Below are 72,089 nucleotides of genomic sequence, written 5' to 3' on the forward strand. Positions count from 1 at the left end.
TAACAAATTAAGATAAACGCCGCGGGAGTGCATCACGACCGTCACGATCACCATCACAAATTCGTACCTTGCAGACGCACACACGGAGAGACAGCGAGAGAGAGAGAGGCAGTAGGAGACAGAAGTTGGTGGAGGGACAACAGCAGGCGCAGAGGTTGGTTGCTCGGCTGCGTGGAACAAGAAGGCTCTTCTTACTTTGCAGTGCGTCCGGCGGCAGTAGCCACCCTCGCTGAAGCCACCGTCGTATTTATAGAGGCAGTCGCGTGCCGCGCCGTGCCGTGTCAGCAGCCTCCAGCTCACCTCGCGTCCTCTCGCCGTCTCACGGGGAGAGAGCGCAGTCTTATTTAAGCTGTTGGTCCACACTCCGGCACGCGCGTTACAAAAAAAAAATAAACGACACGGCCAGTCACCGTGTCGTCTTCCACCACCCTCCCCGCCCCCCTGGTGTGTGTTCTGACTCCTCGCCCTCCCCTCCCCTCCTATCGCTCCTCTTTGCCGTGTGCCTCCTTCCTCAGCCCCTGTGTGTGTGTGCGCTTGTGTGTGGGGAGCGGTAGTGTAGCAGGTAGCGCGCTGCGCTACGAACCCGGCAACCCGAGTTCGATTCCCGCTCATGGCCGACAACGGGTGACGATTATCTGAGCCGGTCCTGAGCCTCCCTCCTAGGTCGACTCAGCCTCAAATTATTACCTGGTGCGGTGCTTTAAAAAAAACATCGCCACCCGGGAGACAAAGGCGACCGGGCGTGGTCCTAACCACCCACCCCTTGTGTGCGGTGCCGGACTTCATATGTGCTCGCTAACAGGACTTGTCCCAATAGTCTGTTAATGCTATACGGGGGGTCTTTGTCTTTGTCTTTGTTCAGTCATAGGTGCTGCTACTCGCTAACAGCACTTGTCCCAACAGTCTGTTAAGGCTATACGGGGGATCTTTGTCTTTGTGTTCTGATCCCTCGCCCTTTCCCTCCCACCCTACCCTCAATCCCCAACCGCGTGTGTGTGCGTGTTTTACCACCTACCATCCCATAACATTTGGAGAGTATGATTCCAAAATCACTCATGACACACACACACACGCACGCGGGCTTTTTTGTTCTGCGCGCGCATTTGCTTACGACTTGCGCGTCATTAACAATGTGTTTCTTTGTGTGTGTGTGTGCCAATGTGTCATCTGGATATCTGAACCGGTCCAAAGGCTCCACCTAGGTTGACTCAACCTTAAACGTGTGTACACATCAACACCTTGGAGACAAAGGCGTGGCTTTTTACCATACGCGTAATGTGCCGTTCTGGCCTTAATAGGCGCTACCTAACGGCACTCGTCCCAACAGTCTGTATGGGCGATATGGGGGATCTTTGTGTTTGGTTCTGTAGATGCTCGCTTGTTAGTCATCATTACACACGCCTTTGTCCAGCTTTCGGTTCAGCAATCGTGAAACCCATCAAAGGGGTGAAAGGCGTGCGGGAATAATGAATGTCTTTAACCCGCCATTCAAGTGGCGGGTTAAGGCCGGCAGTAAAATCATCTGGTTTCCTTTTTTTTCTTTCTCAAAAGCAGACGGAGACGCAGTCGCGTGGGCTTGGAGGTGCCCTGAGAGAATGGTTTGACAGACCACGTTTTAGATGGCAGCAACGAATCATTAGGTTCGTCGTGGAGAATACAAACATCAACATAAATAAGCTGACAAAATGCCTCGTTCGCAAATGTCATTCTACATTTAAACAAAAAAAGCACTCATCCCATCGGTCGCACGGTCCTATGTCAATGCATCATTCCCGCAGTATTGGTTCAACACTACCAATCTATTGGTCCGGTTTTGACATGTAGTGCCTCATCAGCAGGGCCAGGCTTACTTTGAACTTTGAACTTTGCTTGAACCAATGCACGTGAACTGCCAGAGGACCGGTAACTAAACAGACAGGGTCCCTTTGCCCACGAGCCACTGATTGGAGAGAACGCACGCTGGTAAGAGACACAACTGTAACTGTGAAGAAACGCAGGTGAACTTGAGCAGTAAACGTGCCTGGAAGAGAAAACGACTGACGGTCACCAATCATGACAGAGTGGCAGCCAAGGGATGGAACGCATCCGAGAGAGAGAGAGACGGAGGGAGAATGCCCACGAAGGAGATGGAGCAATTACATTGTATGCAAGGGGCTCGGTGGATTGTGTGCATCCGAGGATCGTGAGGGATGGCGACATTTTGGGGAGGCCTTCTGTCCAGCAGTGGATTGAACGTAACTGACGACGGCGATGATGATGATGATGACGACAAATGTGAACATTTATTTAAAACTAATGACGTTGAAAATGGAGGCCTATTAGCAGCAGTTGCGTTGATGTGAAGACAGAAGCAGCCTTTGCTTGCAGATCAGCAATCAACCAGGCCTGCAAGCATGGCATAGTACAGCATTGTCCAAGCGTAGTAAACGTTAATATTAGTAACCAGTAGCAGGCTTCGCACACTTTCTATTGGCTTGAGCGTCACACTCAAACGGAGACATTGGCTTTAGTGCTGATGACGCGTGTAAGTTTTAGCTTGAGACCTGAAGCAATATGCAGGAGTTGAGGATGAGCCTGCCTGCACTTTGAGCACGACCCTGACCTATGATTAGGAGCCTGACCAACGAGTTAAACCAATAAACATTCGACTCTAATTGTGCCAAAATTCAGAAATTTGGGCAAAAATCAGATCTGGAACAAAACTCGACCGTACGCTCAACCTGGTGCTCAAAGATTACACTTGATGCAGGCAGGGAGCCTCGTCAGGAAGCCTGGCTATGGGGGATTGATCGCAACACTCGGAGGAACAATCAAAATGGCAGCCCATTGGTGGCTTCGCAACTACGAACAAAGACAAATAGCCTAAACGCCACAATCATTCCCCACTTCTTGTTGATGGGGAGGCGAGCCCACAGCACCCTGGGACTTATAGTCATCCTATGCACAACTACTACGTACACATATATACACACATATATATATACAATTTACGGACTTTTGTAAATCCAATGCTGGATGAAGGCCTTCCCCCATGCTGGTTGTTTGACCATATTTCACCACATTGGTCAGTGTGGGTTGGTGCAGGTGGCTGCCCTGTAGTTGTCCAGATGTCACTCGCCACTGATGCTAGCCGTGGCTGAGAATTAAACGTTGTCCACCAGGCTTCACAATGAAATGTATTCATCACTGCACCACTGATTCAGCCCCAAGTAGTTTGTATAAATAATTGCATAAAAAAAAACTTTCCATGCAGCTTGATAAATGGTTTTCCTAGGGCAAAACAGTAGCTTAATTAAACCACAAATGCACCACATCTCAGTGTTGCTTCACCCCCCCCCCCGCCCAAAAAAAAAAATATATTAATAACAAAAATATTTATCTTATGGAATGCTGCCCTGGTGTAGTGGTTAGCAGACTGGGCTTGCAACACAGAAGCCGCCAGTTCAATTGTGGTAGTTGAAACACTGGGGCACATTTCGTAAATCCCATTGCTGTTGTCCGCCCAGCAGTACAACTGGATACACCAGCCATTACATCTGCAGGTGGCATACGGTAGGGTAAAGTGTGGGCACTCCCACCTCTTCCATGTTTTGTGGCTAGCATAGCAGAGGTCAAACACCACCTCGAGGGAGTCTTTAGAGCTCCCTCTAGTGGAGGCCCTTTGACAAGCAGTGGCACGAGTCAGCAGTTGCAGGGCCGTGCCTCATACCTGCGCCATTTTCTTCCTAGCAAAGCCTCATTGAGTCTCGACCGCCCTTCACGAGGGCCATGCTTTGGATATTTGCCACTCATTGAGTTTTTTTTTTACTACTTAAAATTAGATAGCTTAGAGAAGTCCGTTTTTACGTGAGAGATTAACTCTCAAGATTGGCACAGACATGTGCGGCACCAACCAACTTCATCATGTTGCCAGAAGAAAAGGGGAAAAACCTATTATCGAATTTTGGTACTGACAAAGGAGGTCACATGATGTAGATGCTAAACCCCGAGCTATCATTACTCTGATAGGGCATTGTCTTTGGGCTGTATGCCTTTTGGCATCCTCTGGTCTAACACCGTTTGAGACGAGGCTCAAAAGAAAGCTGTCTCTGGCGTGGACCAATCAGTTTCAAGGACAATGCATATATTATCAGAGTACGTTTTTTGTTTGCATTTTGACCACAAGTATTGTGGTTGATGCAGACATGATTCCTTGTGAAAGGTTTCAGTTTGATGTTTTAACATCTTAACACCTGTTTTGTTGCCAGAAGTAAAGGGGAGAAACCTATTATCACCAACCAACTTGATGTAGTGCCACATCACAGCCAAGCAGATTGGAAGTCCCACAACTCACGAATGCATGTCTGTGCATGATCCAGCAAATCCACCTCCAAAGTGTTATTGCATCGCTGTGCCTGTGTGAATTGGCAACACCGTGTGGGAGTGATGGCACACCAAGCTTCGCAGACATAATCCAATATTTATTTTAGAGATAATTTACAGACAACTTTAAACCCTTTAATCAATTAACTGTTGAATGTCTCCCTACGCTGTGTTCGTCGTGGGGATTATTTGACCATACTCCATCACGCTGGTCAGTACAGGTTGGTAAAGAAGTGGACTGACGTATTGGTTCAGATACAACACCCACCACTGATATTAGCTGTGGCGGGGAATCAAACTTTGGTGGCCGGGTTCGTACCGCAGTGCGATAACCACTGCACTACCACTCCACCCCGACTGCATGGTAAACCGCACTAAATAAATCAGCCAACAATGCATTGAATTCATTACACCTTTGCTGCTGTCATTCAGTGTTACCTTATATTAGAATCCTCTGTGAAGTCGACAAAGAAGCTCGGGCTGGAACCATCTTCAGTCTGGCCACGTGAAAACAATTCATTGCACAGAGCAATTGGATTAAACGTCGCTTTCAAGTGAACGAGTAACCTACTTTCTTTGTGCTCTTATTGTAGCGATATAATTTATTTTCCCCCTGAGATTCCATACAAAATGGACCCTATCTCTAAAACGCATCCCCCCCCCGCAAGTTGCAATGTAAAGTACCTTTGCAAACAGAGATATCTCCTCATTCACCGGGACTGACACTGAATAATCTAGGAGCTGGCCCTGCATTCATGAATATAGCCCCGACTACTTATATCTCTCACTCTCTCGTAATGAGCCCTTTTATACGGAACCTATTTGGAAAGCATCTGGCATCAAAGCTGGGTAGCAGCAGTCATGATCATGGCCACAGTGGTAAACAAACATACACTCTGGCTTCAGACAGATGCACACACACAAGCACAAAATGCACAGATCCTCTCTCGCGTTTGTATAACATGTAAGGGGCAAGTGTTATTAGCGAGTGATTACTAAGGCTATCATGGTGCACTATTCCGTTCTCCCTGGCCCCTTTATCTCCCCAGCGTTGTTTGCACCGTGCATTTAAGGCTGAGCTGACCTAGCGTGTATGTCCAGGAAGCATGTGCAACCAATGGCCTCACAGTGCAGTCTGCTACTAATCACACGTAACATGCATACAATATACCTGGATTCAGCGTGTGCGGATAGGATGGTAATGTGAATATGTAAAACTATTTTCATCTAAGAATACCTACATTAATATAAGACAACATATGCACACATGCATGCACACACAATTACACAATTATATATGAATTTGGACGCTCACACATCCATATGCTCCAATGAATTAATTTAGCTTAAAATATAAACGTGTTGACTTCATGGATGTTACTAGACATTCCCTTTGAATAAGTGAATTCAGCAAGTGCAGATCTTGGAAAATAGCTTACGACAATAAACTTGCTCCATGACGACTTTAATTCATTCGTGGCAAACTACATGAGCTCGATGACACGAAAACACCAGGTCTCTGTACACGACGGGAAAACCCTGATCACGACGGAAACATATCGGAAGCCAGAAAACATTTGCGTGTTATCTGAAACTTCGTCTCGTACAGCTCAAGATATCCTCACGGGCAAGGCGGTTGAGGCCACCGCACATCGCCCCACCAACGCTCGCTACCCCCTGCAACTGCTGTGCCGAGAGAGTGAACTTGGTGACCTCCAGGGTTGCAGGCCCAGTGTGCTAGCCATTACACTCAGGCATCATCCGTCATCGTGAAGCGAGTTAGAATTCTCGTTTTGCAGATGACGCGGTCCCTCATCCCTCCGGAGTGAATGACATTGCGGGCGGCATTTGGGATATCGCCAGCAGCCGTCGTATCGCACCACAGGAATGCGACAATTCCACCACTGACGAAGGGGCCACCGATGGAGATGATCAATGCCTGGCCCAGACCAGTTTGAGCAAGAAAACAATGTATCTGATCACCATAACCCTTCGATTTCTGAGCTCGACATTTAATCCCCCCCCCACCCCCCCAAAACAAAATCTAATTGCATCGTTTCTCAAAAGGCATGACGTATGTTTAATTATTATTCGTTCGAAATCAAAACGGGCATTTACCATGAAAGGAAATGATGCAGTGAACAGGTGGACTCAGGATGAATAAGATTGGATTATGAAGTGAATGCGTGTATGTAGATCCCAAAATTAACGCTATTTTCTGCAATAACATGGCATCGTGCAAGCCTTTGATGGGACGAAAATTATCCACCTTTGACAAATGTGGTCTCATTGGAAACAAATTGACCACCGGAAGGTTGAAAAATAATGAATACAACCTGTTGTGTTGTGGCGAGGCCTGGCGAGGTATAACCATGTTTCATCGAGAACACATGAACTTAAGGCGGTTACACGGCCCAGTGGAAGCGCGTTAACCACTTATTGCAGAGGTTTGCAGTTCAAATCTGTTGGGCCAATCTGGTTAATACTGCTGGTGTATTACTCTAAAGTGTGCGATGTCTGCTTAATAGTGGATGTTAAAGATCGCATGACGTTATTCTTGCACCATTTAGTGCCAGGTTCAGGGTCCAAATTTGCCAAACTTGAAAACGACTCGCTGATTACCCAATTGGGATTACACATAGCAACATCGTTGCCACCTAACTGTGAAATAGACTATGTGAAACATAGCACGTTCGCGATGGTCTTGCGCTCTGAGAATAGCGCGAATACCAAATATGCAACATTAGTGCTTTCATCTCACCCAACAACAATCACAACTTAACGTTAATTCCAATACAATTGCAAGGTCAAAAGTTCAAAATCCAGCTGGGGGAGGGGGTTAGTCAGCGCATCATCCCTCCACGCAGAGCCGTCCCTCGGGTATGGCGATTTGGGGGTGACCGCCCTGAGTCCGCACATTGGTGAGGCCCACGCCTCAATGCCACGATGTGAGACGTTATACTTCCGGTTTAGTTTAAAGGCATAGGGGGGACCCACAAGGTGGGATTTGACCCTGTCTCCACGGTTAATAAAATCAGTACATACCACTTTTAGGATAGTCAACAGTGCTCATCCCGTGGTTACAAAAAAGGGCCCTATGATAAGAATGCGGAAATTTCCACCATCGACTGAGGACTCGCCACCAAAGATGGGCCACTGTCCTTTCGCTTATTTGAGCAATGAGAGTTAATCTTGATGGAGTGTGCGTAATTTGCCGCAAACCACAGAAGTCCTCGCGAGAAGAGCGGTGTGCATTTTGAGTGAGTGCTTTCCCATGCAATGCTATTTATTTTCTTTCTTTCAAATTGCTGCCAATTGTTCTGCTTGTGATGTCTCCAGAGTGCCCACAATGTAATGCCATGTTACTTGGTTGCCATGGCAAAGTCTATTGCGCTACTCACCATGAAAATATAAGATTAAAAAAATGCATTGTACTGTATGCAGCTCTGTAGGTTGATGGTGTCAGGTTCTCACTTGAGAATGTTGTGGTAGTGCTGGTTCCGAACCAGTGGTCAAAATTCAACATCCCTTGGGCAAAACAACCTGTTTTTCAATAGGACTCGTTTATCAACAGGACATGTGTTTACTTCCCACAATGTGGTGCTCCTATTGTCAAGACATGCTGGACTGAGTCAACCGAGAATTCAACTTTAAAACGTTTTAGATCGTGAGACAGGTGTGGTATTGCTGCACACCCGTCTGGCCAGATATGACAAAAAAATATGACAAGAATCTTAATTTTCAACGATGCAAATGCATAGGATGACTTACGTGTAGCGTTTCAAAGTAGATGTTTCATAGCAAGGATAATGTAAACTATTTGTGATAGCAATGTTACATTCCAGCACTTCTACACAATGATAGGTTAAGCAATAAAATACGCAATTAAAAGCTAATTTTACTGCCGCTACGAGATAAAGCAGTGCTATTGGCAAACCGATTTGAAAGAGACTAACTTTGTATAAATTCATCAACATCTTGCAAACACACTTGGCCTTGCCATGAGAATGTTATAAATCCACCACGAGCTCAAGGCCAAACAAGACATTTAAAACAAGGAAGCTTTTCGAGAGAGAGAGAAAAAAAAATCTCCCTTCATTACATAACATGTGACAGCTACAATGATCATGCATGTTTGAGCGTTACACGCATTCCAACTGCTTTAAACACACGCACCATGCCGACAACGATGTGCCACCAATATTCGTGTTTGTAAGCTTGCTGTGAGCAAGTGGGGGGCATGTCGTGACGCCATGGAACGATGTGGCAGGTTTGACGAACGTTTGTGTGGTGACGACTTATCTTGCCGGAAAGCCGCTCGACACATCTGGAAAAAAAGGGAAGGGGAGAAAAAAAAGTGCATTCGATTTTCAAAACGCATTGCGCTGCCCACGTGAAACATTACGTACCCATTGGGCAGGTTGACTGATGCAGTTATGGGTCATGGGCAATTTCCTGAAAAACCCCCACCTGCTTCATTTGTTCACGAGACAAACACAGCGACGTGACAAACAAAAAAATGTGGCCATTAACGTTTGTTACCTTATTTTTTGGAACGCATTACATCATTGCATGTTAACTAATGGGCTTGAGGTTTTAGGGTGATGAATTTGTTCGGTTTGCAGACGAAATGCTATGGGGTGCATGTTTTATTTACTCCACACCTAAGCGTGGCTGTTGAGAAACAAAGAAAAAGCTGTTCTGTAATATTATCCAAAAAAGCCAAAGTGTCTGTCCATGGGGTGGTGCTCGTCTCTGTTTGCAAGCCCTCAGCCAGTTGTGGGAAATTCACAATTCACGTGGCAGTGGCCCAATCTCTCCACAGGACGAAGACGCTCACCGCGCGTCATTCTAATACATTTCAAAAAAGCGACGTTTACACATTCAGTCAGGCTCAAGGCAACGAGCCACTTTGCAATGTTTGGCCATCGTGCCATCAAACAAGTTGCACGTGACCGAGATGCGTGACACTGAAATGACGCGACAGTTAATGACACCTGCTGGCTAATCACGTCTGCTAACCTTTCACATTTTTTCTTTCACTTTCGCCCACAACACAAGCATTTGTTAAATGGACTGGGCGATTTGTGTTGCATATGAAACTTAAAGAGACGAGGCCCTCTTGACTTGGTCAATGAGGCTGATCACCAGTTCTTCCGAAAAGATTAGTAGCTTTTTAAAATATATTTTGTGAACGTATTTTTTTTTTACAGTTGACCTACTTTTTGTCGAAGTGTACTAGACATTAACTCGGCGATATATCGCATTTTCTTTGTTACTTATGTCATCCATACATCACAGACAGGAAGCTGTTTAAAATTTGTGGGGAATTTATTCTCCTCCAGCACGGATACTCCTTTGAATGTATCGCTTTTCCCTTTAAGAACACAGCACGAGAGGCAATGCTCTATACCTATAAATGATGGCTATGGCCATGCTATACGTTATAAAATCGTGACAGCGTGCGTTTGTCATCCACGCGGCCTCGCGTGCGGTAGACTCCCAGGATGCAGAGAGGGAACGCGTAGGAGCGCATGCAACGATGATAGGAGGATATTTGTGGCCGACGCATTTCAGTAGGACGTCTTTAATAAGTTGACCTCTACGTCTAAATGTAAAAGGGAATTATATTGTTGTTGGCAGTGTGTGGTGCACATGCTCATCGCAATACATGTCCACGAAACATTGCTGGCTGGAAGGTGGCCATGATTGTTTTTGTTCATTTATTTCACTCCCAAAAAGTATTGAGTTATAACCATAGCATTAGAAAGCAAGTAGGGCGATTGAGTTACATGTGTAGTGTTTTTATTTCACGCGGACAACTTTTTTTTTACTCTCCTGTGTCACTTTCAAACAATCGAAAAGTCGTGAGAATTTTATTGTTTTATTTTTATCATTGTATTATTTCCCTTCTACGTGACTTTACCGAAAGAACCAAGAATAAGAAGAACTCCTCGCGTTCAACGCCACGCGACTCCGTCGCAACTCTCCCGCTTGCGCCGCTCGCCTGCTTCACTCGCTCTCTCAGTCTCTCCACTGCTAGCCTGGTCTCTCTCTCACTCTCCTAGCCTCTCCACTGCTAGCCTGGTCTCTCGTTCACTCTCCTAGCCTCTCCACTGCTAGCCTGGTCTCTCGTTCACTCTCCTAGCCTCTCCACTGCTAGCCTGGTCTCTCGTTCACTCTCCTAGCCTCTCCACTGCTAGCCTGTTCTCTCGTTCACTCTCCTAGTCTCTCCACTGCTAGCCTGGTCTCTCGTTCACTCTCCTAGCCTCTCCACTGCTAGCCTGGTCTCTCGTTCACTCTCCTAGCCTCTCCACTGCTAGCCTGGTCTCTCGTTCACTCTCCTAGCCTCTCCACTGCTAGCCTGGTCTCTCGTTCACTCTCCTAGCCTCTCCACTGCTAGCCTGGTCTCTCGTTCACTCTCCTAGCCTCTCCACTGCTAGCCTGGTCTCTCGTTCACTCTCCTAGCCTCTCCACTGCTAGCCTGGTCTCTCGTTCACTCTCCTAGCCTCTCCACTGCTAGCCTGGTCTCTCGTTCACTCTCCTAGCCTCTCCACTGCCAGCCTGGTCTCTCGTTCACTCTCAAAGCCTCTCCACTGCTAGCCTGGTCTCTCTCTCACTCTCCTAGCCTCTCCACTGCTAGCCTGTTCTCTCTCTCTCACTATCCTAGCCTCTCCACTGCTAGCCTGTCACTACGCACTCTGGTAGCTTCTCACTGTACCCTCTGATAGCTTCTCCACTGCTAGCCTCTCACTATATACTCTGCTAGCTTCTCCACTGCTAGTATTCGCGCACTCACACTCAGGACTCCGCTAGCCTCTCTACTGCTAGCTTGTCTGCCCACGAGGTGTGGAGAGCGGGCCCGGGACTTCTCTTGTGTCTACTCTTCTCTTCACTCGGACCAACTCAACTCACAACTCCCCCCCCCCGCGTGTCCCCGCACATCGCCCTACATCCCCTCACTCATCAAGAGTCCTCAGGTGGCCCTCATTAAGCCGCCACTCACGCGGGGTCTCGGCCACATCGCCTCCATCTGCAGACTCCCAGGCGCCTCCACCGTGTCTGCATTTGCAGCCAGCCAATCACTGCCATACATCTCAATTGCGAAAACGTTTTGGGTTAGCCAGATTTGTTTGTTGCAGTACAGAGTTCGACCGATAACTTTAATCGAAATTCTCTTAAGGTTGTTATTGTTTGACTTGCATCCCACTGGGATTTTTGCACACGGCGTTGATGCACGGTGCTTTTTCTGGAAGACTTTGCTGTTTTTTTACACTAGTTTTCTGTTGCGCGTAGGGGGCCGTCCATAAATGACCTCACGCACCTAGGGGGGGGCGGTCAGACATTTGTGACGATGTGTGACGAGGGGGGCGGGGGGTTCAGAAACGTGACGTCACATCAAAATGCGCAATTTTAAATAAATATAGACAACACGTTCTACTTAATTAAATATACTTTTTAATAAATGTTTTCTCCTACAACATCAGAGCGCAGCGGCACATAAAATACGCACTACAATGACAATAGTTTAAAGCAATTTGAAGCATGTTTTATTATTTGGGGGGGGGGGGGGCAGAGCTTTGTGACGTCTTATTTCAGGGGGGGTCTGACTTTTTGTGACGTCGTGTGACGAAGGGGGGGGGGGGGGATCGTCAAAAGTAGCGTGACGTCATTTATGGACGGCCCCTAGTCACTTTAAGAGCCGCATGGCTCACAGGGCTATACCTAATAAATGCGACTAAAAAACTCACAACTAATTGGTCGTCTATCTCTGGATTGCTCTCTCACGGCACCTGTGTGCCCTGACCTGACCTCGCTTCTCCACCGCTCACACGTGCGTGCAAACTGTTTGCAAAACACCACGTGCTCTACTCCACTACATACTATGTGTAAGACTTATCGGATACCCTATAAAATACACAAACAACAGATACTCTGACTATTCCGTGATGCCAGCAAATTGGGATTTAATTCAGAATAATTAAAATTATTTAAATTCGCAACACACTGTTGCACACTCGCTCTTGTAGAGAATGAACGACTCAGAGGTGCAAGGAACTACAAACAGGAGGGCAGCCATGCGATGAGCCAGTGCCAAAAACTGCGCAAGTTCTGCAGTCCTCTACATATGAAGGTGTTATAGGCCAATTAGTGAGTGTTTATATGTGGGAGGGCCTGGTGAAAACCCACGTGTGCGAGGGGGAAACACTCGATCCCATACAGACGGAAGAGGTGGAGTCCACATTTTTACTGTCCAGCCATTCCCTGGTGATAAGGGATTCGGCTCCTCCTTGATGCCCACGGGAAGGGAGTTTTGCAATGTCTGTGCGACGATCCACCAACCATCGCTGCTTCCACAGCGCTGAATTACAGGCCATGTGCATAGCCACCACCGCCCGGCTCATTATATCAGAACGAATTGTTTGTTAGAAATTGTAAATAATAATCCTGCTCTTTTTAATCAAGTACATGGCATTTGCCCCTCCATCATAATCTATGTTACTGGTGTAAAACATTTAAAAGCGCAATTCTTGTTACAGTAAAACCTTGGATTGTGAGTAACTTGGTCTGCGAGTGTTTTGCAAGACGAGCACATTTTTTAACTAAATATTAATTTGATAAACGAGCGAGGTCTTGCAATACGAGTAGTACGTGTATACGCTTTGTCTACCGAGCGTCACGTGATCACAACTGATATACGAGTGCTTTGGATTACAAGCACGTTTCCGGAACGAATTATGCTCGCAATCCAAGGTTTTACTGTTTTTGTCTTTTGGATAAACGGATCCTAGATATTATTCTTGAGCACTATGTCTCTGGGGAAAATTGTGACGAGCCTTTTGAGTATCGTGATATTTACTCTCGATCTGGGGCTTTAGATGCTGTGCACTACATCCATTGGTATCTTGTTCTATGAGGAGGCCAGTGCCACCATTACGAAAGGGCCCTTTGTCGCTTCTATCGGATTATTGTGCATTTTTATCTTCGCTACTTCAGATTCTATCTCGTACAAGGGGGGACCTAGCAGAGTGGATACAATGGCAGCATTGCAGTAGGGTAATGGCATATATCTGTTTGCAGTCATTCCCGTGTGGAGAAATGCACTTTGGGTGGAAGTGTCTACTTAATGCACTGCAACTGGTCTGGAGTTTACGTTCCATGCATTGAGCTTAAGAGGAGCAGTGCCACATATAAACAAACTGAGATCTATCTCAGGGGCCGTCCATAAATGACGTCACGTACCTAGGGAGGAGGGGGGGGGTCAGACATTTGTGACGATGTGTGACGAGGGGGGGGGGGTGAGAAATGTGACGTCACATCAAAATGCGCAACTTTCAATAAATATAGACAACACGTTCTACCTAATTAAATATACTTTTTAGTAAATGTTTTCTCCTATACCATCAGAGTGCAGCGCCACATTAAATACGCACTACGATGACAATAGTTTAAAGCAATTTGAAGCATGTTTTATATATTTTTTTGGGGGGGGAGCTTTGTGACGTCATATTTGAGGGGGGGTCTGACTTTTTGTGACGCCGTGTGACAAAGGGGGGAGGGGGGGTCAAAAATTGTCCAAAATCGCGTGACGTCAATTATGGACGCCCCCTCAGTACAGGGACTCAATTGAAGCTGAGTCGACATAGAGGAGGCTCTGGACAGGTTCAGATAATCGTCACCGGTGTCGACAGTGAGCGGGAATGAAACTCGGGTGGCTGGGTTCGCGCTAACGACTCCAGCTCACTGCACACACCGCGGGAAGGGTCACGCATAGCACCGTTCTTGGAAGGTCCTCACAGGATTATTACATTTAGTATCAGGCTTGTTTACCCAGGAAAGCCTCAATGAGTGTCATGGCTCTCATACAAGAGGGTCCTGCCAAGTTTTCGCAGTCGGAAGGGGGGAGGGCGATGATGAATATGTATATTCCAATGAAGTAATTTGTGGGTAATTATTTTTCTTGCTGTCAGATTTGGACCATGACACCGACACGACAATGGCCTCCTCTCCTGAATGGCGCAACGGGATCTTTAACGTCCACTGCGACACAGGCAGCGTGTACTGTCACGGTTTCATATTCTGTACTCACAGTGCCTGATCAGGGCAGGCCCTGGGACTCGAGCCGCGACCATTTGCAACAATCAGCCAAGCGTGATCTCGCAAAAGGCCACGCCAACGGCCCGTGGACTCGCAGAGTAAATGCCCTCGTGTTCACAATCATTAATGGAAATTAAATATGCACTTGCTTTAAAGTAAATGGTGGCACTGGTAGCTAACCCAAAGGTTGTGTTCACAGTTGAGAACCTAGAGTAAACACACACCAACATATATATATATGAGAACACAAGGGTAGGATAACAGAAGGAACATTCATTGAAGACAACGAGATAGGACCTGGGAAAAGCTTTCCTATAGCAAACGTCTACAAGATCCACGTATGATCACCTCTCAATGCATTGGCATGTTAGTGAATGTGAACTGACCACCGTATTGATAGCCGATGGTCAAGAATAATGACAGAGTGGCAGCCAAGGATGGAACGCATCAGCAGGACATTCACCAAGGCGATAGAGCGAGGAAATCAGCTTATGTACAGGTGCTCAGTGGATTATTACATCGAAGGACGTGAAAGATGGTGGTCACTTGAGAAGGCTTTCATCCAGCAGTTGATTTTTCAAGGCTGATGATGATGAAATACACCCATATGTAAATGCAGCTATATTAGTGAATTACCAGTGACATGTATTACCTCTGAACACAATGTCTTTTCGAAGAACATTTCACTGATAATCTGGGTTTGCTTGAGTGAGAGCCTGACAGGTAATGAAGAATCGGGTTTAGACTTAAATCCCACACAGAAAGTGTGTGAGGGAGGCTGGCGGTATATTCTGAAAAGGACAGCCCAGTGAGAGAAGATGTTGCGAGGCAGATCAACAGGTAAGGGATGGAGAAAAGAGAGCTTCACAGGACGTGTGAGAGAGAAGATTGCAGCTGCGCCGATCTGTTGATGTTGGTTTGTGCACTGAGAGGTCTTCACCTATAGCCCACGATCCGAAACAGAAAGCAGTACCACCTGCAGTAGCAAACCAGTACCAAGGTTCACCATTGTGTTGCCTGCTCTTACCGCGTGTTGTTCGACATGAGGTCCTATTTTTCGCTCCACGTGTAGGAAGATTTTTCAGGGGAATGAATGTTCAGCTGCAGGCAAAATGGAGAGCTATTACAGCGCAATCACAAAAACCGGCGCAGCAGGAGTTAGAAAGTTTATGGTGTATTAATTCATTTTTATCAGCCATATCGAGAAATTGGTACCACTAAAGTTTAGTATTTTCAAGTGGCACTGGCAAGTGAATTGCCTGGTCTGCTCGTACTGACTAGTAGCAGAGAATAGAGATTGGCTATTCGTGGCGATCAAGATGATACACTTATGATTTTAATGTGAAGTGCTATTAACATGGGGTGTTCCAATTCAGCAGCAGATAGCGATAGAACGGTGCAAATGTGAAAATTAAGGAGTCGGTATAATGAGCTTACCCGTGTGTTCCATCAGCTTGTTCATTTTGTCATACACAGTACGTATGTCCAGAACAGAAAATAGCAATGGTTGAAAATAAATTCCAGCCATTACGTGTGTGTTGACCGACTCTCTGTGTTGCATTACATTACATTTCGATATTTTACTAGGTTATTTAATTTTAGTGTGTCTTTCTCCTGATTTCGCAAGCTTCCGTGCCGTGCCGCGTCGTCATCTTAATTGCAGCAGCATCACGTTGCCGTCCACTCATTGATATGCTAATTTTTTCTCTGCCCCCTCCCTCTCTCCGCCCCCGCCCCCCTCTCTATATTTAAGGCACCGTCACAGAAACGACCTCTCTCTTTGTGCCGATATGTGTCCTCTCTCTGTGTGTCCTTGTGATGTCTGTCTGCTTCTATGTCTGTCTATAGTTTTCTAGTTAGATTTTTGTTGCTATTTCTTTTATGCCTGATGATGATTGCTTGTGTTCCAATCGAAACGTCGTAATATGCTATTATTTAATTTATTATTTTATCTTTAGACGTGACTTAACCGAAAGAACCAAAGAATAATTCCTGCAGTCATGAAAGCTCCAAAATTAAGATTGAATGAAAGCCTCCCTACTCTACACTATGTCAGTTCTGGGATTTTTAAAAATCATACTTCACCACACTGGTCAGTGTGGATTGGTGAAAGGGGGATTGGACGAATGGAACTTGGGTGCCTGGTTCATACGTCGTCGAGCTAACCACTCTGCCACCGCTCCACCCCCAGAATAGATGTGGTGATGTAAACGTTGTTCACTAAAAACAAAACAATTATTTATTCTACCGGGTAAGGCCCACTGAGCTGCATAGCTCTTTTTCAGAAGCGACCTGGCCACAAATGAAAGCTCAACAAAGTGGCTTATCACGTGGAAATTTATATCAGACAAATACTCTGAACGCATTTTTACAAATGAAGAGGGAAAAACTGGAGGACCCGGAGAGATATCCACGTGACCACAGGGAGAACACGCAGGCGACACGGTCGGGCATGAACCGACGATCCCCTTCATACCAGGCGCGTTAGTGAGTACCCACACTCGTGACCCCTTCACAACTCCTTACACATACTCTATCTACCAAAGACACATCCCCGAGCACCGAGTTTCTATCTCACATATTCAGGGTCTGAATTGCTTCCACAAGATTTGCCGCTGCCATTGACCAAGCACAATCAAGGCACACGTTTTTTGGCAATTGCACGTGAGAAGGTGAGCATCTTTTGTGCCGCTGGAATGAGTTTGAATGGTGCACTCTGAATTATAGACGTTTCCCTGGCAGCTTAAATGTGCTCAATTGCATGCGAGATGTCCCGGCAGTTCACCTGACAGGCTGCATATAATTTGGCGAAATCCACGAGAGGAAAGTGCGTGATCGGACCCGGCGTTTACATCTCCGATGCCACGCTGTTATTCCGCACTGCCGAATAGCCGATGTACATGGCATGGGAGGACAACCTCCACCGTGCAGGCTCCTGTTTGTGAGGTGAGGACAACTGCTGCGACTCGCCGGTGTTGGAGGGGCGGAGTGCACTGCTCTAGCCGGACAAAATATATTCAGCAAGTTCAATAACCCCCCAGCATCCCCCCCCCCCGTCCTTTGCAGATAAGATCGAGTCTTTGAGTTTAATTAAAGGAGGTGCCAAACTCGCATTTGCTTTGACCTGTGTACAAACTGATTTAAAATATGACAGCACACAGAACATACAATCAGCTGGCACATTGAATTTAGAGAGATTAGATTACTCAAATACTAGATTGGGGTCAACTCAACTCGTCATCCTTCCTCGATCAGTTATATGGGGGAAGTAAATAGGAGTTGTCCTCTGCGTGTACTAACCTCTGCCAGAGCAATGTAGGACGTGAACTACTTAGTTTAGGGCCTCAAACAAATTGGTGGGGAGGAGTGATGCAGTTGTTAGTGCACTGAACTGTAGTACTTAACAGGCAACCTGAGTTGGATTCTCAGCCACAGTTAGCATCAGTGGAAAGTGATTTCTGAACAGTTCCTGGGCCCTGCCTTGGCAAAATTCACAACAACTGGTATGGCGAAGTATGGTCAAACAACCCCTATTACCCATAAGTCATGGTGAGAACTTTATCCGACAATGGGAAGGCAAAGAGCTAGTACACGATTATTGTTAGAATTATTTCATTATCACCAAGATGAGTGTCACCCTGAAACGGATGAAGGAATGCGATATTAAGCGAGTTTGTGTTGACTTGTGCAGCTTCGGGGAGGCGCATTGCGTATACATCCTTGTACATTTTGAACCAATGACTTGCTTTGAGGTTTTCACTGAGACATTAATTCAAGCCTGCCGAGGAAATACATCTCTTATCTGCGCGGTTTGGAAATCTAAATAGGTGCTTGTGAGAGTTGTATCAACCGTTTTGATCAAATTTCATTTCAGATTGTATCAATCACTGGCAAACATGTGGATAATTGATTTTAAGGATTATATCCAGGCAACAGCAAAATGAAAGTTCTCCTAGATACGATATTGAATTTCAATTCTTTAGGCCTGTCCTAGTTATATTTGTGCAACTTTTTTTTTACTGCACATCTGTGAAAAATATCTATATTGCTCATCGGATTCCTCTAGTATAAATAAATATATATTCTGATTCAGATTTAATTCTTTATGCTTAAAGAATTAGAGTGATGAACATACAAGTGCCTCGATGCAGTGCCCATTGCTGTTGACAGTTCCTGATCCAGTGATGGGATTTCCATATTCCTGGTGGTGGAGTTGAACGTAGAGAGATATAGGGGAAGGGGGGGGTGGGTGCAGAGTTTGTCAGCAGAATTCTGCCGCACAGGAATCTAGCCACATCAACGGAAACGCTGGTGGAAGGAAACAGAGGCAGAGGATAACTGGGAAAAAGATGGACTGATGGAGCAGAGGGGGAACTATAATGGAGAGAAAAGACATGAACATGTCAGCAACAGATGGAGTATGATGATGATGACGATGACCGGCAAGCATGAAGAACCTCTGATGGTAGTTCGTGGACTCAGCGGTCTCCGTGAAGGGGCAGGATGGGGGGGGGGGGGTCAGAGCACAAAACCAGTAACTCGGAGTACCTGAGTTTGCATCTGGTCAGTCACGTGTGGTCCTGGATTCTCAAGTGGAGTGAGTTCTTAGCCCGATCACCATGATCACACGCAAAAAACCATGATATCAGGTTTTCCTTTACATTTGGCAACTACATTTTTGGTTGATTTCAACGCAATGGGCATTTCTGTAGCGGGATGAATGGGGGAGTTCAGTGTCACTCGTGTGGATTTTCAGTATTTTGCTGCTATAAGCTTCCACGTGATAAGCCACTTCCTTGAGCTATCATTTGTGGCCAGATCGCTTTTGAAAAAATAGCTATATAGCTCAGTGGACCTTACCTGATCAAATAACAAATTAATTCATAAGAGCAACGCATTACTCTGCCAATCTACCGAAACACATTCCTGCGGAGGGAGCTGGTAGGAACGTTGGGTTGCTCGGTCAATGGCCAGGGTCAACGGCGGCGTGGTGTATTCCGCAAATATGCCCAACTGTGAGGGCGGGCACAAGCCGGCGTGAGTAGGTTAAACGTTGAGTTTTATAAGGGCACCACGGGGTGACCAGCCCCTCCCCACCCAGCCCCACTCCTCCCACCCCCCACCCAGCTCCACCCTCCCCACCCAGCCCCTCCCCACCCCACCCTCCCCACTCAGCCCCACGCTCCCCACCCTTTCCACCCAGCCCCTTCCCTTCCTCCCTTCTCCACCCAGCCCCTACCTCCCCACCCAGCCCCTCCCTGCACGACGGACTGACGGACACAATAATCCCCTGTGGGCTGGTGGAACCAGGTGGTTCCCACTAGTATAAACAGCTCGTCAAATGACATGGTGCCGATAACTCAGTGGAACTTTTGGGAAGATGAATTCTCTACTCTGGTTTTAAGCTTAACTGCCAAGCAGCGGTTTCTTCCGAAGAGCCTACACGAGTCGGAGTTGCCGTCGGTATCTCTCATCTCGTGCCGAATGCAAGGCTCCAAGGAACAAGCGCAACTGCGTTATCAAGCAACAAACAAGAAACATTTCAAATGGGAAAATCTGGTGGCAGGGCATCCTGTCCAGTTGGCTCTCATGCATCCTGCTCATTTATCCTAAATTGTTTCGAACATTTCGATTTAAAGCTTTCGTGACTGCAGGGATTCATCTTCTTGGTTCTTTCGGTAAAGTCACGTAGAAGGGAAGTAATAAAATAATAAAATAAATAAAAATAAAACATAAAATTATAATATAATAAAGTAATATAATAACATAATATAATTATTTTATTATGTTTTATTTTTATTATTTTATTACTTCCCTTCTACGTGACTTTACCGAAAGAACCAAGAAGATGTTTCGAACATGTTCGACAAAACGTTACATTTACCAATATGGGATGAGTCCAACTCCGTAATTCTGGACACCCAAAGCCAAAGGACAATCTCCTTTCGGCTGATATTTTGCATCGACTTTGACTCCTGCTGAACAAAATTAAACATCACCTACAGCGATTCCTTCTAAAGGTCAGGTCAAACAACTGAGATTCACAGTGCAAGGTGCCTACACGTGGCAGATAATTCCACATGCGCACTGCGTTCATCAGCCACGCTGCAGGTGGACACATTCTATTTCTGCTTCCTCCGTCACACTGATCGACTTCGGTTTTTTTTTTCCATCGAGTTTTTAGAACATTCGTTTTGTTGTCCTTCCCCCGAACCTCCGATGAGCACAGTTGGCTACGTACGGTGCGAAAGAAGTTCAACATACATACAACTCAAGTGACATTCTAACTCTTATTTACGACTCCTTCAAGAGTGCCGTTTGTCTCTGGCTGCTTGTCGTTTTGTGCGCGTGCTCAGCGGCTGTGAAAAAAAAAACTGGGTCAAGAATCGATGTTCACTGCTCTATCAACGCATCTCTCTGCCCCCAGTTCCCATCCAGATTAAGGATAGGAGATCAATACGCATCAAATAAGTGTCTCCTTTTATATGTTTGCCGTTCTAAAAACCTTTTTTTTTGCTGTGGGAAGGAAATTAAAATCAGCATCGGTTCATTCGATTGATTTAGCTTTTCGCCGCCAGCATCCGCATATGATTGCGCCACCCGGTGGGAAAAGTCCCTGGTGCTGTTCCTTGAACGATTGCGGAATCATCGCGTGCGTTCAGTGGCGCATGCACCACACTTAAAGCCAACAGCACACGCACGATTTTCACACACGCACGCAACAACTTCAAAGTCGCCGCCACTCTTTCAGGCTCTTTTGAGCCACTGTTTTGGAATTGCTGCCGCTGCTGCTTCAGCAAGGGTTTTACACTTTTCAACCAATTTAAAAAAAATTACACGCTAAGTTACGGCCAATTTTGAGCAGCGAATTTGCACGGGCATTTCGGGAAGAGATGAAAGCTGCCTTATCAGCGTTTCTTTTTTACATTAAAACTTCTAATGAAAAAAAAAACATTTTACTTAGCTCATCACATATCCATATAAATGATAAAATGTTAGTGTGTATGTATGTATGTTGAACTTCTTTCGCGCCGTACATAACCAACATTGTTCTTCAGAGATGCGGGGGAAGGACACCAATTCATATGGAAAAACACAACTGCGCTATTTACTTTCATCAGGCATCGGTTTGACGGTGCACAGTTTAATCAGAACTCTCTTGTTTGCTGTAACCACTAAAGAGACCTTCACAAAATTAGAACATCGTTTTAGTTTCTGAATGATTTACAATGCTGCAATTGCGCCACGTATATATATATGTTTATTTACCCACAAATTCAACGGAGAGAATGCGTCAGCACGCAATGAATCCGTAGTCCCTTCAAGCTCAAACGAGCATCACGTTGCGCACAATTTACCTCCACGCGAGCTGGTGGCTCTGAGCGCATGGAAGAGATATCACACTCCCATGGGGGGTGTCCGTGGAGGTAAAAGTGCAGCCCTGCAAGTGTTTGCTCACGACACTGCTGGCAGACGAGGGGACTCGCAAAAGAGCCCCCCCTCCCTCCCCTCTCCTAGAGGGTATGTGGCCTGATGGCTTGGAAGAGGTGGAAGTACCCACAACTTCACCCCACCACAACTAAACTGCCGATCGTGTAACCATTTAGAAACTGCTGTACCCCTATGGGACTTCCTCATAAAACACACACAACCATTGTTGACTTTCCGAAGGCTGCATCTTTGTGTTTGTTGTTGCATGTGCTATCCACAGACTCACCAATTGTATGAAATAATAACTAAATACATGGTCCGCCCTATATTATTGACATGTATTTGGTCATGTCTCTTGTTTAAAAAAAAAAAAAACATATCCTGGCTTATTCCTGCATTTGCATGCTCTATAACATTACAAGTCCAAGTGTGCCCACGCGTGATCAAGTTGAATATTCTGGCATGACCAGAGTCACGGCTTAATCGCAGTGTGAGGGTTAAAGGACTACTCATGAGTGGGAAGCCCGGCAGGAGGTGACACACGGTCAATGCCTAACCACCGCTTCTTTCCTTCCGCTAGATGCCCCAACCATTGCACAGTAAAAAAAAACACTGACCTTCAAGGTATGGTTTTACGATATCCCATGCTTCTGGTCTATGGCATTGTTCGCGTTCACCAGCCTCTGCGTGCCACTGAAATGTCGGTCTCTGTCCTACCCATCGCAAACCTCCTCTTCCTCAATCCATCTACACCGCTTCATTGCCAACTATGTCTTTTTCGAAAAGTAAATAAAGACAATGTGAAGTAATTGAACCCAGTAGATAATGACGACCGGCACTCACCTACATTGAGTTCGTATCACAAATTAAATCGTCAACTTGACCGGTTGGGTGGGATTGTCGCAAGGCTGCAATTTAGAAACGCGTCGGTGGATCGTATAGCGATGGGGACCGTAATATGCGTGATACACCCCCCTGCTGGGGCTCTCTTGTGCAGTTAGTTGTGGTTTGTTGTTTCAGTCTCCTCTCATAAGTGCAGATCCTGGCCACTCCAGTTTCCTCCTACTTGCAGGAATTGGCCAAACGTCCTCAAGCAAGGCCATCCCTACAAAGTCTTGAGACTCGATGTGCTTTTCTCGGCAAACAAACACACGATTCACAATATAAATTATATTCACAATCGCGCGCTATGATGGAAGGCGCCGGAAGCCAAGTTCTTTTAATGTCTTGCAACTGCTGGGAGAGTGAGTAATATTATTACGCAGGGCATTATCCAAATGTCTAATTTGCGAAGCCTGTAATTTTTTTACCGTTTAATTGAGCACAAACTCTACAACTGCACACGGAATCTACCGAGGCTTCTCTCTAGTGATGATACGCTTCAACAATCACTTCCTATTGCATATTTATGTCAAGACAAGGATGGAATTTAAAGGCAATAATAGCACTGCAAATGACTAGCTGAATGGATAAGAAGGTGTGGGATTAAACTACTTGCGGGAAAATTGAAATGTTTCAATCCGAGGGAATGTCAAAATGTGTGACATTCCGTCTCAGGAATACCGAGCGGGCTGTCGACATGCTGGGCTAATGGCCCTGAAATGTCTGCACGGTCACATGCAGAGATGAACGCGAAGGATAATGCAGCTCATTTATGAAAAAAAAAAATCACTTTTTGTCAAGCTTTGATTTACAGCACTTCAGAGGCAAAGCAAAGGATTTTTTAAGATGCGCACAGGAAAAGACGGAACAAAGCGGTTGACAAAGCAGAGAGGGACAGCATTTTGACGGTGGAAAGGGTTTTGGAACCGTGCACCGTGTGTGGTGGTGCACACCTCTCAGACGGTGCTGTGTGGGTCCGGCTGGTGGATCAGATAAAGATCGGTGTGTCCTGTGAAACGTTTAACCTTATCGGTTGTATGCTGGCACAGGGAATTCAGTACCGTCGTGAGGTCATTTGTAAGATGTGAAAAATAAATCCAGAACAGAATTGGCAAATGTTTGCAAATGCAGTGATCCTTAAAATACTTCACGAAATAAAATCTGCGTATATCGCCCAAAAAAAAATGCGCACTTTTACCAATTTTAGTCAATCGTTATGAACTAAGTAACAATCTACAGGTTTTCCAAAGATCTATGGAAATGAGTGCGTAATTAATAAGTTTAAGCGATAGGTTAAGGAATTGAGAAATAAGGAATATGACAAGGCCCACCAATTCTGCTCTTAAAGCACCGGGTCCCGAACGTAAATGGGCAGCGCGCATCGTGGAGATAGAACCTCGAAGAGACGAAACTAACGGCGGAGTGGAGGCCGAGAGGAGGCTACGGAGGCAGAGGAAGAGACGGCGGAAGAGACGGCAGAGGCGAGGCGACATCGCAGAGCTCGGAGGCCACGCTGGACAGCGAGCAACGACGGTAAAGGAAGCAACGGGAGAACACCGCTGGGGGAGGGAGGCCTTTGCCACGCAGTGAAAAGTTTGCTGACTGACAACGATGACAAGTTGGGGGGTGGGGGGGGGGTCCCATGCTCTTCTTTTTGGGGTTTTTGCGAGACGTTCCCCTTCCACCTGTGGATTTTCTCTCGGTAACTTCTTTAGTTCTCACGTGGTAGCCAAAAGTTCGTCGATTAAAAAAAAAAACCGGGGCGCCGGGTAATTTTTTTCCTGTGGGAGGGAGGGGGGTGGGGGGTGGTGGTTTCAGCGTCTAAAGAAATGTGCCCTCCAACGAAAGAAATAAAATGGTATTTTCGATCTGCAAGGTGCCGCGTGGTATCCACTCGCTCCCGAAGAGGAGGTCGCGACGAGGAACGGCGGCGGACGAGTGGGAAGGGAGGCAGCAGCCACGCGGTGAGGAGCCGGCACCAACATCGATTGCCCAAAGCACGCGGGGTCACGGTGCTCATCTCATCTCCTTTTTAGTGTTTTTAACATCGACCTGAGCCATTGACGGAAACTTCGTGTTTCTGTAGGGGAGGCAAGCCTATCCGTAAGGCTGAATAATGCACATGTTAAATTTCGATTTAAAGCTTTCGTGACTGCAGGGATTCATCTTCTTGGTTCTTTCGGTAAAGTCACGTAGAAGGGAAGTAATAAAATAATAAAAATAAAACATAATAAAATAAAATAATTCTCACGACGTTTCGGCTACAACGCAAGCAGCCGTCTTAAGGTGAAGAATGAGACACTATATAAGCTCCTAGCTTGGCAGTGTCTCATTCTTCACCTGAAGACGGCTGCTTGCGTTGTAGCCGAAACGTCGTGAGAATTATTTTATTTTATTATGTTTTATTTTTATTATTTTATTACTTCCCTTCTACGTGACTTTACCGAAAGAACCAAGAAAATGCACATGTTATAATAAAATGGGTTACAGAATACAGATTTAGGGGCATTTTTGGACAAATGTGCTCGTAATGATGCATCGTAGCTTCACCCGGCCATTAGAATGCAGGGAGTAGTGTTGTGTAATGCACAGGTAATTGCTCAAATGCGAAGGCAAATAGCTGAATATAACCCTGAGGTTACCCATATAGAGGTGAAAACAAAACAATTTGCGCTCTTACGCAGGCAATTTCCATCTGCTGAGTGATGTTTAATACATTGTCAATGCAATCATTGAATGGATAATCACTTCCATAATGTGTTAAGCTAGTTTGGTCGTATTTTTTTTTCAAATTCCTTTATTGTTTCAAATGATTATTCAACACGTATGAATATCAATGTAAAAAAAACACACGCACAATGTTAATTCACACGATCGATCCACCGTTGGCTGAAGGCCTCCCCATGCCGTCGGCTGTCCCCTCATGGTCTCGCAATGCAACAACTCAGCCAGCACCTCGACACGGACCTGATCTAACGGCTCCATCCCCGCCGCAGACTCCACTGGGGCCGTCCCCTTCCTTTGGCTGTCACGAAAGATGTGTTCTGGCCAAAACTGCACCTACCGTACGTTTCTTAACAGCCAACATCATGTTTTTAGTATAACCCGTTGGCTTTCGCGACCAATATCATCCAGAGTAGAGGGCTTTTTTTTGGGGGGGAGGGGTTAGTTAGTGAAGGTTGACCAAGTTTAATATGATGTAATTCTTCACAGTTAATGATGCAAATATGACCATGCTAAGGAAAGCAAAGTAATGAATTGCCTTTCAATAGTGGCCCTAAGCCAGTGTACAGGTGCAGGATATGGCACTGCCCCGTGAAAAGAGTTAAATCTGTCCACAGGATCGTGATTGTTAACGTCCTACGGAGTGATCGACGTTCTATCTACCACAGTGGGACGTTTGGCCGAGTTGACCTCCCATTGAAAACTGAACTTGCAAACCTTCCAGTCGTGAGATGACCTCTCTGACTGCAGCAGAGCCCAGATGGAATGTGAACAGGTGACTCGCCTGGGTGTCAGGGCTCTTTTTATTGGAAGAGTCCCGCCTGATATGTTTGGCATTCGGAGAAAACCCACGCATCCTGAGAGGAAACCCATGCACTGAAAGATAACGGAGATTCATTATTGGACCGTGATGATGTCTCCCATAGCATTACGTTACTTGTTAGCGTGTGTTTTAGGAGCCATAGCTTACCATAGACAGACGGGCATCGGGATTATGTTGTTTTAACAACGGGTACTGGGATATATTAGTCTGGAAGTCCCATTGGTTGAAAGGTGAACATACTTGATGTTGGTGGTTAACCATTGTCGACAAGACAGCTTGGCTATGCTGTATGTCCTAGGTTATCCAACAAGAGTTTGACATTTCCTGAGTGAGAACAAGCAAATTGCTTTAATGTTTACACCCCAGGCATGCCATGATAGTGCGTTAGCCATGTGACTGGCTTCAATCTCTGTGGCTGGGATGTTGCAGCGATGTCACTGGAGTGCTCCAATGGTGCACCCGATTCTAACCTTCATGTGCTGTCACATTAACGACACTTCAGCCCATATCTACAACATAATAGCTCTTTATATTCTTGGTTCTTTCGGTGAAGTCACGTAGAAGGGAAATAATGAAATAATAAAAATATAAAACAATACAATTTTCACGACGTTTCCACTGAAACACAAGCAATCATCATCAGGTGTGAAATCCACAGCAAGAACATTTGAAAAAAGTGGCGGTTTTTTCAAAATGTATTGCTGTGGATTTCACACCTGATGATGATTTCTTGTGCCGCAGTCTAAACGTCGTGAGAATATTATTGTTTTATATTTTTGGTATTTTATTATTTCCCTTCTGCGTGACTTTACCGAAAGAACCAATAATATGAATCCCTGCAGTCACGAAAGCTTTAAATCAAAATATAATAGCTCTTTGATTTGAGGATTTCTTCTTCCTTTTTTGTAATTTATTTTGTCAATAATATTTTTTCAAAATGTTTTACAATCACAATAATCAACAAAGGCAATATGCACTTGTACGCTACGAATACTCTGGAGTTATCATTCATAATGAATAACCTTTTACCTTTCAGTGTAAGGCATTGTGCCTCTGCAAGCCTCAATGCTAATTTCAGCCCATTATCCCTGAAGAAGAAAAGCAGGTACGTGGAATTGCAGATGTTCTAGACGAGGACAACACTTTGCAGAATCTCTATTGTGTCAGTTTGAACATAAAACCCATAGTAGGTGGTAATATGCTGTCAGGACATTGTTACTCACATGCAGTGTCTTCTAAAGAGATCGGGACATTATATCTGGAAGGGCGGCGTTGGCAAAGGAATGGATGTTAGGTTTCTTTTGCTTCATGAAAGAAGAGCATCGCAATTCTGTATGAAAAATTGCTTCAATTTTGAAATATGACCATAATGATATTAATAATATTATTTTATTACATTTGGAACTTGTGCCATTCTTATTGCGCAGGGCTATTACGGAGGCGCAATGTTTCACACATGGATATAGCCCTGCCAGGAGCGGGTGATGTTGCTTGGTGTAATCCCAATTGGGTGATTTTCAAGTAACTTTTCAAATTTGGCAAGTTTCAAATGAGGTCAGTGTGAAATAGGCGGCATGCATGTATGCTGAAGTTTTTTCACGCCGGACGAAGCCGACTGTGCTAATCGGAGGTGCTGTGGAAGGACAAGAAACTAAACACAAACATCAGTTCGAAAGGAGTTTTCAATTTAGATCCAAAAGCGCACAGCTCCCAGTGGCTTTCTAATATTGGAAGGAAGAGTGTTCCAGACGGCCGCAGAATCGCAATTAAAAGAGTGCGCTGCAGTGGCCGTCTTTGTGCACTCGCATGGCTAATACAAATGGTTAACACGCATGGCTAATACACGTGGTTAACACACATAGTTAACACACGTGGTTAATACACATGGCTAATACACGTAGTTAACACACATGGCTAATACACGTGGTTAACACACATGGTTAACACACATGGTTAATACACGTGGTTAACACACATGGTTAACACACTTGGTTAACACAAATGGTTAATACACATGGCTAATACACGTGGTTAACACACGTGGTTAACACGCATGGATAATACACATCTCTAATATGCATGGTTAACACACATGGTTAACACGCATGGTTAACACGCATGGTTAACACGCATGGCTAATACACATGGTTAACACACATGGATAACACACACGGTTAACACGTATGGCTAATACGCATGGCTAATACACACCCGTGGCAATAACCAGGAGCGACCCGCCGAGTTTGAACCACGGACCTCTGCAACAGGTGGCGGACGTGCCAAGCAAGCCATGGCCCCCCAAGACGGCGCGCACTCTGTGCCGATGAACTGTGAAGGGGCTCGGTGCCGTGATCCAGTGTAATGGTGATGGATGGACGATGTGAACGTGCTCTATACGTGGCCACACAGCGTTGTCAGCCCCAATATGTGAAAAGGATTGATCACGACAACGCACTGATTGAAATATACATGAAGCAAGATGCAAGCGTAATATGGGCAATTTATAAGGTTGTCTTTAACACTGCAGAACTATTATTCATTTTAATAAGGTAATAAATATTCACGTTGATACAATATGTGTGTTAATGTATGTTAACAGGTATTGGAATTAGGAATTTCAGTTGCACATTAATCTCGGTAAGTGGATGTTATTATCGTTAATAATAATAATGAATCATTCGCAGCGGATTGTCAATCTGTTGCTGCCCATCGTAGGGGTTGCTCGACTTCCACTCGGGTCACTGAGGTTCAAAGCGCAGTGTGCTAACCACCATGGTATCACTACCCATTTTACAAAAAAGACACACACATACGCACGCATGCAGGCTGTTACAATCAAGGTGTATCCCTATACACACGTGCAATAGAGCAATGATCATCTCCATTGGTGACCGTGAGCCGGATGTGGAAATTCCACATTCCCATGGTCGGGGCCAATCCTCAGGATTAAAATGTTCCGCAAAACTGTCCGGTTTTCATTGAGTTTAAATAAATAGCAAGCTGAATTGACCCCCTGACCAGAATTTGAAATCGCAGCGATATAGCGAGACGTTGAGTGCTCTGAACTGCAGCACCATCTAACTTGCTCTTGATGGATTAGCTAAGCAAGCACTGCAGTCGCTTGCGCACACAAATTCTGGTTGCTGAGCCAGTACACAAGGTGCTTGCCACAGATGAACCACAAAACGTCACTGATTTCGCCAAGGAGCATAACCCATCCTCGCAGCGACTTTTGGCTAACCATGGAACAAAGGCAGTGCCCGCATTGTGCGCTTTCAGATGCGCCGCTGCGGCCGTCTGGAACGTTCTTCCTTCTGATATCATGAAGCTACGGGGAGCTGTGCACTTTTACATCTAAATGTAAAGTCTAATTTCTTTAGAACTGATTTTGTCCCTCGTGTTTAGTTTGTTATCCTTTCCCCGTACCTTCGCTTAGCGTGGTTGGATACATACTGTGCGAAAGAAGTTCAACAAATGCACATCTGCGCCACTGCTTGTGGAAGGACGTCCACGAGAGGGAGCGCTTGAGACCCCTTCCAAGAGGGTGCCTCCTCTTCATGCTATTCAGCCACCTCTTCACCTTGGAAGAGGTGGAAGTGCCCACTCTGGATCCCACCACACGCAGCCAATGTACATTGCTTTTGGTGGACAGAGGCAGGATGACGGAAGAAACTTGCACCATCGCTTCAACTACCACGCCACGAGATTGAGTGGAAACGGTGACCTCTGTATTTGCAAGTCCAGTGTGATTCTTTTCAGTTTCAGTTTCATTTATTTGTTCAAAATAAACGTTTTTGGTATAACCCTGTGAGCCATTCGGCTCTTGAATCGGGTGCAACTGCAACAAGCAAAAAACAAAGACATGAACAAGAAAACATTTTAAAGTGACTATGCACAAACAGAAAAATCCAGGAAAAAACTGCAAAGTCTTCCAGAAAAAAGCACCGTACACCAACGCTGTGCAAAAATCCCAGTGGGATGCAAGTCAAACAACAATAACAACCACAAAACAACTTAGATTAAAGCCATAATTCTAACTCCGTACGACAACAAACAAACATGGCCAAACCAAAAAACTTTTTGAAATCACCAAAATAAAGCCATAAGCAATGTAACAGTGATCATAAGAACTGTGACCGAAATTTAACAGTCATGCTGACCGTTACACAAAGGTAGCATTCCCCGAAAACAAGCAACGGCACACGCAGGCACATATATAAAATATTTAAGTGTGGTGATGTGATTAATAACAGTCTCACGCGTTTACAATTGACCACAACATATTGCGATTGTGAATAAAAAAACTGACCGGCTTCAGCGATTATCAAACAGTTGGTGAAGCATATGCTGCTTGTAAAAGAGTTGGGCAAATACTGTTTGCTATAGAGCACAGGGCAGATTTATCCCAACTATAATCAAGATTCTCATTAATCTCGCCTGAAAAATAAATAATTGCTTTCCAAACAAAAACTGGGGGCACGGTTACTGGTAATTACTTGGAACATCTGTCATCCACAAATAGAGCCAATTTCAGTGAAATTGGCACAATCAAAGATCAATTCAAAGCTGAATTTACAACTCATTTCCTCTGCAACTAATTTTCTCTATATAAAAAAAATCCTGTTTTTATTTATAGCAAATAAAAGTAATTTTGCTGTTTAATATAAGCGTGTTTATCTTGTAGTTATACTTTGCGATTGTTGAAGGGTTCTGTATATGTCAATTTAAAACGTGGTCATCGGAAACATTTTTTAAAAATGTAATTCTCATCAGGCCCATGATGTTACGGACAGTCTCCAACCATTATTATTATTATCCACTCTATCTTTCTGGTCTTTATGTGCTATGAAGAAGGGTCATTGCTCGAAACGTCGATGATTATATATTTTGTTTTTGAAGGTCACAGTGTTATTTATGAATGTGTTGAGTTTTTTTTATTTGCCGATCGCACCACGCCCAACGTAGCAGTATCACCAAATGACGCGTTTGCCTGATGCGCTGTAACAGGATCAAATGAATCTGCTACAGAATGAATGATAAATTATTTTAATGTTTTAGGCCCATATATGGAGTCATCGGGCGTGACTTTGCCAGTATAAGGAATATTGGAACGGGAATCGACGGCTTGTTAACGATCCAACGCTCGAATCAAACGGGAATCGACCATTTTTCGATTTAAAGCTTTCGTGACTGCAGGGATTCATATTCTTGGTACTTTCGATAAAGTCACGTAGAAGGGAAATAATAAAATAATAAAAATAAAACATAATAAAATGAAATTATCACGACGTTTCGGCCACAACGCAAGCAGCGTCTTAAGACGCTGTCTTTCCGGCAGCTCTGTTTCTTCGCCCTTCTACGTGACTTTACCGAAAGAACCAAGAATATGGGAATCGACCAATTGCTCAGGATACAAAGCTTGATCCATGCTTGATACATGCTCGAACACATAGCTGTGATATTTATAATACATTTTTTTAAATCGTTAAAGTGATTCCTGTCACATTGTTCCTGGATCTAAAAAAGACGATTTGTTAATCGAAAATGCCAAGTTCCACCGCCCCTTGACGCTGATTGCATTCCTTTGCCAATTAACATAATTCAGCATGAATTCTGTCGCGGATTCATCGTATCCTCTTCCATTTCGCCGTCGTCTCCTGGTGAAGACACCGCGTGTCTGGACGTGTGAACGAGCACAATGTGCGTCATCAAGCCGACAGCCCGGCTCGATCACGGGCACGTGCTGGACCACAGCAAATGAACGCGCGCAGCAATAACAGAATTTCAATCGACGCATTATACCCCTTTGCGAAACGGTGTGAGTGTTTTCAAGAACGAAAGAAATAATCACGCGAATTATGCGAAAGTAAATTAGCCCGAAGCTAATTTACTAAGCACTGACTGCAGGTTTCAGGATTCATTTAGTTGTATTACAACAATTGAATTAATCTTCTTGGTTCTTTCGGTAAAGTCACGTAGAAGGGAAGTAATAAAATAATAAAAATAAAACATAATAAAATAATGATATTATATTATTTTATTATGTTTTATTTTTATTTTTATTATTTTATTACTTCCCTTCTACGTAACTTTACCGAAAGAACCAAGAAGATGAATCCCTGCAGTCACGAAAGCTTTAAAACGAAACAATTGTATTCTGATTTAAATTACTTCCCCCCCCCCCCCACGGCCAAAAACACATGTCACCATGCCTTGTTGGATTAAATCCTTCCGTCGCGTAATGGGAAAGGCAGCGTTAGTCACCGCGCCAGATTCAGTTTCGAGGCGCTGCATAGAATTGTTTGGCAATGCCCCTGAAGGTCTCCGAGTACACGGCGTGGGTCAGGTTCCGTGTGCACCCACGTAAGCACGAATTCGCGTAAGTTGGGGTTCGCCTATACGAGTGTAGATATGAAAATGTATATATATATACACACTACTATCTACTACTATATTATTATATACTACTATGCACTAGTATATGCTATTATATTACTACATACTACTATACACTACTTTATTACTATATACTACTATGCACTACTATATACTAGTGTAATAAACCTTCTCGAAACGGCTTCCGGAATCAGTCCTTTTTATTTTCCAACTTCCACAGTTACACTCACACGCTCCCCGTTGCTGACAGACAACGGGAAGCGGGCAGACTCCCAGCTAAGTCCCCACCGCGCACGTGGCACCCAGAGCCTCGTACACGCGTGACTCCTGCTCTTTTCGTTCCCAGGTCTGCTCCCGACTTCTCTCTCTCTCCTCCTCTTAATCCCTTGGTCACGTGGTACCCCTAAGCCAATCCTCCGTAGTCAGCGTTGACTGTTCCAGATGGTTCCCTGTCAATCCCGGGACCACGCCTCTGATCCGGCTTCCCATTAGCTGAGGCCCCGATTGGCCAGGCCAATCACCCCTGCTAACATGCCGTGATCACGCCGAGGCCATGCTCCCTGGCTCACCCCTTATTGGCTACAAAGCGGGACTGGCAAGCCAATCACCACGTGAGCTCTCTATGGCTGTTATTACATCACCCCCCCCCCCCCCCCCCGGTGAAAAAAATCAGCCGTCTCGGCTGGGAAAAGGGTGATCAACCAATTCCGTAAAACATCTTATTAGGGCACCAAGGTGCATTTAACAATAGAGGGTGAAACGGCGTCCCCGCGCCGAACAACACTTAAAAACAAAGTCACCCATGAAAAACCCAACATACATTAGGGCGCCCCTGCAGCGCGGTAACGACAGGGAAGGGACAGCTAGACGATCAAACGTTAACGAAACGGGAGAGATTTCGATCGCGTACGTGACGCGGGATCCTCTCCGCTTCCAGCGCATGGTCGCTTCGCCGCCAGATCGACAGGAAGTGGTAGGCTTGAATCAGAAGGTTGTTGGTTCTCGGTCATGTCCAGGGCAGGCTCCGTCGGAAGGAGGGCAGCGGGGTGCTTCCTCCGCCCTCAGAACCTGTTCATCTGTAGGAGGCACAACACAGTCCCCCTTGGGATCAACGGGCGTGGCGATCGGCGTAATCAGCACAGCAGATTCCGGCAGGTCAGCTAGTGGGGATGAGGAAACGCCACGCGTACAAACATAGGGTTTAAGTCGCGACGAATGAACGTACCAACGACGTTTCCCGTACTGGACGCGGACACTCTGTGAGTTTCGAATGTCCACTAGCGTCACGGGCCCCCGCCACGGCCTGTGCAATTTAGGGGATGTGCCCACCGGCACCTGGGGGCAGTGGAGCCATGCCAGGTCTCCCACTGACCAGGGCATGTGAGTACGCGATCGACACACATACCGCTCGTTCCTTGCCTGCGCACGGGCCGTCGCACACCTGGCAGCCTCTCGCGCCTCCGTAACTCATTCAAGCGAGTCCCGCACGTGATCAGGCAAGGAGCGGGATGGTTGTTTACTCAGCGTACCCAGTTGCACATCAATGGGTGGGACATTCTCACGGCCATACATCAAAAAAAATGGTGAGTATCCCGTGGATGCATGTGGAACCATGAGGTATGCCGCTAAGACGCCCGGTATGTGCAAGTCCCAATCGGTTTGCTTTTCACTCACCGTGTGACAAAGCATAGCCAAGAGGGTACGGTTGAATCGTTCCACCATACCATCCATTTGCGGATGGTATGGGGAAGTGCGGATCTTTTTTGTGCCCAGCGCTTCACAAACCTCCTTGAGTAATTTTGAGGAGAAGTTCCGCCCTTGATCTGTGAGCAGTCTCTCAGGTGCCACCTTATCCATGACATACCCGTTCAAGAAAGCGTCGGTGATGGACGCAGCCATCTGGTCGGGCAGAGGCCAGACCATCGGCCATCGAGAAAAATATTCCACCCCAACTAGAAGGTATTTATTGCCCCTAGCCGACGGGGGGAACGGGCCCAGAATGTCCAGAGCAACTAATTCGTTGATGCGGGACACCTCAATGGAACGTAACGGCGGTACATACTGGTTCCGAGGCGGTTTCCTCTTGGCACAATCATGGCATGAGCGGACAAAGTCATTGACGTCTGCCGTCATGCCGGCCCAGATAAAATATTTTTGCATCGCGGCCAAAGTTTTCTGCACGCCGAGGTGCATCAACTTATCAGCGTGCAGAGCGCGAAGCAGGTCGTAGCGAAGGGAAGTAGGCACGACCAAACGTGGTCGGTCAGACAATCCGTCGGTGCACATTAATAGTCCCGACTTGCCTCGGAACATCCGCCACTTCCATCCCGCCAATTGAGCTCTTTGTTTCCCTATCAATTTCCACAGCAGAGCCAGCGAGGTATCAGCCTCCTGCTCGCGTAACCAGACCGCGTGCGGCAGCCGTAGGGTATCATCGGTGTCCACTGACACCTTCTAGTCATCCTCGTTTGCTATCGCCCCCATAACTGGGCAGGGCGAGGTGAGCGGTGCCGCGCAGCGGTGCGTGCCCATCAGGCAAGTGCACGGAGGAACGGGTGGCAGCCTTGAGAGCGCGTCAGCGTTCGCGTGACGAGCCCCCTTTCGATACGTAATATGGAAGGAAAATTCCTGTAACAATTCCAACCACCGAGCCAATTGGCCTGACGGTTGGTCCAATTTCAAGGAATATTGTAAAGCTGCATGATCAGTGCGAACGAGGAATTTCCTTCCATACAGGTACGGCCGGTACAGTTGAACAAAATGCACAATCGCCAAAAGTTCCTGCCTCGTCACGCAATATCGCGTTTCCGCAGGTGACAGAACCCTGCTGCCGTACGCCACCACTCGCTCAACCCCGTCCTTACGTTGCAACAAAACGGCCCCGATGCCGATATCACTAGCATCCGTATCAAGGATGAACGTCCAAATATATGAGGCACGTTTCCCACTGCAGTCCAGCCAACACCAATTCCATGAGCCGTTGAAACGTCGCCGGAGCCGCATTCAAGCCCATAGGCAACCGATTAAATTCAAAGAAACCTTGCGGCGTGCGGAATGCCGTCTTGGCTTTTGACTCGTCATCGAGTTGAAGCTGCTAAAAGCCCGAGGACAGATCGAGGGTGGAAAATAATTTAGCACCCAATAAAGCATCCAATGAGTCATCCATCCTCGGTAAAGGGTACGCGTCCGCCACCGAAATTTTGTTTAACCGGCGGAGATCAACGCAAAATCTTGTCCCACCATCTTTTTTCTTAACCAGAACGACGGGCGCGCCCCAAGGGCTGTTGGACGGCGAAATAATATCCGCCGCCAGCAAATCATCTACTGCGCCGCGCACCTGTTCTCTTTCCACTGGGCTCAAGCGATGTGGGTGCATACAGATGGGAGGTGTCGCACCGGTTTCAATATGGTGCGACAAAAGCGACGTGCGGCCGAGGTCCAAGTCATTTTTGCTGAAAACATCAGCGTACCGCAGCAATAATGAATGCAGAGCATTTCTCTGCTCGTTTGACAAAGAAGAATTTTCCCCGCACAAATCTGCGATCCAGCGTTCCTGCGAACGATCGCGTGGAAGCCCACCCGTGGGCATCCGGGCGCTTGGTTTTTCGTCAAAAGAGGCGAAATCGGTAGTGGCGTGAGCCAACACCGATCCCTCTGGAACATTCAACACCTGTATGAAAGGTGCCTGACCTGGCCGCACGATCGTTTGTGCCGCCGCCAGGGAAAAAGACTTAGCTACCGAATTTGACGGAGATAATAGCACGCCCCTCGCACCTTTCTCAACTTGAAGGGGTTTTCGGTAACGCAGCGGAATGAGCATTTGCGCGCCCGATGGGACCTCCACCGTAGCGGCGACCACGGCAGTAACTGCTTTATCTGGAGGCGCACTGGCCAGAAGGGAAGGCAGGAACGACATCCTACGGCCCCCTGGCATTTCCAAACAATCTTGGTCGACCCGTATTTTCAGCGGCATCCGGCGCAAGAAATCAGTACCCAGCAAGCATGGGACAGCTAGCGAGCGAGAGATCAACACGGGTCCTGCAGCGTTAATATTCCCGATAGCGATACTCACATCGACCGGACCACAGATACCCATGCTACCCCCATTTGCGGCTATACACGCATCATTAACCCGGCGTATCTGCGACGTGGGAATGGACAAAAGATGAAAAATAACATCCGAAATGATGGTGGCAGATCCGCCAGTGTCTACTAAAATGCGGACGTCAACGCCCTCGATGGTACCCCGTACCGTCGACGAGCCCGACGCCGCAGCCACAACCCTACGAGCCAATTTCTTCGATTGTGTAGCAGAGCGTGGAAATGATGCAGAAGAAGGAAAATTATCCTTAGGAGTGTAAGAATGAGTGCGAGTGGATGAATGATGTGACACGACCTGCCGGGTGTCCGAATTGTGCCGACTCGCCCGAGGTTGTTGCAGTTCCGCGCCAGGTGGAGGAGATGGAGGTCCCCTCAGCGGAAGAGGCGAAAGCAGAGGTTGGCAGCGGCAATCGCGGGCGAAATGGCCACATCGGCCGCACTTGAAACACGCGGCCGTCGTCGGCTGGCGGTCGGTTGACCCGACCCTCGCACGTGGACGGCCCGCGTAGTCCCCACGCTGGTCACGCAGCCGCCGTCCCGGAATCCCGTGCGGAACAGCAGCAGCCAGCACCTCGTCGTCGCCAGAGTCGTCGGAGCAGTGGACAACCCGTCGTGGAGACCACCCCAAGGGCGGCCCGTCGATTTCGGGTTTCCCCGTCCATGCCGCCATCTGGTCCCAGCGTTTGATGTTAAACTTAGCGTCCAGGCAGCGCGCCACCCATCGCGATGTAAGCGGTTCGTGGCCGCACACCGGTAGCGAAATGTTGAGCTCCTGAGACAACTCCAGCATACGGGAAAGGATGAGAGGATCCAAATGATCGGCCGTCGCCTCGGGATAAGCAGCCATGGCCAGCGCCATCAACGCCCCCCGATAAGCCAAAGGCGACTCCTCCGATCCTCGGCGACGCGACATAAATTTTCTGGTGGCTGACGTCGGCGGGTCGTAGAATTCCGCCATCTCTGCGAACGCATCTCGCAGCGTCTTCTTCTTGGACGCAGGGATGGAGCGGAAGACCCCCAGAGAAACATCATCAAGCACTCCCAGCGCCTCTTCCTCCGTCCAATGCATGGATCTAAAGGCCGACTCGAAGCGCCATGTAAAAGCACTCCAATCGCCCCCGGCGACAAATTCTTTAATCTGTGGAAGGCGATGTCCGCGGTGGCAGGCACGCGCCGCGGGCGTCTCCGACTTCGGATCGCGCGCTCCACCCATCGCAGGCAAAATGGCGTCCGGCGGCCGCGTGGCGGCAGGCGCGCCCAAAATGGCGGCCAACGGCTCCGGTGCTACCGCCCCGCCCAAAACGTCGGCCTCTTCCCGCGTGGCAGGAGCAATGGCGGACGCCGATTCGTTTGTAGGACCTCTTCCCACGGCGTCAAGCTGATCCGATATCTGGCGACCCACGGCTGGTGAGAACGCTACCGCGGTCACCAGACTCAGCAGAATGGTGCGTAACGACTCGATCTGCTCCGCCATCAGCCGCCATCCGTCTTTCATCCCTGAGGTGGTCGTATCCTCTCCCAGTCGACGCTGAGAGGCGTCGAGGAGAGCAGTAGCAGCAGGCGGCAGAGGAGCTGTAGCCCCCAACAGATCATCTTCGTCCGTCTCGGCCTCTTCCTCCGATGGAGGCTCGGGCGGGTTCTTCTGTCTGAGGTGCTTGGACATCTTGACGATCGTCCAAACGGTCGCAGAAGAACTTCTGACACCAATGTAATAAACCTTCTCGAGACGGCTTCCGGAATCAGTCCTTTTTATTTTCCAACTTCCACAGTTACACTCACACGCTCCCCGTTGCTGACAGACAACGGGAAGCGGGCAGACTCCCAGCTAAGTCCCCACCGCGCACGTGGCACCCAGAGCCTCGTACACGCGTGACTCCTGCTCTTTTCGTTCCCAGGTCTGCTCCCGACTTCTCTCTCTCTCCTCCTCTTAATCCCTTGGTCACGTGGTACCCCTAAGCCAATCCTCCGTAGTCAGCGTTGACTGTTCCAGATGGTTCCCTGTCAATCCCGGGACCACGCCTCTGATCCGGCTTCCCATTAGCTGAGGCCCCGATTGGCCAGGCCAATCACCCCTGCTAACATGCCGTGATCACGCCGAGGCCATGCTCCCTGGCTCACCCCTTATTGGCTACAAAGCGGGACCGGCAAGCCAATCACCACGTGAGCCCTCTATGGCTGTTATTACACTAGTATACACTACACTATGCACTACACTATATACTACTATACACTACTTTATTACTATATACTACTATACACTAGTATATACTCCTATACAATACACTATATACTACTATACACAACTATATTACTATATGAGTGTAATATGTAAAATTGTATAGAAATGTTTTAATAAAGTAATAAAGTACTGTACATGTGTATAGTAAATGATGCATTAATCATCAGTAGCATCCATGTCAGATAGAACACTGTAGTAGTATTATTATTAATTCTTGATTTGAAGTTTTTGTGACTGCAAGGATCCATACTTTTTGGGGTTTTCGGTAAAGTCACGTAGGTAAAAAACTAAATAAATTAAAATGAAAACAACTAAATTAAATTACGACGTTTCGGAAGCAACACAAGCCTCCGTCTTCAGGTGGAACCGTATATTATAGACACTATTTTAGGTACACTATATTTTTTTTTTTGGGGGGGGGCTCGTTTCTTGCGCAGGCAATAGTTACACGCCCTCAAATCCACGTGCGCGTGATGGCGTGGGTGGTGGGAGGGTTGATTTGACTCCTGGCTTCTCGATCCGTGCGTGTGGTGAAAGCACGAGTCACACAAAGAATACGAGTGTGAATCGGGGTGGGTCGCGTATGAGCGGGGTCCGCGTACTCAGAGCCCGCGTGCTCCGAGACCTTCCATTATTGTCTGGCTGGTGCCACCATGGTCATGTACATTGACACGCGTTAAAAAGGTTGTGATTCAAATTCCTGGTTTAAAGGAGTCTCGCCAACCCATCATCACTCTGGGGCAGATACAATAGGTACTGCTTTGTGGTACGTCAACAGAATGTTGTCCCGTGGAGAGACTAATATCTCTAATGGGACTGTGGAATTATCGGCGCCTACTCAGGACTGCTCATTTCAGCACCAAGACAGTGTTCGTTTTACCCTTAGTTAAAGAGGAAACATGTGCATTGATTTACATCATATATCCCTTACAAATGCAAGCAATTGCTACTACAATGAAAACATAGAGTTGTTTAAAGGCAAACCGGACGTGCCTGAAATGTGGAACTTTAGAGATTTGCTGTTGACGCAGAGGGCGCCACGGTGGCGAGATGTTAACGACCTCACCGGGTATACAGGAGGTCGTGGCTTCGATCCCGACCCTGAAGCCTGTATATTCGGAGTTTGCGTGTCTGCTCGTGGTCGCGTGGATTTTTATCCCAATCCTCCGGTCTTCCCTCCATATTGAGAAACATCCGTTTAGACTATTTGGCATGTTATACATATCCGCATAAGCCACTTCATTGAGCTATCATTTGTGGCCAGGTTGCTTTTGAAAAAAAATCTATGTGGGCCTTACCTGGTAAAATAACTAGTTGAGTTTTTAGTTTAGATTGTGCGTTCAGGACACAACACGGTAGGCTACGAGATGGCACGGGATGGCAGTTGGACACGTGGATTTTTTCTCCTCTTCAAATCTCTTCCAGTAAACGATGAGAAATCCCACGACCGCAAAACAGGAACATGTGTGCAGGCTCCAAACAAAAATACATATAACCACGCGCAAAGGAGTGCTCGCAATCAGCATCAATAAACCAACTGCGTCATGCCACACTTGTGTGCCATGATAAGGCTGAGATAATTGTACATTCCATGTAGTGGTCACATGACGTGCATGTAAGGCATGATGGGGTGGCGCTTTCCTGCTGTTTTGCGAGCACACCTTTGCGTATTGCTAATACTTTAGAGTTGGTGGTCTAGACAAGGCTGAGAGAATTGTACATGCAATGTGGTGGTCACATGACGTGCATGTAAGGCATGATAGAAGTGGTGATTCCTGCTGTTGGTGAGCACACCTTTGCGTGCTGTCAAATCTTTGTAATTGGTGGTCTAGACATTGTACACACTCCAACTATCAAACAACAACTCACAATGCCTATATCTGCACTACGCGTTGGCTTCACCCACGACTCACGTCACATCTCAAATCATTGTATCCTAGTATCCTATTATTTTACTAAATTCGTATCTTCACGTCAACATCGCTCGCTGTGATCACCACCTTGTTCACGAAAGGGGCTCCTGGCTCTGTCCTTCACCGTGCCACGTGGGCACGCGTACATTTACAAAGCCTCATGGCAGCGCTATCTCCAGCTGTCTCTCTCTCGCTGTCTGCTTTCCGGCTTCTTTTGACTCCTCACGACAACTTCGGACTCCCAGATCCAGAGCCCCGATCGTGTCACAACAGACGCTTACAATCGCCCCGACTCCCAGCGTGTGCCACAACCCAATTGATTCAACCTCATCGACGGGATGTGCATTTCTCGAAGGTTCTCCGGCTTGGTACTTGGCGATCGGACCGCTGCGAAACCTAAGACCCCTCAAGATTGGAGGGCTCTCTCCTCATCGTCTCCCTGTTCACGTAATCCACATGCGATGGCCGTTTCTCTGTCGCTCGTCGGCTGTGGCGGGCTCTCCCTGGCCACCTCCGAGCTCTCAGGAGCAAGCGCCCCTAACTGTAACAGTCAGCCCCCAAAATAACTTCCCCTGACAACAACATCCGCCAGCTCTTTCGGTAAAGTGACGTAGATAGAAAAAACAATAAACACGACGTTTCGGTCACAACACAAGCGTCTGTCATCAGGTAAAAGAAACGCCGTGTTTCTTTTATTATTTTTTCTACCTACGTGACTTTACCGAAAGAACCAGAGAATATGGTTTCCTGCAGTCACGAAAGCTTCAATCAAGGCTCAACATCCTCCAGCATCAATGCGCACAAGCAGGGCCAGACGCACAATTAATCAACGCAATGCACATCGTAAGCCAGAACACTGAAACAGACACCAATCCCCTTGTTTTCGCGAACATTCTGCCACCGAATAGGCAAACACCGCAAGGGAGTTTACACGTTCTCTTGCCGACGACAACCACCTACCCATCGTCAACACGTTCCTTCGGAGTGGGCAGGTAGGAACTTGGTTGGACAGCGCATTCGTGCGATCCGTGTAGGATACCGTAGTCGTGTTGGACGTGTTGGAGGTGGTGGCCAGACGTCGCCGATGGTTGCGAACATCCCCACTATCTCCACACCGCCGATGGTTGCACTGAACGTCGGCGATCGCGACAGAAAACTTTTGCAGTCAAGCAAACTGCAATATGCCAAGACAGTCACAGTCACTGAACTGCGCAGAGTGCACGACAGACAAATATGCACGACAGACAGACAAATAATCCCTGGTGGGCAGTGTGAAACCTGTTGTTCCTACCTTTAAAAAAGTACCCAACTTCAAGTTCCGATTTCCCCCCCGCGCCACCCTTCTGGAATCGCGCTGCCAACCTCCTGGCTTTGACATTGCTCACAGACACTGGCATAACTTCGCCACGCATCAGGACATCGACAGGTTGACGTGCACACACACCTCTCTTTCCTGAATGGGAATTTAAATGCAAGCCACGGTGCAATTATTGTCACGCAACACAAACTGCGGACCACACAGTGCACGAATCTTGAGTCTTCGCTCTTTGAATAGAGGAATAACAACACGAAATGAACTTTCTCCTGAAGCCCTCTTGCGGCGAGCGGACCTTGACATTGGCATTTAGGCCCTGAATATCTCGCCATGTGCAGGGATGTAATGACATACAGGTTATGAAGAGAGGTTGCCCGGCCACGTGGCCATGATTTGATTGGTTTGAATGGCCACCTTCTACGCATTTCACACGTATTGACTAATCCCATATCTGCATTTCCCATAAATATGCTAAATTCCTCTTGATATGCAAATTATTTTGTCAAGGCGCTTCCAACCCAGCTTAAATATACGTTCCAAGCGTGGTGGTGTTTCATTCAGACGCTGTATTCCAGACAGACCTGTTCTTCACCTGAGGACGGCTGCTTGCGTTGTGGCCGAAACGTCGTGAAAATTATTTTATTATGTTTTATTTTTATTATTTTATTATTTCCCTTCTACGTGACTTTACCGAAAGAACCAAGAAGATGAATCCCTGCAGTCACGAAAGCTTTAAATCGAAATTTGGCCTAGAATCATTACGCTCCTGTAAATAAGATTGTTGCAGCAAAGCGTTCGGTTGAATGAATGCGCCGACGCATGTCCGGCCGTGTGTGAGCCTACACCAAGTCTCACATAAATGTCGAGGCTTTCAGAATATAGAAATACTATTAACAAAAAGAAATGACTTCTATTACGCAATGTAATCATACATTTGCAACCGTGTGATGGAAATGTTGCCTTACGTGCCGCTCGTGGTTCTTTTTTTCTACTAATGTCCTGTATTCGGTACGTGTGCAGTGCTCGCCGTGGATTATCTCACCAGGCTCTCCGTGCTTCTTGCATTGAAAGTGTTGGGTCGCTAATGATAGCGCGTCAATGGCGCAAGAGCACACATTCGTGTCGCGTTTGAAGCTACACATGGTTGTCCTGTAACCTTGAACCCACAAAGTTTCGAACAAAATAACTCTCTTCCTCGGTTGTCGTTTTTTTTGTAACAACAGAAGTGCATTTTAACGTCGTTGCAGTGCTATTTAAATATATTCTTGGTTCTATCGGTAACGTCACATAGAAGGGAAATAATAAAATAATAAAAATAAAACATAATAAGATAACATTCTCACGACGTTTCGGCCGAAACGTCTTATTATGTTTTATTTATATTATTTTATTATTTCCCTTCTACATGACTTTACCGAAAGAACCAAGAATATGAATCCATGCAGTCACGAAAGCTTTAAATCGCTATTTAAATATGTTTTGTTCACGTCAATAATAATTCCTAAAACAATTTTCATTACGGAAAGATATATAAAAAATATAAAATGTTGAAATGAGCTCAATGGAGAGGGCTGAATGTCGTGAGGCACGTGCGTTCAGAATCTCGCCGCACAGAACCCCATCTGGCGAGTGCTATCAAGAAATTGTGAGCAATGGGGACGTTATGAAAGCCATCAAACGCGAGGTTACTCGGGGTTGACAGCACGACTGCTGCACTTATCACGGGATGGCTGATGGAGAAACCCGGTGTTTATATATGTTTTTTTTGTATACACATTCAGATTTGTAATTTGAATATAAACCAATCATCTTAAGGCCATAGAGCGCCCGAGGTTAGTTTACCTTTTGTGTGAGAGAAGCGAATTGCATCACTGCTCCGGTGGAGAAGAACTGCCATTATATCCGAGCTGCAGAGCACAGTTCCCCGATCCAACCCCGGCCTCCTCTTCACATTGTTATTCACTTATCCACTGCGTTGCATAAAAGCACACTTTGTAAGTGCTGTGCGTGTAAGTGCTATGCGTACAGGTATTTATGCATGCGTGCGATTTGTGTGCACGTATGTATTATTAAACAGTATCTGTTTGTGTTGTGTATGTACGCGTGTGCGTATGTGCTGTGTGCGTGAGCGGTGTTACAGTGGTCAACGCACTGCACTACGAAGCTCGCGACCCGAGCCCGACTTCTGCTTGCGACCAACATCGGTGACGAACACAACTGAACAGGTCCAGCTTCTCCCCTAGGTCGACTCAGCCTTAAAAGTGTACACCTGATGCGGCGTGTAAACATCGGCAATGGGGACACACAAAGGCAGAGCCATGCGTGGTTGCTGGACACCCACCACTCCTTCGTGTGCTGTGTCAGCTTGCATAGACACTTGCTAACCATTGTCTATTAAAGGCTATACGGGTGATCGTTGTCTGTGTGTTGGACATGTATGTGGTACTTATACGTTTATGGCTTATGCGTCATGTGTATATTTGCTATGCGTGTCGGGACATTAAACATCAAGATTCGAGTTTTTTTTTCAGTTACTAAAAGAGTTCTCCCTTCTTATTTGTGTAACGTCCCCGTGTTGGTCTCTCAGTTGCAGTGGTGGGACGATGGGGGTTGATCGGCAAGCCACTCCTCGAGACCTCGAAAATTGGTCCTATTATTTACATTCTGTGGCTGTTCTCCATTAACACGGGGCCCTGTTTTAAATAAAGCTTGACATTTCAGATCTGCCCCCCCCCCAAAGCGGGGAGTTTCTACGAGGAGGCACCCATGGAGATGAGATGTTTTGTGTCTCTTTGTGCCACTGTTCTACATTGCAAGGCCCCGTGGGCCACTGGTGGCCCCTTGTGGCCTTTAGTCCGGCCCCTGACAAGCGGCCCCTGACACAATACACAAACAGTGAACACCCCCCCCCCTCCATCGTCATTCTGCTGTCAAACCCAATGGTTCCAAATGTGTGGTGGCCCTCACACTGATGATACCTTATCGGGGAAAGTGGCCCCCTCCCTCTAAAAATGAGTGAAGAACACAGGTTTCTGCCATCGCTGGCCATGCAGTTCGATAATATTTAGTTTCACAGCTAATCTGAATTGGAATAGATCAAAGCCAAAAGGTCACCATGGCCAATACCACTGATACCATCATCGCGTGTCATCCCATCCTCCCACCAAGATCCCTTCTGCTGGAATTTCCATAAAACAAAAGTGCCCCCTATTGGCATGAGGTTGAGCTACACATTGGGCCCTCCAGAGCCTCAACAATCACACCGGCCAAACCCAATGACTCACTAAGCCATCTAAATTCCATTTATCACTACGAGTAGAAAACCTGGTGTTGTCCTTAAGGAGGAAAACAAGAGACAGCTGTCATTCTCATAACTCTTCTCGCAGTCCTGTGGTTAAAAAGCTTGCTCATTGTGTCAACTTCCATGCCGGGAGATTGAACCGGCAACCCGGAATGCATGTCCCGTGCGCTTCACCATTGTAACCATCACACCGCGGCATACACGCACGTTTAATACAAAGTGTCCGTTCATATCTCGACAGCGCTGTGAACTTAACATGCGATGCCAATGAAATATCTGTCACTTATTTCACGGGGACCTCATTGTTTTTACGGAGAACATTCACTATTCGTGGGAAGAGGGTGCCTCTCTCCCACGAATGGCTAATTCTAAAGGATGTTTCTCTCTCTCTCTTTTTAGAGTTCACCGGCAGCAGCAGCAGCCGGCAACTCTACGGAGTTGAGGGAGACCGTGAGCTGCTGGATTCAAATCCTGAAGAAGCTCCCAACACTTGAAGTGAAACGTCGGACATCGTGACTAACAACACGCGGTACAAGCTGAAAATACGGAGCTACACGCCGTTTCAGATTAAATAATTAAGACAACGGTAACTTCAATTACTTTATTCAGCTGGCAAATTATACACAGTCAATTTTGATTTCCCCATATTTCTGTAATAAAAATATATATAAATACCGCTTTTCGGAAAAGTGTATTAATTCGAACTACTCCGCGCACATTCAGTACATGGCATGAGTATGTGAGAATCATTTACGCAAACAGCTAGTCACGTAACAAAGTGTAATCCAATAATTATCCATTATGGCCAGGTTGCACTGCATTAACAAAACAACCTTGTTTATTAATACCTTCAATCAGTTTGTGCAGCTAATTTCCGTTGGTTGTTATAATGACTGTCATCGGTAAATATGAAATGGTTAATATATTTTCGCAAATTAGGTCAACGCTATTATTTATCCAATCCAATTTCAGAAAATATTTTCCACGGTTGCCGTGAAGAGTCCTTGTGAGTGCACGTCTGACTCGCACACGTCATTCAATCGCGGAGTAGCCATTCCAAATTCGTCAACTATCTTCATTATCTCGACTTATCTCGAATCGCAAACGGTGTGTTGAGGAAGAGGAGAGCTTTTACAAACGGATGGAGGTGCTTAACTAAATGTTGAGTAGATTGAACTCTGCTAGAAACGATTTTAAAAAGAATGCAAAGGAAATGAGAAACGGCAACGTGAAGATTATTGTAGACGTCATTGCGTTCGGGAGCACGACAGCAGCAAGAAGGAGGTTGGCGATTGGAAATTCACAAATGGACGCCCTATGGGAAAAACCACAACTCATGACAGAGATGGACTCTTAAAAATACTGGAGGAATAGTATTCAGATTTATATATATATCTACAAATCGTAATTCCCAGGAATCAAACATGTTCAGATGGAGAGGTAGAAGTTTCGGATTTCACACTTGAAGAGCTCAAGCTCAAACTTTACCTTTCACACCATGAGAGCAAGGGAACCCTCAGGACCAGACGGTATAACTGTGGACATCGTCACGGGAAGTGGGGCGAGTTATTTCAACAACAGTAGCTGACGTTTTCGAAATCTTGACCCAGAAATGAAACATTTCAAAAACGGAACGAAGTCTCTGTCATTTCTCTTTAAAAAAAGAAACGGTGATGAAGTTGACTTTACTCCAGATATATGTGCCTCCTATTCCACATTTATAGATTGCACATTAAATATCATTTGGAATATACAAAAGCGGAAAATGTAGGGGCCAACCAATCGCTTGAGCAAGCCGGATTTAATGAACTTTCTCTATCATTGACCACGCAACGTCTATCACATGTTGAAATAGACAAATAAGCAACAGATTACATTATCGACTTGCTTCAGTGGAAATGTATGTAGTCATCCAAGCCGCGTAGGCCAGTGTAACATCCATTGTTTGCTTTAAGCCGGTGCTGGAAATTCCACTTTTTTTGAAGGACCCAGGCTTCGATAGCAGGGCCCACTTTTCATTTGTATTGACCTTGGACAATGGGCTGAGTCAACTTCGAACACAGCCACTCCGCGAATATTGCTAACATCGCCACATGGCCAATTTCAGGTAAGTCCTCATTAACCAATTTCCTGCAATTAGTGTAAATACAATCGTAACTGTGTCACAATAACCCACTGTTCTTGGTGTATTTCCGTTGTCGTCAGATCAAGCTACGGTGGGTCCACTTTTTTACCTTCACGTTGACAAGATGCAGTTTATCTTTACATTGTGTCGCACGTGAGCGTCACCTGAAATCCTCTTGTCCTGTCACACAGGAGAGACTCCAGACAGATTCTCCTCCTGCCAATGTGTGAAATGTGATAACAGTGAAACGTTATGGCCAGACAATATATCCTTCCTGGAAGTTAATTGACCTGCCTGTCCTGCAAAGTCACTCACTCAATCATCTTTATGTAGCGTTTGCTGCTAAACACAATTTTTAGTGCAAAAAATCAAACGTCGCGGACGTAATCATTTTCAAAGGTTGCGATTGGTGAGCCTGGTTCGTGTGGGATGGAGCGGGCAGGTTTCAGAGATAGACACGGGCCTCACACCCCAGAGGTTAGTGACGAACGGGACGACCGACAGCCTCGTGATGCGGTGCTGCGAGAGCCAGCAGACTATGGTAGTCAGGTGTGGGTCCCAACGGTTTCAGAATCTGTCAGAAGGTAGGAAGAGATGGCAAGATGTAGTGGTACCATTGGCACATGGTGAGCTCTCGAACTCAGCATTGACCTCAACATAACACTCGGCCCGAAGTGACTTTGTTTACATCCACGCTGAACACGGGACTCTTAGTGCTAATCCTATGCCTTAGCCCCGACCCAGTAGTCCAACATTCTTATTTAAAACCGGATGGAAATCCATGCACTTAACTAAAAATTACGGATTATTCCATGAAATGGAAAAACCTGAGCCTCAATGCAAATTATAGCAAATGTACAGGTAAGCACAAGACACTATTAAAATGATTAGGAAACCGAATGGCTCGCCCATTAGAGTGCACTCTCTTGAGTTGTGTTTGGCATTTTTTGACAGGAGAGCAAGAACATTTGTTTAAATGTTGCCATTCAGTTTATCTGCATTAAGGCTCCCAGTGCAGCTTGTTTATCTGGACAACGCAGTCTACGTCATCCGTTTGCTTTGGCCATGAATAAAATCAGTACACAATGGACCATGCCTTATGAATAACTCTATTCGACGCGTAATCTCTGCAATCAGCGCGCATTAAATGTTAAGATCCTCTCCGGATTTTTCTTTACTATTACTTTTTTTTGTAAACACCACTTTTTAAAATCACATTCTAGTACCACGTAATACTCTGGCTTTTTTTGTTGCGCATCGCAAATACGTAACCACCTCTCAGCATTGTTATTTTGGCCAGGTGAAGGGAATTTTGTCCAGGCCAGAAAGCCCATTGACCTGTAATAGGATTTTATGGAGGGTTAACACCCTCGCATTTATTGATGAATGGCGCACAGCATCAAGTGTGCTGATTTGTATTGAACGAGAGAGACCGTGACTCAGAGTCAAGTAAGCGCCACCAAACGCCGCTGAGCGTGCGCTGTCGACAAGGGTTGAGAGTTCAAGTCCGGGTAAGGTGGGTTGAGACAGCTCCTCATTATTTCTCTGGAATCCGCAAAACGCATGCCACTTTGTGGATGGGATCACAGGACCGATCCAGATTTGGATCGATGGCAATATGGATCAGATAGGATGGGTTCATGCTTGTGTAGAATAGGACTTCTTGTCACCGAGGTGGATTGTAGAATCAGACGGATACAAGGATTCTGACTTAGGGCTGCTTGCCATTAATTCACTCTCGCACTCCGCTCACTTTACATTCTCTCTCCCCTCGACTCTTCCACCCGCGGCGGATACACGCTAATATCCGTCCTCCTTCCCACGGACGTCCCACCCCTGACACACCGCCCTGCTACGGCTACCTCTACGTCTCCCCACTCGTCTTCTCCGGGCGGGGGGTCAGCCAACACCGCCGACGGCCCGGGACCTCTACGGTCACCATTTTCAAACCACGGACAACAGTAACCCAACTGCCCACTTTAATAATTCGCCGTCAGCTTTCCAGATCTTGTCCATGATGGAACTCCCGAACCCATCCACTGGCTCGCTCACCAAAAGCCACGTGGACGTAAAAAAAAAAAAACATTGGTGATCAACTCTCCACCGTGCGAAACAAGATGTGGTTGTACCTATAGAGTCAGCTGTGATAGCACGAGTCTCTAATCCAGCACTTTTGAGGAAAGAGTAGAGTGGATCACGCGGGTTTGTGAAACTCAAACACCTACTGGGCTGCAAGGCAGCGAGGAGTTGGCAGGACAGGAGTTGCATTTCTTGAATACATCTGTGTAAAGCTTTGAATGTCGTCCAGCTGTACAAATAGAATTTCTTAGGGAAAGCCAATATCTTGGACTCGGAAAGGATTACGTGGATGCGTAAAGGTAATTCTCTTAAATTGTTAAGTTTACCGTATTAGACTTGTTTCTGCCACATAAACATGCAATTTTCACCTTTTGCTACATCGGCTACCAAATGGAGACGACCATTTGGCTTTGTTTAAATTGTTCCCATGGAAACAGAAGTCACAAGGTATCGCTGATAATAAACTGCATCGAGTGAGTCAAAGCAGGCAATGGATGAGTAACCCCAGCACAGAAGGGTAATTAACTGGTCCATAATCCTCTGCACATCATCCTCTCACGGGAGAAAGGGGAAGCAGTGGTGCAGTGATTTGTGCACTGCGTCATGAACCCGGCGACCTTGGTTAGATTCCCATCCATGGGGCCCACCCCTTCACGAGCTCACACTGACCAGCGTGGTGAAGTATGGAAAACAATCCCCATGACGAACACGGCATGGGGAGGCCTTCATCCAACAGTGGATGAACAAAAGACAAAAAAAGATAATGATTACTATGACTGGTTGTACCTTTTCAATTCCCATTAGATGCTGTAGAGCACTGGTCACATTACCTAAAATGTGGGTTTAAATAAAAAAAAAATGTATACATTTTCTTCTTCTTTTTGGCTTGGGCCACACGGTGGTTATAGATTATATTCCCAAGTTTCGCACTTCCTATTTGTGTAAACGTCCTCGTATGTTATTAAATTCAGTCGTGAAGAGTCAAAAGTCACCGGTGAGCTTGAGATCTTTCCGTGGGAATGTGATCTGCGCATCGGCGCACAGAAACAACGTCGGTGTACTCGTGGCTGTCTTTTCGGGTGGTTGGTGCCAGGGTACTGACAAAATGTTGACATAATACTACCACGTGGCCCAAACCAAAAACAAATGCGGATCACTAGTCACATGTGTGGGCTTAGGGGAAGGTAGTGGAGTACATATCGAGTTCATTTCACAAGACTGACATTCACTGCGTTTTATTGAGTGCAACTATTAAACTGAAAGTGCACTGGCACGGGACCAAGCAAGCCGAAGCACTGAAAAGGTTGAAAAGAAAACAAAAGCCCAGCCGTGGCATTTTAACCCACAGCAAAAAAAAACAAGTGGGTTTGTTAACAGCACCGGAGGTTGCGATGCAATGAAGGCAGAAAGGCCATACGTAGGCCTGCTCCCACGAACACTGCCAGGATGGAGGCCATTCAATTTATTTCTTGACGGCCAAAAAGGCACAACAATTGGCATTTTAACCCGAAGCAACATCGCGGCTTTTTTTTTGTTCACAGCAATGCAGCTGTCCACAAAATAAACAAACAATAACTAAAATGCGATTAACTAAACAAACGTGCTCATGTTTACGCTTACGAATGTATAATCTTTAGTATCACGTGCGGTGAGAGGTTACGGTGATGGCAATGCGCTGCTGTTACTATTATTACGACTATTACAAAAAGGGGACGAGAGGAAAGAAAATCGTTCAGTTGATCAATTCCCCTGTGGGAATTTGCCCAAATTACTTGTGTTACACGTGAAATTGAATGTTATCGAGACAGAGTGACAGCCAGGAATTTGTCCAGGTTTTAGGTCGTACAGCAACACGAATAGTGCGTAAGGAAACATGCTTTATGTAGATCTAGAGTACACGTTTAAGGTTTGCATTCTCAATGATAAAAAAAATAAACCCCTTCTCGCACACTGCTGTTTTAGCTTAGATTGTGATTCCACGCGCATGTTTTTTTTATTCACAAAAATAATAAATAAATCAAGTTACGTCTATTAATTGTAACTCTCGTTGTCATTAGAGAACAAGGCCACAACATAAATTTAAATCTATCTGTCCACCCACTCAGCCCTTTAAGAAGTGTCCACACAGCACAACGTGGAAGCCCTATAACTAATGTTAATTATCTGTCATTCATGAGGATTGTACTAATTTCCTTAACTGCACAGACTGGCCGTTAGGTCAGCAACGACAAAGATCCCCCACATAGCCTTTTACAGATTGTTGGGGCAAGTGCTGTTAGCGAGTAGCACCTATGAAGGCCGGCACGGATCACAATGGGGTGGGTGGCCAGCGCCATACCCAGCCACCTTTGTCTCCCTAGTGATGATGTATCAAGTGCTTATTTGAGGCTGAGACAACCTAGGGGAGTCCCAGGACCTGTTCAGATTTTCCTTACCGATGTTGGCCGTAAGCAGGAGCCGCAGCACGCTAACCACTGCGCCACCGCTCCACACACGCGCACACACACGCGCGCACACACATGTTGGTGCGTCCGTGACGCATTGACAACTGTCAGATTCTGTGACGAAGTGGCCTGGCATCTTCAACGCAGCCTTTAAAGTCGCAGGTCGGCACACGAATGCAATTTTTTTGGTAACAAAAATGAAAACAACGAGAAGCTGATTCTCTTGGCTGAGTGACCTGAAGACCGCATCGAGCAGAGAGATTCGTGACACAGCGTGCGGGATGTTGCCGTGGTAACGGTCAGCACACCGGACTTGCCAACCAGAGGTCGACAATTCCATCTCCCACGGAAGCAGTTGAAACAATGGGGCAAGTTTCTTTATCACCCCCCCGCCTCTCTGCTATCCTCCCAGCGGTGTCAAATGTGGCGCACACCACAATTTAGTCGACGGACAAGTCGCGTGTGGGCACTCCCACCTCCTGCAAGATATCTGGCCAATGTGTACAGGGAGGGGCTCTTTAGTGCTCCCTCTAGCGGGTCGCCCTTCCACCAACGGGGCTGTGAGACAGCAGTTGCAGGGCTGCACCTTTACCCCCTCGCACAGTGACCGCTGTGCGAGAGGTCTTCCGCTGCCGTAAACATTTGGCCGTGGAAGGGGACGTGTAATGGAAGTTAATGATGGATACGTGAATTGTCGATTTGTGGTGATTAGTAAGGCAGGAGACGCATCTCTTAGGACAAGCAGCGGTGCAGGGCCAGGAATCCAACCCTTTGTAGGGCGAGGGTCGGTGGATCACATGGCTCCGTGAAACTCCTGAGCCGATTGGGCTACAAGGTGGCCAAGGTGACGGCAATACAGCAAGTGGATTGAATACATTTATTTGGAGATTTCAATGGTGTCCTCTCATTTCACGTGTTGTTGTTTTTTTCTCTCTCTGCGCAATCCGGGTTCTTCTCACGAAGCAAATTCTCACGAATGGCAAACAACCCGATGCAGGATCCTACTGAACAAGAGATACATCGTGCTCTGATTTGCGTGGATTTTTCCCGGGTACATCATTTTCTAACCCAGCATCGATTTAAAGCTTTCGTGACTGCAAGGATTCATATTCTTGGTGCTTTCGGTAAAGTCACGTAGAAGGGAAATAATAAAATAATAAAAATAAAACATAATAAAAATTCTCACGACGTTTAGATTGCAGCACGAGCAATCATCATCAGGTGTTAAAACCAGATATCTGCTAAGTCCGGAGAATAAATTGCGATTTTACGAGGACATGATTGCGCGTAATTATAATATGACAATTATTAGAATGAGCTTTAACTTGCACTGGTTTCAAGAGCCGTGGTTATTTGTGGGCAACTCTATCCAGTGCATGACTTTATAATGATTGTCATTATAAAGTGTCTCCCTGTCCGAATGAGATAATCGGGCAGACCCTGCGTCTTATTATATTCAAAATTCCACAGCGCCATGACAAGAGCAAGTCTGTCTCCAAGAAGATCACTGTCGACTTCCCACAAAGCGGTACTCACTTCATCATCTTCGATGGGGGGGGGGGGGGGGGGGTGATCGTCTCAGTCAAACCCCAACCGGGATTGAACGCTCAGCCTTAAGTCGACAGCAGTAACCGCATCAACATCCAGCTGTGGCACGAGTCGCTGCGCCTGGCTGGTGGTGTACAGCGAACAAATCTCAGATTTGTTTACAGCAATGGCAACACGTGTATGAATGACGGGTTTTTTTCCCCCGAATATTATTACGTGAATGAAAAAAATATATATGACCTCACGCATGCAATTAGTACACACAGTAGTTTTGAAAAATGCCAGTTCGGGGGTCAACAAAGCAGCGCATCATCGTCTCTCCACGGTCGATGGATTTAGAACAATTCTTTTGGCGATTCAAAAGGTTCGGGAGAACCTATGGAGATACTGGTCTCCAGCATAGAAATGTGGATTGTCCACCACCGTCTAAGGGCGCACCGAGACAAATGAACGGCTGTGTAAGTTCGAGGGCACGTGTTGTTGGCTTTAAAAAAAGTAATTATTGAACGTGCCGCTGGGAGGGTGCACAATGTTTCCCTGCGCTACAACCCTTCACTGGCCATGATTGGGTTGTCAACTTTTCATTCAAACACTCAAAGGCCAGCCACCTCTGCAGAGAATCGAGCTGTCATTCCGGCTTTCTGCAGGTGCATTCCCCCCCCCCCCTCTCAACCGCCAGGATTGAGAGTTAATTTCACGAGCGGTGGTAGATAACACACAAAAAAACACAACACTTTTAATGGAATGGGGAATTTGGAAAAAGTGAAGGTATATTGCCTTGATATGCAGTCCCATATTCTTTCATCACCACCACCACCACTGCCAATCTGGACACATTAGGATCTGAAGTGGTGAGCGATCGGGCCACATAAGATGCTGTCATCTCAAGCCTTGCACGTTGACAATATTGAATGTGAAAACTTTAACACCATCTCGTTAGAGATTTAAGAATTCTAAATAAAGCTTTTAAGTTATTTATCTTCTTAAAAAAATATATAAAAATGAATAAGTTCTGCATCGTTGCTTCCTTTATATATTTAATTAAGTAATCACAGCCAATGCTGTTCCACGTCTCCATCACTTATTTCCTTTTGCTAGGGGCGCCGCGGTGGCGAGATGTTAACTCGCTCGCCTGGTATACACGAGGTCGTGACTTCGATCCCGACTCTGACGCCTGGTGTATATTTGGAGTTTGCGTGTCTCTCTCCCCGTGGTCGCGTGGACTTTTCTCCTTGTCCTCAGGGTTTTCCCCTCCACGTTTAGAATCAACATCACGCGTTTGGAGATATTGGCTGCTCTACATTTCCACTTGATAAGCCACTTTGTTGAGCTGTCATCTGTGGCCAAGTCGCTTTAAAAAAAGAGCTACATAGCTCGGTGGGCCTTACCTGGAAAAAAAAATCAGCATTGCATTCGTAAAAAAATAAAATCTAATTAAAAACTAGTTATGAGTTCAATACTCGTGCATTCAATTCGTGGCAATGAACTATGACATTCAAATACCAAGGGTACTAATTATTGTTTTCAATATATATATATTTTTAAATATTTATTGATATTCAACAAAGGGGTTCCCACTCGACAACCCCACACTGGATTAATACGCATATAATAACTGCCGTTCGCCACTCAGTGGCAGTGATGTCACCGCGGCACTTGTACCAGGCTAGGTGGACATTAACATGAAGAGGTAGCACACACATTGCACATACACAGGGCTACTTTTAATGGTGTTCTGTTAAAAAGAAGAAGAATATCAAACAAACAAACATCACTTTCGTTCAGTGGATCTCGTGTGGACAGCTGCTCTGGTGCAATAACGCAAGAGGAAAGTGCTCCAATCGGGTATATCGCTGGCTATCTTGCATGAAAGCTGTGCCTGCTCTGTTCGTAAAGGCATCGATGCGTCGTCTCACCCACCACCGGAGAAAGCCGCCATGGCCTAATGGTCGGCGCGCTTGGACTCGCTATCCAGAGGTCATCGGTTATGCACCTCCGATCCGCACGCTTGGCTGCGTGCGGTGTGCGAGAGAGCTCGACGCACGTGCGTTCCCATCTCCCGGCGCGTCTGTTTCACCCGGCGGTGTAAGAGGGTGCATCCACAGCTGGTGTTGGAACTTCCCACCGCGTGAAAGAGTAGACCAAGTTACCCTTAGAGAGACCCTTCCATACGGAGTGGCGTGAGCAAGTAATTGCAGGGCTGAACCTTTACCTCCTGTAACCACTCTGAGACTCATGGTGATGCCAGGCAGTGGACAGAGTGAATCTTGTCCCCATGGCAGACAGCTGTGGTAGAGGGTCGTCGTACCCACTGCTGTCTATCGTGAAGACAGCTGTGGCATAGCGGTGCTCTCTATCAGTGAACACAGCATCCCCGTAGGCTTACTCGGCAATGAGCACTGCCCTCTTCCCCCCCCCCCCCCCCGGCCGATCGCGCAACCGGCGATGATGTGACACAGTGAACGGGACGAGACACTCGCTTCATGACATCATTAACCCCGCTCACCCCCTTGGCTCTGTTTCGTAGTCAAGGCGGATAGTGCCTTGCTCAACTTCGCCCAAGATGTTCCTCCATGCTGGCAGGAGGTCTCCCACACCGTCGTTTGATAAATGTTTTCCATGACTGAACCAGCACTGACGCTTTTCCGGTGGATCGCTGATCGATGATGCAATTGATGATGATGATTGATGGATGATGATGATGATGATGGTTGATGAGTAAAGATGATGATCAATGATGGTTGATGCTGATGATGATGATCGAGGGAGCATGATCGCGATGAATATAATCATCGCTGTAAATAATTATTGAAGAATTTAGGCTATAGTCACAAGCACCGTCCCTGGATTCGTATTTTTTATTTATTGGGCAGACTGTTTGGAAACCATGGCCTGCGTGTCGCATGAAAAGCTGTGCTTGCCAAACATAAGACGTAAGTCGAGGCTGACAGATGATTGGATATAACCTAGGCAGTGATAAAAAATATATAGAAATTATGGTCATGATTATGATTAATGGTTAATAATAATTACGCTGATTTATGGATGGAAAATTGATTGCTGAAGATGACGATTAGGACAATGATGATGATTATGATGATTAGGCGGCGTGGGTGGTAGCGGGTGGGATGTGCAGCACAGGCGGTGGCGAGACGTGGGTCAGAAGACGGGCAGGAAGCTGCAACGATGCATGGAGACACTGCCCGGGCCTGTCTCGGCTCAGTCTCGGTACGGGTTGAGTACCGATTCCCGTGTCTCACTTAAATCAACGCGGCCCAAGTGGCACAGAGGGCCCACGTGTTTATTCGAGACGGCTTTAAATGAATCATCACCCTAATTTGTGGACGGTCGCATGAAAGCCCCCAGCGTTGGCTTGGCAAACTCCACATTCCACGGTGGGCTGCCTCTTCTTATTTGGGTGGACAGATGGCAGAGACCACGGTGTTGCATCCCCGTTGGGTCAGCAACGTGCCAGTGTGTGCACACCTTTAGCCATGCAATGCACGTGTGATAGGCTCTTCATTTCCATCATCGTGGTCATTAGCCAAGCAATTTCCATAATCAGTTTTGCATTTATTTTCATAAGCGCGCGTGTCTGTGGCAGAGATGGTCAAAACATTCAAAAAGAAGATGCTAAAGAGTAAATTGAGAGCGAATTTTGAAGGCACTGATCTATTGCATACTAATCGTATGCCAGATTAAGTACGTATCATTATAGAGTGTTTGCCATCTATAACAACGTTTTTTTGTAGTGAAAATAACTAATATAAATCACTAAAGTATGTTTGTATTTCAATTACGGTAATTGTTTTGAAAGCATTTACTGCTCTTGATATGTATATGTTTAAATATATAAATGACTCACGGGAAGTACCCGGCGTTGCCTGGGTGAAAAAGACAGACATACACATCGACTTACACACACTTACAGGCATTACCGTTTGAGAGCCAAATATTTGCAAGTGTGCAAACACACACACACACATGCAGACAGACAGATATACAAAAATGAAATTTATAGGTAAAAAAAAGAAAAATATAATTTGGTGATACTGCATTGGCAGTGGTGTACAACCACAAATTATGAACGAAGACTGTATTGTGCTTTTTTATGCAGTGGGAATATGTTGCCGATGTTTGGATCAATCCGAAAAGTCCAATGATTGGGCCTCGATACAAAATATCGTTATCATCTGGGGAAAACTTAAGCTTTCAGGATTAATCAAAAAGCATTACATGACAGGTAATTCCATTCCACGCAATGTCATTCGCAGTATCGCGCAGTGTTAGGTGACGCCACTTCTGTTTGCACAAACACACGTGAAAATATTACGTAATGTTAATTGTCCCAAAAGCTGAAAAACATACGGAAATTTCCTTAAAATTTTGAAAATCCAAATATTTTTTTATACGTATAAAGATGATCCCTAATATGTAAACATATGTCTGTGTGAGCGTGCGCGTGTGTCATCTCAGTCATCTCAGTCAGTCGACCCGTGGCACTTGGGTCTGCCCCGTGACCTCCTGCCAGCGGGCGTTCGACACTTCACGTGGCCTCAAGGTGCACATGGCCTAGCACAAGCGTCGTGGTGACGTCACCGCCACTTAGTGGGGAATGGCGGTTGTTGTTTTGTGTGGGAGGAGCGGTAGTGTAGCAATTAGCGCGCCGCGCTACGAACCTGGAGACCCGAGCTCGATTCCCACTCATGGCCAACACCAGTTGGTGTATAAACATCGCCACTGGGGAGACAAAGGCGGTCGGGCGTGCTGCTGGTCATCAACTTCGTCGTGTGCCGTGCCGGCCTTCATAGGTGCTCGCTAACAGCACTTGCCACAACAGTTTGTTAAGGCTTTACAGGGGATCTTTGTCTGTGTGTGTGTGTTGACAATACCAGCAGTTCTTTCGATAAAGTCACGTAGAAGGGAAACAATAAAATAATAAAAAATATAAAACAATAAAATTATCACGAAACACAGCAAGAACATTTCTTGCTGTTTTTCACACCTGGTGATGATTGCTTGTTTTGCAGTCGAAACGTCGTGAGAATGTTATTGTTTTTTATTTTTATTATTTTATTGTTTCCCTTCTACGTGACTTTACCGAAAGAACCAAGAATATGAATCCCTGCAGTCACGAAAGCTTTAAATAAAAAAAATACCAGCAGTGTGAAGGAGGCTCGTGAAGGACGCTACTGGGCACTTGGAGGCAGTGGCCCTCCAACAGCAACGGTGGGCAGAGCAGCGACGCTCACGCCAACGAGCGGAGCACCGGGCAGCGACAATGCAGTGAGTTGGCCCAGTGGGGAGCACAGTTGATGCCTTGACCGGTTTCCTAAGTCAGTCAACCCGTAGCACCTGGAGTCTTTTCCGTGACCTCCTGCTGTTGAGCCTTCGAGACTTCACGTAACCTCAAGGTGCACCTCGCCTTGTGCAAGCGTCGTGGTGATGCCACCGCCATTTAGTGATTAATGGCGTTTGATGTTCTCATTTTCAATTCAATTCCTTGCCATGCACTGGTCAATATTGTTCAATATTGTACTCACTGATTCCTCCACCCATGCTGAGAACTCGATCTACCACACTCACCGTTTTGTCTCATCCACATCATGTTCAACCACCACATTGCAGATCACAACACACTCACTCAACCACTCACTCACCCAGCCACTCACTCACCCACTCACTCACCCAGCCACTCACTCACCCACTTACATACTCACTCACCCACTCACTCACCCACTCACTCACTCAGCCACTCACCTAGCCACTCACAGACTCACTCACACACTCACTCACCCAGCCACTCACTCACCCACTTACAGACTCACTCACCCACTCACAGACTCATCCACTCACTCACTCGCCCACTGACTTACCCACTCACTCACCTACTCACTCACCCACTCACTCACCCACTCACCCAGCCACTCACTCACCCACTTACAGACTCACTCACCCACTCACTCACCCAGCCACTGACTAACCCACTCACAGACTCATCCACTCACTCACTCGCCCACTGACTTACCCACTCACTCACCCACTCACTCACTCACTCACTCACCCACTCACTCACCCAGCCACTCACTCACCCACTTAAAGACTCACTCACCCACTCACAGACACATCCACTCACTCACTCGCCCACTGACTTACCCACTCACACAATCACTCACTCACCCAGCCACTTGCTCGCCCACTTACAGACTCACTCACCCACTCACAGACTCACTCATCCACTCACTCGCCCACTGACTCACCCACTCACTCACTCAGCCACTTGCTCGCCCACTCACTCACCCACTCACAGACTCACTCACTCGCCCACTCAGCCACCCACTCACTCATCCGATTAATCAACATATTGCAAGGGGTATGTATCAACATTTCATGGCTTTGTCCTTCACGTCCAAAACAAATAAGTAAACATTACACCTTCCTCTGACTGACCCTCCACATGAAAACAAACGCAGGTACTTATTTACTGTACATGTCACATCATCCACACAGCCTTCTAGGAGTGCATCATGTCAGCAGGATTAATGCAACACAAACCAAAACTTTGGACCGATTTAGACATTTGTGTGACTGATGGGATGTATAAAAATAAGAATTGTGTGGATGGACAGATATGGGAAGGTGCATTGTCCGCATATTTATGCAGTTACTCATATTCTCCACGGGGACACGAATGATTGTGTTGTGTTGTGCTTCATGTTTCTGCCCTGTTAATGAACAGTGATTCGTAGTCGCGCACATTTTTGTCCATAATTTGTACTTTACCAGGTGAACAAAAAACTGATTTTTCTCTTGAAGTGCATTACAGCTGTTGCCATGGCAACGAGGAAAGAACCCCGCTGTAAAGCGTTGTTTAGTGTGAATGCTTTCAAAAAATAAAACGCTGTAATGGAATCATTTTTTATAAGGCTTTTCAAATGAAACAGGAAGAGCAATGAGTGTTTCTTGAATTGTGTTTTTGTTTTCTCCAGTAAATAAAAAAACTAAAACAATTTGATTTTACCAGGTAAGGCCCACTGACCGATGCAGCTATTTTTCAGAAGCGACCAGGCCACAAATTATAGCGCAATGAAGTAACCCATCACGTGGAAATGTACAGCAGCCAACTACTCCACACGCACGTTGATTCAAAATGTTGAAGGAAAAAAACCGAAGGACCCCGAGAAAAATCCACACAACCACGGAAAGAACATGCAAACTCCAAATATACAGCAGGCATCAGTGTCGAAATCAAACCCACGACCTCCTGCATACCAGGCGAGGTAGTTAACATCTCACCACTGCGGTAACGTCAGTGGCATACTATATCAATCTGACCCCTTAGCCCTCTCTTCACCAACCCGCGCTAACCAGCAAGGTGAATTATGGTCACTAAAAATGCAAGCTACGGTAAGGCAGCAAAAACAAGAACAAAAACTCTCCCAAATCACGCAATCTATTTTCCGATATCCTCTGAAGAGGAAAATAGATTTGTTCTCTGCAAAATGAAAAAAATAAAAAGCGCAACATTTCACATAAAATTAGCGCCCAACCTCAAGGTCAGCCTACCACCGTATCGCCATCTGTCCCTATTATCCCCACATCCTCAAACTAATCCCACGAAGGCGATAATTTGACTTCAAAAGCCGCTTTAAAAATGTGTACAAAACAAACGTACCCACCCCCTCCTTTCGAGGGCACAAGAGGCTGCATCTTTAAAGAGCCCGAGGAGTGAAAGGGAAATTAATTCCTGAGTGCGTCAAGCGGCGCACGGAGGCGTCCCGCCTAACAGCAAATCGACACGTGGACACTGACATTTGATCGCAGCTTCCACCCCCCAGCGTTGAGGCCGGTATGGGACAGACTGCCTACAGAAGAATCAGGGAAAAGGGCAAGACGACTTCAAAGCACGTAAGCCCTATGCGCAGGAACCACGCAGTTGGCGGGGGCCCTTAAGTTCCATGGCGATGACGTTCAACTTGAACTGTGCTTCAACTCCCCACGCAGGTAACGCCGCTGCTCGTTTCACCGTCACCATTCTAGCGCGCGCGTTGCCACCGCTACACCCCGCGAGGTCTGTGCAGCAAGAGGAGCAACAGCAGCAAGAGGGGTAACAGCCCCCTGCCACGGTCAAGTGCCGGTGCAGCGATTCGTGCGCTGCTGCGCGACGTTCTAGGTAGCCGGAGCTCAATTGCTGATGTCAACAAAGCTCTGCATTCGTGCTGTCGAATGCAGGGTGCTTCAAAAAAAATGTGAACACTTATACGGGACTATCGTTTTTAATGGGAAATTAACGGAGAATACACTGTGACGTAATAACAAATTGTATGTTAATAGTTTCAAAAAGTCAGAGTCTCTTCACTTGTTCGCAATTATTGTCAACGCGTGCCTGGAATCTTCTCCAAGTGGTCTCCAGAGCCCAGAGGCACATCTCTCGTGGTGTTCTTGCAAATGCTCAGAAGTGTTAAACACATTTTGAAGCACCCTGTATTTGGAACGGATATTTTGTGTTGTTCTAACTAAACCTCGATTTTATCCGGCGCCATTCGTACAAGGCATCACAACGCTCTGAATTAACCCAACAAAGTATTTAAAAATATATATACAAAAGGCACATAACCTACACAGACGGATAAGCAAGCGAAAACAAACGTGTTTTAAGACGCGGGACCTCAAAGACTCAACCAACTGAGAGTTCCAAATGGTCTGGGGAAGAGTATGGCTCCACACACGTGGGGGAGCCTGGCTTCTAGAGGCTTGGTCGCTCACCGATTGCAGGTTTACATCGGCTAACATTTGCTTCTCCGGAGTTATCTGAAGGGTTTGAGTTCGCCTTAAGCGCTACTCTGGGTGGAAAAAAAAATGTTCGCGCCCAGCAGGGATGGGTGTGAATGAGCAAATATAGGTTCTGAAACAACAGGAGCAAGATGCTTGTCGAATAAGATTGTAGTGTGAGAGTTCAGTTTCTAGTTGATTATGCGTGGATATAATCTCGTGTGTAAAGTAACATTGCTCTTTTACTAATAAAATAAACGGGTACAAATATGCAAAAAGGGGAGCCAATATTCCAGAATTTTCCACCATATTTCTCCTGCTTCAGAAACGAATACTGCACTCGTTTCTGAAGCTCACGAAGAAACACACGGGATGACCAAACTCGTCCTTTTCAGGGGGAATCAATATTTTTGGTGCAAATGAAAAACAATGGGTATGTGACCGACCGTCAGCAGCTGTGAGTTACCTGCAACTGCATCACTCCTACTATAGCTGATCGTCGGTCACATTTGCTCAAATCTCTTGTGACGGTGACCGAAGGCAAGGGGGCCGCAGTCCACTTCTTCCCCGACACGGCGATGGTGTTTGCACAAACGCTGGGTGATTTTACGCATTTTTTTTGCGTGTAGTTTGAAACGTTACGGCTTTACAGCCTGAGCCCGTTATCACTGATCACACCTGCACGTGCAACCCTCTCAGTCTCGTGTAAGCCAGAGATGAACAATCAGGCGCAAGGCACGTGGTCGCCCCTTGCTGCTGTTGGTGAGCAGCGAATCTCCGTGTGTTGTAAGATCGGTTTCTATCCAGACGGCCACGCGGCCACACTCCAGGTGTCCCTGGGTTTTCTCATCAATTACAGAAAGTGGTGGGATTTTGAGCTACTGGGCAGTGTATACGACACGGTAAGATGCTGAATCGGTTGTTCAGAAATTTATTTGCGCCGTAGAGAGTGGGGGGGGGGGGAGGTTGAATCACGAAGTCACACTTGTCCATCACAGGACAAATCGGTGAATAACTCGGGCCATACAGAAAATGACACCGCACCTGCGTAAGGGAGGCATTCATTGCGTGGTGATTGCCTGGCCATTACCCATACTCCTTTTCAACTTAGCTTTGATTTAGAAGAAGAAAACGAATCAATAAATCGGTCCAACCAACCAAATCGGACATTCCACAGAGTGACTGAACCGACACTTCAGGCCTCTTGCACAGCTGCTGCATTGACTGTGAACTGGCAATACAACCATGAGGGGCTTTGCTAAATGCATTGAAGTGGAAGGATGTACTGTTAAGGTATGCCCTGAGTATTTCCCACACTGTAATCACCTTCTTTAACACCTGGCCAGGCGGGGATGTGGTTCAAATCCAGACCAGGACACCACCGAAAGCGTATTGTTTTAGTATTACAATAAAATGAGCATCATCATTATCATGAAAAACATAATTGTCAGCCATGGTTAATCCACGGCTCCATGAAGGCCTCTCCGAGCCACCACCATCTCTCAAGACCCTGCCATGTTGTAATCCACCCAGCACATGCCGCACACGAGCTGATTGCATCGCTCCACCTCTTCAGGTTGGAGTTCTCTCGCTCGCGATTCCATTCCTTGGTTGCCACTCCATCATTATTTTTGACATTCGGCTATCATCCCTTCGAGTGAGGCATCCTTCATGATTCCGTAGCCCATGCAATTTCCCGCAACAATTTATACGATATATTTAACCGGTGCGTTGTCTCGAAACCACATTATTCCTCTTCACGTCTCTCGATGCAATCCCGAACGTGCCTCTCTCCAGTTTCTTCGCGCACTTAGGCTGCACACGGATTTCTTTCTACCACCAAATGTGACTGGCAAAATGGAAATGCCTGTATACATGATGGTAGCACATGAGCCTGCATAGATAACAATCGTTTTTTTGTGAGAAACAGACCATATTATTGACTAATAATGCAACTTTGATTGATTGCTATCCGATTTGTTTTCAGGTTGTACCACACATTATTCAGAGCGATGTCCGACGTTTCGCTCCACGTGCTGAGAGCTTCTTCAGGAACTGAATTACCGAACAGCATGCGGTAGAACCAATGACGGAGCCAGGATTTTCAGTTAGAGGGGGCAACCCCTCCAGCAATGAAAAATGATAGAAGAGTTGTTAGTAAGTAAGGACTTGTCCCTTGATTTTAATTCGACGCGTGTGCGGCGATGGCGCAGCCATCGATCGAGGTTCGAATTCGAACCGCGTTGTGTGATCGGCATCGCGCTCGCTGAAGGTGTTTGCCTTCAGGGAAGTCGTGTACTGTATACACAACTGTTCTGTGAGTCACAATTGATGACAATTCTGAGTCACTTATAACTGCTTTGCCGTTACTTATTGCCAATTATGGACTCAGACTATTGTCCTATCATCTCATAGAGTCCCTGGCGCATAATAATATGCTACACATTGGCAGTGGGGGTCGCAAAATGCCGATTTATTACTATTAAACACCAATGATCCGATCGAAATTAGGGATTTCGATCGGCTCATTTGGGGGGCACGTGCCACCCCACCCTCCCCACTGGCTCTGCCAGTGGGTAGAACCCTAACAGCCAACGCAGTCAGATATTTAGCTGTTTTTGTTGACAGCTGGCAAACCCGAATGTTTGAGAATAAAATAATACAGTTATCTTCTTGGTTCTTTCGGTAAAGTCACGTAGAAGGGAAGTAACAAAATAATAAAAATAAAACATAATAAAATAATTCTCACGACGTTTCGGCCACAACGCAAGCAGCCGTCCTCAGGTGAAGAATGAAACACCACCAAGCTTGGAGCGTATATTTAAGCTCACGACGTTTCGGCCACAACGCAAGCAGCCGTCCTCAGGTGAAGAATGAAACACCACCAAGCTTGGAGCGTATATTTAAGCTTAAATACGCTCCAAGCTTGGTGGTGTTTCATTCTTCACCTGATGACGGTTGCTTGCGTTGTGGCCGAAACGTCGTGAGAATTATTTTATTATGTTTTATTTTAATTATTTTATTACTTCCCTTCTACGTGACTTTACCGAAAGAACCAAGAAGATTAATCCCTGCAGTCACGAAAGCTTTAAATCGAAATATAATACAGTTAATTGAACACACACACAGAGACACGTGTAACCATACATTCCATCATTACTATAGGTGTACAACTTGAATTTCATATTATTTTTCAAATTATACTTCACAAGCGAAATGTAATTTCACGTTTTACAACCGGGGTTACAAACATATCCGGAAATGCACAGCAGAATGAAAAAGGATACAACGACCAACACGAGATGACAGCCGAGGTGGAAGTGAAGGCATCTAACACAAGGCTGGGGCAAAGTTCGTGTTCTTAACACGAATGACCTCAGGTTCATGGATGCCTCAACTGCGCACAAGCCTAATAATTTAAACAAAACACAGGAAATGGACTTTCCAATAAACATTGCTTGTGCACATACGTCGTATAACAAACATTGGCACGACAATGCAATGTGAATTCACGTGGTGTTACATTCTGCCTATTTTTTTCAAATGGTTCGGGTACACGTGACCAGCCGAGTGCAAGACCCTAACAATCACCTCGCTACTTACACAAGCAGTTAACCATTCACTATGGCACAATTATAACCACTTTAACATGGAAATTATAGATACTTAGTTGGGTGACTGCAATCCTGACCACTATGATAACAGCACAAGCAATGCATTTCCTTGCAGTGCGAGTGGCTTGTGGCGAATTAAAAACAACGGGGATATAAAAGAGGATTTTAAATGGCATGGAAATGCGAGCTGAAATACAGATAAACTTACAGACGTTGCAGAAAGAACACGTACAATGTATTGTTTGATCAAAATGTCAAGAACAATAAGCGCCATAATTAACTAGCTCCAATGTAAAATGTATTGTTTGAACCAATACCATGAATATTAGCACTTAGACATATATATATATAACACCACAACAACTGGATTTGTAAAGAATACACGCATTGGCGGTTCAAGATATGCACAAAGTGCCCCGGAGGGATGCCAGATAGCGCACAGATGCCCGTGCCTCGTATCTCGTCGTGTCGCAGACCGCCCCATCGCGACCTGCAGCAGGGCGACGAGTCGGATGGCAGACCACTCGCTGTGACGCCTGCAGTGACAGGCTCAAGCGGGGGGGGGGGGGCAGTGATGGGAGTGACCTGCCCTACACCCACCCACACCCTTCCCTACCCGAGACTTGGAACTATTTTGAAAGCCTTTTGGCATCTTCTGGTCTAGCACCGTTTGAGACGAATCTCAAAAGAAAGCTGTCTCTGGTGTGGACCAATCAGTTTAAAGGACAATGCATATATTATCAGTGTGTTTTTGTTTGCATTCTGACCACGAGTATTGTGGTTAATGCAGGCATGATTCCTTGTAAAAAAGTTTCAGTTGTGTTGCCAGAAAAAAGGGGAAAAATATATTATTATATATTGTATTGATATTAATCAGTGAATACTGTACATTGAATGTTGTTCATGGGGTGTTTAATGCAATGTCCTATTTATCGCAGGGCCCTATTGAAAAAAATGTCAGAACCGTTCCACCAATGGAAACTACGTATTTTTTTAAATATTTTAACAGGTAAGGCCCAGTGAACTATGCAGCTCCTTTTGAGAAGTCACCTGACCACAAATGATAGCTCAGCGTCACCCATAACGTGGAAAATTTATAGCAGCCGAATACTCTAAACGCATGTTTATAGAAAGTGTAAAGGGGAAAAACCCGCGGGTCGGAATCGGGATAGAACCCACGACCTCCTGCAAAGCAGGCGAGGTCATTAACATCTCGCCACTGTGGCGCCCCTAGGTTTATATATCCACCCCTGAACACCACTTGAGTGCCATCCCCTCTAATATGTGGGTCTTCTAGAGCAACGGCCCCCAACCTTTTTGGCACCAGGGACCGTTTTCGTGGAAGACCATTTTTTCACGGACCGGGGCAGGGAGGGGGAGTCATCATTGGGTCTTTCCCCCTTTTCAAAGCATCTCTCCAGCGACGTTTGTTTTTTACTCATTTTGGCTAGAGTTAGCTCTAGATCCCTCGCATGCGCAGTTGACAGAAGGGTTCGCGCTCCTATGAGAATCTAATGCCGCCGCTGATCTGACAGGAGGCGGAGCTCAGACGGCAATGCGAGCGATGGGGAGCGGCTGTCAATACAGATGATGAAGCTTCATCTGTCAATACAGATGATGAAGCTTCGCTCGCTCGCCCACCGCTCACCTCCTTCTGTGCGGCCCGGTTCCTAACAGGCCACGGACCGGTACCAGTCCGCGGCCCGGGGGTTGGGGACCCCGTTTCATAGAGTACTCCGATTTCCTTCTGTACGTCAAAATGCTAAATAAGGACGAGGCTAATGATGACAGTCCATCTCCCCGGTGAACGTCTGAGAGCATGCCCACCGAGGAGATTTAGTGATGAGATCAGTTCGTGTGCAGGCGCTTGGTGGATTGTTAGATTGCGTGATTGAGAGAAATGGTGATGGCTTGGGGAGGCCTTCATCCAGCAGTGGATTGATCATGGAAAATGGTGAAGGAATGGGCTAAACATGACAAGCAGAGCATGACAAGCAATCTTGAAACTCAATGAGGCATTCTTGGATGTTCAGATCTCAATGAGGCTTCGTGCTCAAATGAGCATCAGTTGCTACTCATCTGATGGTGACCTCGAGTTACTGGCGGGAGTTCTACATTGCTACAGTGGCGGCCAGTGTCTGCAACAGGACTGCTGACGTCTCCTGACTTCCTATAAATTTGTACTTATTTTAATGACCTAGAATTACACCCAACGAGCGATGAGACTTCACATCTGCCGCAGCGGCTCCCATGAGCACAAATTGTATTTAATATAAACAAAACATCCCGGATAATCAAGGAACGGTGATGTACATTACCAGCAAAAATGCAACACGTTAATCAAATAACAGTAATTACTTGGGAGAGGAAAGTTATTTTGTGCGTTGAAAAAAATCTGGGTTCGTCGTTAAATATGTGATCGCCACAACGCTTTTGATTTTGAAGGCGAAAAGGAGGCTCCATTGGCCATCAGCCCTCACTCTGATATTAGAGAGCAATCTATTTCTGCCAGTGGGCCAAGGTTGAGGTTAAAGCCAGACAATTTATTGACGGCGACGACGCAGTTAATTGCCTTGTAAGGATGCTAATTGACTAATGTTAGAGTGTGCTTCTGAAAATCTTGAGCAATGGCTCGGTAATAGTTGTGACTTTTGTTAATACGAAATTGCATGAGTAATGGATGATGATTTTATTCGTGAGATGCCTGCAAATTACCATCAAAATGCGAGCGGAAACAGTTTGACGACTTCTGGTCAAACTAAGGCAGGATACGGATTATTAATATTTCAAATAATCACAGTGATAACAAAAAGAACTATGGCAAAAATGGAATTAAGAGAAGCCATCATCATCAGCCATAACCAATCCGCTGATGAATGAAGGCCTCGCCAAGCCACTACAATCTCTCTTGACCTTTCGATGTAATAATCCGCCCAGCACCCGTTGCACGCGAGTGGATTTCATCGCTCCATCTCCTGGGTTAATATTCTCACAGACACGTTCCATTCCTTGGCTAACACTCCGCCATTATTCTTGACTATCGGCCATCATCATCAGCATCATCCCTTCCCGTTACGTGTCCTGCCCAAGCCCCTCTTAGTTTTTTTGAACAATTTTAATGATCCAATAAACGTACGTATGATCTCTCGTACATGTTTTCCGATCTGTCTCAATGCAGTTGCCAACGCGTATCCTTCCATGTTTCTTTGCGCAATTGTAAATTTTTCCAACATTTTATTTGCTAATTAACATATTTATTACCATATCTATATCATAGCAGGGGGTATTCATTGATTATAAGCATTTTTTTCAGGCGCGCTGGTTTATTACTTTTCAGAAGCTGCTCTCATCCACCTTCAGATATGAGCGATGAGTTAATTAGTTGAGACATTTCTCAGCCCCCGTTTATCAAAATCAGAATATTTATTTAAACTGGAGGAATCTGATGAGCCAAAAAGCTATTTTTCACAGATGCCTTAGGCATCCACGGTCTGCTGTGCTCTCCAGCCGTACTCCTCCTGTGACCAACAACTCCGATTGAATATCGAACTCGTTCATGATTTTTCTTTTGTTCATATTTATCCTGACCTTACATTGGTATAATGGGCATCGGTAAAATACTGGGCATCTGTGAAAAAAAGCTTCACAGATCATCGGATTCCTCCAGTCTAAATAAATATGATTTCGATTATGTTTTATGCAATTAATTTCCATTGTACATTACCACGGCTTTGTCATTAGACAATCTTAGATGGTTAAAGTTTCACTCCATTTATATTTTATGTATGCGTTTCTCCAGTCCAGTTTTTTGGGAAAATATATTCTGTCACCATGTGTTCTGCCCCATGGCAGGTATGGGGGTGATTATTACACAGGAATGTCCTGATATGGTGTTGAGTTTGGTCACGTGATCAGGAAATTACGATTTAAGTTCCTCTAAGCCATGAGGCAGGGTGTCAGCCATTACACAGAGTACAAAATGGAGGCGCAAATAGCGTCTCAGTGAAGACAAGTGCATCTTTTCATTGTGGGACTTTAAGAAGCATTGTCTGTAAGTTTGTTTATGTCCTTATAATATTGGGAATGCTGTTATAATGTTGGGATTGCCGTTTTAATGCTGTAAATGCCTTTATAATGCTGTTAAATTGTTATGATAAATGAGGCCTAGTTAACAACAAAGCCTGCCCCTTGCATTATTGTGAATGTTACTTGTAATTGAATAAGTCGAGTCAGACTTGTACATATGTAACTTTAATGCCATCTTGAGAGCAAGGATGAAGAAGTATCTCATCCACAGTTCAGTGTTATGTGCAGCGCTGCACATTTAGGCTGTAGTATGGTGATTACGCGATGTGACCTTATTTAACACTCTAGCTTATTTTCTTGTATAGCTATTCAGTGTTAATGTAGGTGCCTAGTCCATCTAGGATCTATTGTTGAGTTTCATGTTATCTAAGACAATGTTATGATGATGCAGTGTTCATTCATCGTATTTATATTCCAAGTAACACATTCCTGCGGAGGGAGCTGGTAGGAACGTTGGGTTGCTCGGTCAATGGCCAGGGTCAACGGCGGCGTGGTCTATTCTGCAAATATGGCCGACTGTGAGGGCGGGCCTAAGCCGGCGTGAGTAGGTTAAACGTTGAGTTTTATAAGGGCACCACGGGGTGACCAGCCCCTCCCCACCTAGCCCCACCCCTCCCACCCCCCACCCAGCCCCACCCTCCCCACCCAACCCCTCCCCACCCTCCCCACCCAGCCCCTCCCTCCCCACCCAGCCCCTCCCTGCACGATGGACGGACACAATAATCCCCTGTGGGCTGGTGTAACCAGGAGGTTTCTACCAGTAACAGATGCTGTATTTTGTGCTGTGTTTTTCCATCAGTTTTACCTCGTGCTATTCATTAAATACGTCGGAGTCGGATGTTCACCCTGGCTCTGAAAGTGGTGCAACGCAGTCCACAGCGAGGCCGAGACACCATGAATAACGTTGGAGAAAGTGTCAACTTACCTGACTCTCCTTTTAATGAGCATTTTTATACCTCGTGTGGTCTTTATGTCGCTGTTACATTTTTGATGGTTTGTATTATTTCTAAACATTTTTTTTACTTTGCCCTTGGGTTGTGAAAGCTTGGATGGCTGCATCTGTTTCCACTGAGTTGAATGCTTTTTCATTGTCTGCAGAGGCCAGGCACAGTGGGAAATGCCATTCATTAGTTTTCCCTACTGAAATAATTCATACTGCAATCATTCGTACTGCAATCATTCACACTGCAACCATTCACACCGCAATCATTTATTTCATACCACAACCATTCACACGGCAATCATTCACATCACATTAATTAATATTGGAATCATTCTTACCACAATCACGAAAGGAAGCCTGGCCTATTTTTATATTCACATTCATACATTTATCAGGACGGTCATTGGGAGGAGCATAACAAAATGTGGTTAAGCCAACCAACCACAGGCACAAGCAGGGTTTAGTAAAGGTTTCTCTACCATGGACCACGTAAATACTATTCATCAGCTTCTCGAAGTGCACCCTCTAAGATCCAATTATAATATAGGCAAATTAAGCAACAACAAAAAAGCTAAAAAACGACTAAAACAAAAACCTAGAACACACAAAACGTAATGTTCAAATCGATTGAATCGTTTCTGTGATTAAGGAAACTAGTGTTACTTTTTGGTTCTTTCGGTAAGCTCCAAATCAAGTTTGAAACTAGTGTCGATTAATTCACTTTACTTCAGTTGATCTCGATACATCGCCTTTTTCACTGAGCAGTGTTCATGCTTGCGAATGCCTGCAATGAAAATAGAAGCATCTCCACAACTTGCACATCTCTAATGTTGCTGCGTTTTAAAGGTAGCACAGTGTTACTGTTGCTCTGGTTGAAGAGACCTAAAACCTCA

The 72,089-nt window shown here is 46.1% G+C and overlaps 1 protein-coding gene and 1 long non-coding RNA gene across 3 annotated transcripts in view; both read right to left on the reverse strand.

Moving 5' to 3' along the window:
- LOC144935844 (uncharacterized) overlaps window positions 1-390 on the reverse strand; it is a 13,983-nt gene extending 13,593 nt beyond the window's left edge. The window contains exon 1 of one of the 2 annotated variants that reach the window (XM_078862654.1): window positions 196-390. The gene's annotated coding sequence lies outside the window, so the exon portion shown is untranslated. Of the gene's footprint in view, window positions 1-67 lie in introns of both variants that reach the window. The other variant, XM_078862653.1, reaches the window with a different exon arrangement.
- Window positions 391-8,654: 8,264 nt separating this feature from the next.
- Window positions 8,655-41,950, reverse strand: LOC144935736 (uncharacterized). The gene is made up of 3 exons (XR_013637337.1): window positions 41,930-41,950; window positions 15,488-15,561; window positions 8,655-8,689 (listed from the first exon to the last, which is right to left on the reverse strand). It is a non-coding gene; the product is annotated as an uncharacterized LOC144935736 (long non-coding RNA).
- Between the last annotated feature and the right edge of the window lie 30,139 nt (window positions 41,951-72,089).

Source organism: Lampetra fluviatilis, chromosome 14 (assembly GCF_964198595.1).
Source record: "Lampetra fluviatilis chromosome 14, kcLamFluv1.1, whole genome shotgun sequence".
Taxonomy (NCBI): Eukaryota; Metazoa; Chordata; class Hyperoartia; order Petromyzontiformes; family Petromyzontidae; genus Lampetra; species Lampetra fluviatilis.